The sequence below is a fragment of the Bidens hawaiensis genome, unplaced genomic scaffold (assembly GCF_021521415.1).
Source record: "Bidens hawaiensis isolate Kalapana, Puna unplaced genomic scaffold, B.hawaiensis_p1.1 tig00018840_1, whole genome shotgun sequence".
Taxonomy (NCBI): Eukaryota; Viridiplantae; Streptophyta; class Magnoliopsida; order Asterales; family Asteraceae; genus Bidens; species Bidens hawaiensis.
Genome location: NW_027492861.1, coordinates 208,476 through 280,564, shown reverse-complemented (window position 1 = coordinate 280,564; position 72,089 = coordinate 208,476). Strand labels below are relative to the sequence as shown.

At 36.3% G+C, this 72,089-nt stretch overlaps 2 protein-coding genes across 2 annotated transcripts; both read left to right on the top strand.

The window, feature by feature from the left end:
- The first annotated feature begins 243 nt into the window (after positions 1-243).
- On the top strand, positions 244-3,909 carry LOC143557147 (GEM-like protein 5). Its single transcript, XM_077046288.1, has 5 exons — positions 244-574; positions 1,384-1,661; positions 1,906-2,094; positions 2,193-2,246; positions 3,598-3,909. Exons 1-5 carry the CDS (start codon positions 277-279, stop codon positions 3,907-3,909), a joined length of 1,131 nt encoding a protein of 376 aa, XP_076902403.1. The 5' UTR covers positions 244-276.
- A 55,049-nt stretch (positions 3,910-58,958) lies between these two features.
- On the top strand, positions 58,959-60,398 carry LOC143557143 (GSH-induced LITAF domain protein-like). The gene is made up of 3 exons (XM_077046284.1): positions 58,959-59,180; positions 60,094-60,220; positions 60,315-60,398. Exons 1-3 carry the CDS (start codon positions 58,975-58,977, stop codon positions 60,396-60,398), a joined length of 417 nt encoding a protein of 138 aa, XP_076902399.1. The 5' UTR covers positions 58,959-58,974.
- Positions 60,399-72,089: the final 11,691 nt, after the last annotated feature.

The window sequence follows — 72,089 nt, the reverse complement described above, 5'->3', positions numbered from 1 at the left end:
TGTGGCATTGAAACTTGAAAAGTGTGTATATTTATAATATAATAATTCAACGCGGTCTAAAATTCAAGAATCAGAATAATAACTTTCATCCTTTGCCACCCTTGTACATTCTAGAAACACCCTGAACCTTAATTCAAAAGAAAACAACAGACGCGTTCTTTAACTAAACCGACAAAACTCAAAACATTTATTTATAACAAACACTTTAACACACATCATTTCATTTCAATCATCAAACACACACTCACAATTCACAACTAATCAAAACTCATAATCATGTCATCCACACCTCCAGAATCATCATCACCTTCAAAACCACCACCGGAGGTTACAGAGAAGTGGGGGACCCATCTCATGGGTCAGCCGGCGGTCCCCACCACACACCCCGACAATCAAAAGGCGGCCTTGTGGAAAGCCGCCGACCACCAGCAGTTTTACCACCAGCAATCGCCGTACTTGGTTTATTCTCCGGTTGATAAACCAACTACTACAAATCCACTGGAACCTGTCATCCACCTGTTTAATACATGGACCAACAAGGCGGATTCCATCGCTCGTAACATCTGGCACAACTGTAATAATTACTAATTACTTTTTATTATCATGATATATATAGTGGAAATTATCAAAACTACTCCTAACCCACATCGTCGTTTCACTTGGGTTATTGAATTTCACGAAACAGTATGGTTTCGGTTTTCGATTTAGTTTAATTCGGTTTTGGTTTAACCATATAAGCTTGAAAATTTTGTACCCAAAAACAAATTGGCCCAAATTATTTTGTTAATAAATAACTAGTTAGTCTGGAACTGTCCAGGTGTTAATTTTAATTAATTTTAAATTGTTTCTATACACTTCATTCATTCTAAAAAAAAATAAAAAAAATAACTAGTTGATTATTTTACTTGGGCTAAAATATTTGAATTCTATACTAAATTTTATAAATTACTTAAAATAAAAAATAAAAATTTATAAATTTGGTTCAGGTTTTTCGGTTTTTATTACATGCATAACAAAAATTTTGTTTTTAAAAAAATGTAAAAACAAAATCGTCATAAGCAAAACTTCGATTTTAATAAAAATAATATAAAAACAAAACCGTCGGTTTTTTTCAGTTCGTATTTTTTAGAGGGGTATGGATCGGTTTCTGGTTTATGCCACCCTATTCTTTCAAAAGCCCGTCCGGATATAAGTTGTTGACCGTTTTGACCAAAAACTTTAAAAGTTTGACCGTTTATGACCAGAAATGATTTTCAAATTAGACTTTTCTGGTCAAAACGGCAGAATATATATATATTTCATGAACGGCCATGATGGTCTGAAATCAAAACGGGTGGTGTAGCTATATATGACCTTTTGCTAATTATTGCAACTGGATTGTAGTGAAAACGGGACCATCAGTGACCGAAGCCGCATGGGGTAAAGTGAACTTAACGGCTAAGGCAATCACAGAAGGAGGATTCGAGTCTATGTTCAAACAGATTTTCCAGCCTTCCGATCCAAACGAGAAGCTGAAGAAGACATTCGCCTGCTATCTTTCCACCAGCACCGGCCCTGTCGCGGGTACCATCTATCTGTCGACAGCTCGTGTTGCTTTTTGCAGCGATCGGCCGTTGTGTTTCACCGCACCTTCTGGTCAAGAAACCTGGACCTACTATAAGGTAAGTCCATAATCTATATTATTTAACGGACTATAGAATATAAGAGTATGATCAACTGTATTTTTGTATTCGCAGCTCATAGTCTCGATACAATATATAATTTTGTAATCGCAGCTCATACAATATATATACTAGCCAATAGTAATAACAAGCTTCGACTAAGACGGACTAGGAAATACATATTCAAAATAATAGCGACGGGTGTATGATATACAATTCTTATTTTAATTTTGAAACGATACAGGTGGTGATACCATTGGAGAATATTGGGGCAGTGAATCCGGTGACGATGAGGGAGAATCCGTCTGAGAGGTATATTCAGATTGTTACCGTTGATGGTCATGATTTCTGGTTCATGGGATTTGTCAACTACGACAAAGCTTCGAGGCATCTTATCAACAGCTTGTCGGAGTTCAACGCAAAAGTAGCAGCAGCAAATACATTTTAATCAGCTCATAAACTCTCGCCGTTAAGTATGTGTCCTAGTGGTTTTTTTTTTTTTTTTTTTTTTTTTTATATCATATCTTGTAGTTGGAAAATCTGGGTGACTGGGTGTCACTTTCAGATTATTTGAATGTTGCATTTGTATCTTTTATGTGGTTTGTATATACTTTCAGCGATATATCATTGTGTATTTGATTTTTTTTTTAATTATTTTTACTACAGTTTTTTTCTTTTGGTTGAAGGTCATATATACACCTTTGCCATTTTTACTACTAGAACATGCCAGTGCTTGTAAGATTGAAGAAGTTGATCTATTTAATTTAGTATAACCTGAATATGGACAATATCTATATAACTAAGCAAAATATGGTAATAACTGAGGCACGACTTAAATCTTAATTGTTTTAATGTCAAATTAATGAAATTTTAATTTTTTGAGACACGACTTAAATCTTAATTGTTTTATGTTAAATTAACGAAATTTTAATTTTTGCGTCACATTCGCAGTACGCACTTGGAAATCGTAACCCTATGTTGTTGTGTACTAATTTTTTTTTTCATTTTTGTCTTCTAGAAATATGTTGGAAGAGAGTTGGGATAAAAATGTAAATTAAAAATTGGAAAGTAGTTGGATTTGGACCATTTGGTTCTCTTTACATCAACATATAATTCACCTAATCCACTATATTTGGGAAAGCTAGGAGGCTCTAATGCGGAGTGTAGTGGGCGAGAAAAGAGGACGATTTAAGGTGAGAAGAGGTTGAACACTGCCCACTCTGGCGATAAATATGACCGTTGATATTATTATTTTAATAATTTGACTAATACAACGGTCATAAATTAAAAAAAAAAAACAATATATATATACATATACCTTTTCTTCTTCAACTTAATCTCCACTTCATATAAAAATCCATTTTCTTTTCTTCAAAAAAACCTACAAAAAAGAATCCAAACCCCAAGTAGCCGAAACCCAAGTAGCACCTACCACGTCAAAAATACAAAGTCATACAAAAATCCTCAAGGTGAAATAACCAAAGCTAAAAGTGATCGAAGGAAGTGGGAAACAGAAGTGGAGGTTGTGTTGGCACATGCGTGGATTGACTCGTCCGAAGACTCGATCGAAGGTGATGGTAAACCTTTCCCTAAGTTTTGGGCGACTATTTGTGAAAAGTTATATGAAATAATGGGCCGAGGTAAATACCGCAACGGCGAAGCGGTCTACAGCTAATGGAACTCATTGAGAACAAAAGTAACCAACTTCGCTAACTTGTACAACAGATGTGAAACAAGCGGTAGAAGAAGCGGCATGAGCGATGCCAACATTATGGAGTTCGCCTTAAAACAATACCGATGCGAAAATAAAACCAATTTTAATATGTCGGAAGCTTGGAGGATATGCATAAGCTCCCCAAAGTGGGGGCCCGTCCTGCCACCCTTTTCGCGACCGTCTAAACGGTTAAAGACAACGTCTACTTCGGCCGATCAATAGTCGTCTCAAGCCACGTCGGATGCTCCTTGTCCATTTAACTTAAACGATGAAGATCCCGATTTTCTTTTTGATGAACCGTTTGAGTTAGAACGCCAGACCGGAAGAGATAAAGCCAAGGTGGCGGCGAGAGGTGGAGGGTCTTCGTCTAAAACGACTTCCTCGATGAGTTCCGAAGTGAGCTCGCGATTTGACAACTTGGAGCTTAAACTTTTCGAGATTGTCAGTGTTAAAAATGAAATAAAGGAGGAAGATAAAAGGATGCACGAAGAGAGGAAAAAAAATGCATTCGGAATATTAAACGATGCACGATGAGAGAAAAAATGTAATTGGAACGGGAACGAGAAAAGGATATGAAGTTCATCGCTAAGGATCTATCTCATCTACAACCTAATGTGCGGGCTTTTCTGGAGAAGAAAAAGGAAAGAATCCTAGCCAAATACACAAATGAAGAAGATGACGAGGACAAAGAGGAGGCCGAGGACAAAGAGGAGGATGAGGATGTGAACGACGACGAGTATTAGTTTTATTTTAGTTAGTTAAGCAGGTATTTTATGTTTTTAATTGAGTTGTATGTTTTTTATTTTTATTTTAGTTTAAGTATTGTTATTTTCATTTTAATTTTATTGTAAAAAAAGAAAGAGTTTAAAGTCCGTCGGGGCAACAAACCACACATAGGGGCAACATTGGGAAGGGCTTCGTTGCCCCCAGTACCCACGTGACAGTGACGTAACATCATACATGGGTAACGTTGCCCCATCCACATAGAATAGTCTTAAACACCCATATTACATAAGCAAAATATCTATAATATACTCCTCTAATGTAAAAAAGTGTAAAAAGCTTTGAACATCATATTAGACTTATATACTAAAAGTCTAACATGTGGTTATCAATCTGCTATTTTTTTATAAAATAAGAGCATTACATATATTGAGGAAGACTCATGTACAAAATAATTTTAACATGAGAACGTAGGAAACAACACCAATGCACCAAAAATGAGAACATAGAAAACATCACCAACTACAATACCAACCTATATAACCAATGTTTTACAAAAACAAAGAAAAAAACCTAATAATAACAAAAGAATCAAAATTAACAAAAAATACTTATTTCAAGTAACAACATAAGAAAGAAACCGAACAACAACAAAATGTAAATCAACAAATACTTATAACATCTCGTAATCGGAAATCAGCAAATACGAACAAAAAATAACAACAAACATTATATCCAACTTTTAACATTAATGGGGGTTCAAGATCAAATACAAATCATTCTTAACATGAAAACATTGAGAACGAATTTTCTGTTATTATTAGGTTTGTTTTTATAAGTGTTTGCTATTATCTATTATTCGTATTTGCTGATTTCTGATTATGTAACGTTATAAATATTTGTTGATATACATTTTGTTGTTATTATTAGGTTTTTTTCTTATGTTGTTATTATTAGGTTTTTTTCTTATGTTGTTATTAATATGTTGATAATTTTGATTCTTTTATTGTGTAACATCCTACTTTTGATAATACTAAATAAAAGAATTTCGTTTATTTAATGGTGTGTTAGTGTTTAGTTAAGTTATATAAAAATAATAGAGTGTGTGCTTGGAAAATAAAAGATGAAATAAGAGATGATGATGGGCCTTAGGTCCATGGGCTAAAGAGTATATAAACACCATTAAACCTCCAAAAACCCTCATTTCATTCACCCAACCTCCTCCACAGACTTAAATACAAACACAAACAATACCCTTCAGACCAAATCCAAAGTGAAGAAGGCGTAGATATTGGCGTGAATCGTTATCAAACAACTAGAGAAACACGTACAGATTCACGTGTTGGATCCGAGACAAAGCAAAACCGAACCAAAAGGTACGTTTTAGGTTAAAGGTAAAGTTTTTGAGGTCTGTTTTTCCTAGTATTTAATACTAAGGGAAATCAGGTCTTATTATGTAAGAAAAATGTAAAATTGAACATAAACAAGATGTTTAGAATTAAGCAGGACAAATAAGTGACGTTTGGACCGTGTTAGAGTGAGGAAATGAAGTTATTATAGCCTAGAACTTGTATTTTCAGTATAATGGGCATGACGGGATGTGAGGAAGTGATTAGAATGGAAATACACGAAGAACCATGTTTGAATCGAGTTCTGGACAAACTCGATTCATTTGGAAAATGAATCAAATTGGAAACGAATCGAATCGAATTGGTAGAACGGATTGAATCGAATTGGAAATGAATCGAATCAAATTGAAACTCAATTTGATGGGTTTGAAACACAATTTGATTGGGTTGAAATTCGATTTGATTGGTTTAGACTTCAGTTTTTTGATGAGGTTTTTAGTTAAGGCTTATCAATGAAAATATAAATTATACAGAGAAATCAATATCAGGTCTCGTGTTATTTGCGAGATACATCAATGCACCGATCTCACTTAAGTACGGTATTTCTGATCGAGTACTTCTTCACCCTCTTCTTCGGGGTGGTAAGGATCCTAGTATATTTCTAGCGATCAGACAACCATAGGTGTGCTGAACGAATGAGCTTTGTCCATATTAAAACCTAAACATCTTCTGGATGTAGTTTGACTGATGGACGAATGTACCGTTGATGTTCGAATTGCAGGCCGAGACATAATTCGTCGTGCCTAGATCTCTCATTTCAAATTCCTTATTTAACAGTTCAACAGTTTTCTCTATTTTATCAGGAGCTCCGATGATGTTTATATCATCAATATAAACTGCTACTATGGTAAATTTCAAAATTGATATTTTTATAAAGACACATGGGCTGATTTTATCAGACTTAAATCTCTTTTTTTTTGAGATATTCATTGATCCGGTTGTACCACACATGCCCAGATTGTTTGAGACCATATAAGGATCTCTTTAATTTTTAGAACACATATCTCGAGGTATTAGTTTTAGTGCTTCAGGAATCTTTAGTCCTTTATAAATTTTCATGTAGAAGTCATTTTTCAAGTGTCCCGTACAACTTGTACGTATGCGGTAACAACATCAAGTCTCATTTGAAGTCCTTCTGACAATGTGAGACTAATCAGAAATCTAAGGGTTATGGCATCCACTACAGGGGAATACGTTTCCTCATAATAAACCCCTGGAATTTGGGAAAACCCTTGTGCTACAAGTCGTGCTTTGTATCGTACAATATCATTCTTTTCATTTCTTTGTATTGAAAACATCCATTTATAATCAACTAGTTTGACGTTTATGGGTGTCCGGACACAGGTTTGATAACATGTCGTTTTTTCGAGCGAATTTAATTCGACCTTTATGGCTTCTTCCCATATTGGCTAATCATTTATGTGCATGCATTCTTCTAGTGTTTTAGGTATGTAATCATTTTCATTGATTGCATTTGTTGCTATAGCATATGCAAATATATCATAAACATGTATTTCATTTCAGTTCCATATTGTACTATCCTGTACATAATTGATAGAGATCTCATCCTCGTTTGGTATCGGTGTTTTTTCTGAAATTTCATTTTCCTCTGGAATCAAATTAGTCTCTCCTGGGATATTTACCTCTTCTAGAGTTTCATTTGTAGTCTTTTATGAGCTTTCACCAACTACATTAATTTTCTCTTTTCGTTTACGTGGCTTCTTATCTTTGGAACTGATTGGTCTCCCACGTTTTCTTTGTATAGTTTTTGCTTCGGTGATTACTTCAATTCGAGTAGTTGCATTTGATGCTGGGATTTGTGACTTTGTCACTTTGTTTGTGTTTGTGAACGCATCCGCTAATTCATTTCCTATTCTTTGCAAATGTATAATCTTTTGGACTTCATATTCACATTGACCACTTCGGGGGTCAAGATTTGATAATGATGATGCATTCCATGTTATATCTTGTGTTACAGTATTTATATATTCTTATCTCTCCCTAAGACTGGGAATACTGTTTCATTAAACTGACAGTAAACCAAGCATGCTGTAAACATGTCTCAAGTCAGTGGATCAAAATATTTAATAATAGATTCGGAGTTAAATCAAATATAAATACCCAGTATTCTTTGTGGTCCCATTTTGGTACGTAGTGGCGACGACATTGGTACATAAACAGCACAGCCAAATATATTTAGATGGGACAGGCTTGGTTCTCTTTCTGAGATCAGTTCTAACGGGGAGTATTCATGATCAGCAGTAGGTAGGGGTGTCCAAAATACCCGAACCCGATTAACCCGACCCGACCCGAACCCGAATAAGCTAATTAGGGTCTGCTTAAATAGGGTCAAAAAGTATTAATCGGGTTATTCTGGTGGACCCGAATAACCCGAATTGTTAATAGGGTCGCGTTTCAGGTTCATTTTTGAAAAAAAATCTGGGTTTCGGGTTAACCCGAATAACCCAGTTAGTGATGATACTTTTCTTCAAATATAATAATGAGTGAAATTAGCACTAAAAGTCAACACTGAAAGTTTTATAAGAAGTTAATTATTTTGCTTGTACATGAACCGTTAGACTGGAATTTTTTTTTAAAATTAATGCAAAAACATGAACAAATGTTTCTCTCGTTCATCTATGTTCGTGAACACTCGTTTATGATCGTTCATTTGAGTTTGTTTACGTTTTTCAATGTTCGTTTACATATTAATAAAAAATATTAAATATTATTTGCATTTAGAAATTATATCACCATAATATGTTTATATTTGTTCATTTATGTTCATTTAAATGCGTTCATTTGTGTTCTTTTATGTATATTTGTTTCGTTAACGTATGTACATGTTCAGTCATGTTCGTTTGTCTTTGTTTAATTGTGTTCATTTATGTTCGTGAACTGTTCGATTAGATTTTAAATGAAGGATCATAAAAAAACACGAACATGTTAGTTTTTAACTAACAAACAAGAACACAAATATTTGTTCGATTAAGTGTTCGTGATTGTATTCGTTTAAAGTTAAACGAACGAACACGAGCATGCCTTTGTGCATATCCGTCCGGTTCGTTTACAAGCCTATATGAAATTATTAGATAATTACATGTTAAAGAAATTGAAAATTGAGGTGAATAAGAAAATATGCAACCCACGAGTTACAAGCATAAAAATCAACTTAAAATTATAAAGTAACATGGTCAACCCGATTAACCCGAAACCTGAATAACCCAAACCTTCATAGAGTCGGATTTTGGGTTAGATATTTTTTTAAGAAAAACCCGACTAACCCGGCCCGATTAACCCGAAACCCGATCAGGTTGACCCGAATAAAACCCCTAGCAGTAGGTCTTAATGTAATTAGTGAAGCAACGTGTAAAATATATCATGCCCCCATGCAGAAGATGGCAATTTGCATCTCATCAGAAGAGGCTTAGCGATTAATTGTAATCGTTTAAATAATGATTCAGCTATACCATTTTGTGTGTGAACATGAGCTACCGGTTGTTCATCATTTATCCCAATACACATACAACATTCGTTAAAAGCTTGGGATGTGAACTCTCCTGAATTATCCACACGGATATTTTTTATTTGATATTCTGGGAAATTAGTTCTCAACTGTATGATTTGAGCTAATAATCGAGAAAATGTTACATTTCATGTAGAATATATCATGCCCCCCATGCAGAAGATGGCAATTTGCATCTCATCAGAAGAGGCTTAGCGATTAATTGTAATTGTTTAATTAATGATTCAGCTATACTAATTGTAATTGTTTAATTAATGATTCAGCTATACCATTTTGTGTGTGAACATGAGCTATCGTATGTTTAACATTTATCCCGATACATATACAATAGTCGTTAAAAGCTTGGGATGTGAACTCTCCTGAATTATCCATATGGATAATTTTTATTTGATATTCTGGGAAATTAGTTCTCAACTGTATGATTTGAACTAATAATCGGGAAAATGCTACATTTCATGTAGAGACTCACATGTGACCATTGCCAGGATGCATCAATTAAGACTAGAAATAACAAAATGGGCCACTCGAAGGGTGTATGGGTCCACAAATGTCCACTTGGATTCTTTCTAAAATGAAGGGTTTTCATGTATGAATTTCTTCTGAGAAGGGCGAGTAATGAGTTTATCCAAAGAGCATGCTTCATACAATAAATATTCTGGTAGCCAAACTTTTAAATTTTTAAGTGGGTGCCCATTTGTCCTTTTTATTATTCGTCTCATCATTATGCTACTATGGTGACCTAATCTGTCATGCCATATGGTGAATGTGTCTTTATCTAGTAACTTCTAGTTACTCGCCATATATGATTTGATAGGGTAAATGCTAGTACAATATAATTCAAATGATAAAGCTTTAAGTTTTTCTAGAATGATATCTTTGCCATTTTTATTTGAAGTAGTTTGCAAGTATTTGATATTATTTTTAGATGATGTTTTAAGATGGTAACCATTGCGTCAAATATCTTTGAAACTAAGTAAATTCCGTCTTGATTTGCTGGAGTATAATGCATCGTTGATAATTAGTTAGGTACCTGATGATAAATGATTCATGTTCTCCCGGAGCCTTTGATAAGGTTACAAACACCATAAATAGTACCAACAAGTGTCTATGCGGGAGACAACTCACAAAAAACTTTATTCTATTAAGAATAGTGTTGGTAGTACCACTGTCCACTAGGCATTTGTCACCCGTAATAGCTATGTTGGACCTTGAAAACATATTCCTTCAGGAAATAATAAGAAGAAGAAAAGGTTAACATAAAAAATTAATAATTTGAGTATGATAAGCGCAAATCAAACTTTAACAAGAATTTAAATGCAACCATAATATGAGTTTAAAAGGAAAACACTACAAGCAACCACAATCCAAACAAACAAAGGAAATAACAGTCTGAAAAAAAACATAACATAATAATAAAGCACGATATCTTGCTACTTCTCAACGAAAGCAGCCACATCAAGTTAAGTGCCTGCTACTCGTGCCGGAGATTACAAATTAGGTGCATTCTCAATTAGGTTTGTCTCAAAATTTCTCTCTTTTTCTTTCATCATTCATTGATAAGCTTTAACGAGATTCTTAGGGATGCGAGCATGACCAATGATTTGACATTCCATATTTATGACATACACTTCTTTGGCTTCCGCTAGATCCCCCTCCAAAGGATCTCCCCGAACTTTGTTAACTTGATTCACCATTTCTCGGTTTAGAATTATAAGATTCCTTTCTCCATATGCTATTTTGTACACGCCCACAACCTCTACTGGGGCCGCAGCTTCTCCCTCTCCTATGCCCGGTCTGATGATTTGCGGCATTCTCTTCAAGGAACGGGCTTGAACTGACGGGTCGCGCTCAATGATTTTGTAAAAGGAGCTTGTTGTTTTGCTCTGCGACCAAAAGAAGTGATATTAAATCTAAATACATTGTAAATTTACATTCCATTTACTGTTGTGACAAGAGCATGTTAGAAGCATGGAGGGTTGAAAAGGTTTTCTCGGGCATGTCTTTTTAGTGTTATTTTTTTCGCATAACTTAAGCTCATAGGTGATGCGGAAAAGTGCAAAATTATACTCACTAATAGTTTTGTAATATTTTAGCCTTAGATGAAGCCATTCATAACGAGCTTATGAGAGTATGACCAACTTCTGGTGGTCAAAACATTCTTGGATATTTTTCCATAACTCAAGAGGGTCATCAAAAGTTGAGAGAACATGATTTGATCAAATACAAACATGTATACGTTACGGCTCTAGTATTTGATATGATAATACAATTAGGTTACCTTTAACTTTTTGTAAGTGTGTGTGTTGAGAGAGAAATTCGGTAGAGTAATAGTATGAGATTGGGAATAAATGAGAATCGTTAGTTAGAATAATGTTACAGAACTGTATATAGACGATGAACTCAATCGTAAGGCATATCCTAACGAATGTGCCTCATTCGCTATCAATATTTTATTCCTATTTGCTACCATAATGAATAAGCACATGCGTTAGTCTCATTCGTTAATATTCCCTAACGAATGAGCACTAATAACACATGGACAAATTCATTATTATCTACTCTAACGAACATGCCTTATAAATAGAGATTGTGCTAATACAATTACCAAAATACCCTTATTACATTATTCTAATACCAAGATACATTACACAAAGACCAAGACACAAAACTGTGCACGAAAAAACTCCCCCTCGTCTCTAGCTCTTTGTCTTCTACCTCTTAAATCTGCTAGTTTTCCAATTCCCATATCTATGAATTCCAAAAGCATAACAAACACGAATAACACATTGTAATTGCATAGCTTGCTCGTTTTCTTTGACGTCCGCCCATCTAATCCAATTCTTGTAAAGAACTTCACTATCGGACTTAGACAAACTAACTATCCACATAATGTCAATCACCCTGAAAAAATTCAGTCTTCAGGCCTGATCCCAATACAACTACGACCTCACCGGGCTTGTTATCATAATACCACATGTTGAACTTCTTATAAAGACCTTGGGGGAAACATCTTTATATGAACCATCTTTAATGTACGAGGTGGCTTTACATTAAGGACCAACTTCCTCCAACTAGTGTATGGATGTATGTCATCCACATATTTACGTGTAGGCACCTGATGCTTGAAAAACTTGAGTCCATACTTTACCTTGTGAAGTAAATGCTTATAGAACCGATCAGCCATCTGATTGTCACCTTGTTGACGGGTGGACTGTAGGACAACCCTTAATTGTCATAGATATAATAATCGTCGTACGTTTAATGGTTTAATTCTATTGAATTGGATGACTATGGTGTATTTTATTCATGATAGGTGCAAGGAGCATAAAGGACGCTAGGAAGGAAGCATGGCTACAAAGTGGAACGAATCAAGTGGAAGAAAGGAGTAATGAATACAAGAAGCAAAAAAGGGAAAAAAACTGAAGCTACCTTAACTTACGGTAGCCACCGTAAGCTACGGTAGGTTGTATTCAAAATTCCTACTGTAGTATAGAAGAAAGCCACCATAGATTTTTCAAGTCTACCGTAAGCCACAGTAGCCACCATAGCTTACTGTAGCTTATAGTGGGCCTGCACGCTGACGTCATTTTTTTGCTTTATAATTGACTTTTGGAGTGACCTTTCATTATCTTTTGTCACAGTTGTTAGTGCACGGTTTTGCGTCTTGAGTCTCTGTATTTATCGTTAACGTTTTTGTTTATTATTTAATGTAATAATTAGTTTATTTAATAGCCAGTTCGCTAAGTTAAAGGCTAGTTCGCTAGGGGATGTTAGCGAACTAGCCAAGTAATATATTCCCTCCTGATTCGTTAGGGGATGTTAACGAATCAGGGGGTGTTTCGCTAAGCTTATGTATGTAACGAAGAGGAAGCTGGTTCGCTAAGAGATGTTAGCGAACCAGATCACCTTCTATATATAGTGAACCATGTTCACTGTTTTATAAGAAGTTTTGGGAAAATAGTTTTTGTGAGTTAATTAACGAATGGTTGTCCAAATTCTCTCTCATGCTTCACCTAATATTATACAGATAACAGTTTGATAATATACACATACATAACACTGAATCGATGTTAATTATGAGCTAGATCCTTAATCGTATTAATAGTATAGATACAGATCTGAGATCTGTTAGTTGTAATTGTTATTGATACGGGTTTCAACAAGTGGTATCAGAGCTGTTGGTGCTCATTACACTTGATTTGGTGTTGATATTGTTATCGTTTTTATTAGTTTTTCCTGTTTAAGTGTTTTTGAATCGATTTATGGTTAAATTGTTTGAATTATGAACAATTTGGATTGGATTTGGGTTGATTAAGGTATTGGTAAGGATTTGTGAGGTCGAATTGAGGTTTGAATTGGATCTGTGTGGATTGGTTTTGGATTCGGTTTAAGTCCGAAACAGGGGATAGTTTTTGGTGTAATTGAATTGGTTTAGGGTGTTAATCGGTTACGAGGTTTAGTGTACTTGATTCGGAATTGGTTTACAAGGATATTGGTAGGTTGATTGTACGATTTGGTTGAGTAACGAGGTTGTATTACAAATTTGTTATTGTTGGGTTTCTGGGTTGATGTTCATAAGTTTCTGGAAATTCACTTTGAATATTTGAAAATTTGAAGATGAACGTAATTCGCTATCATCTGTATGGTGATTCGCTATATGCTTATCTGTGATTCGTTATCAATTTTGTTACTTCGCTACCTTGTTCGTTAGCCAGTTCATGTGAGTTATTGGTTCGTGTTATCTAGTTCGTTAACTAGATTAACTGATTCGTGTGACACGCGTCCACGTTGGGATTTGTGATAACAACCTTTGCCACGTGAAGGTGTCAGAGTTTGTTACAAACGGTTGTAACAACCTGATTCGCTATAGTGTGATTCGCTAATCAACTGTAGCTGATTCGTTATCTTAATTCGCTAAGCATTCCTTAGTGATTCGTTACTGATTATCATCTGATTCGCTAAACTAATCCTATCTGATTCGCTAAGCTAATCCTTTCTGATTCGCTAAACTAATTCTTTGTGATTCGTTTGGTCAATTCGTTAAGTTGACTTGTGATTCGCTAAACCTTCATCTCATTCGTTATCTGTTTCGTCATTTGGTTGATTAACCTTATTTGTGATTCGTTAACTTTCAATCTTAACTTCGTTAAGACTTGATTCGCTACACTATTCACAGTTCGCTATAACTATTCACAGTTCGCTATAACTGTTCACAGTTCGCTATAACTGTTCACTGATTCGTTAATCTATTTCATTAGTTGATTCATTAAACACTGTTCATAGTTTGCTATAACTGTTCACAGATTGTTAAATTTTATTTGTTACACCCTTTAAATTTTTGAAACTTTTCAAAGATGGCCGGTATGTATGCATTAGCTTCTCAAAACATGTTGATGCAACAGATGTTGCAACTTGATACCGAGATAGGTTCGCATTCTAAATGTCCAAGATTGATGGAGTTCAGTGACTTTGCCAAGTGGGAACCTCGGTTTCGTGCACATTTGGGATCTGTTCATCCTGATTGTTCTTACTGTCTTGATGAATTTTATGTGGCACCAATGATTGGTGATGATACTATTGGGTATACTCCTAAAGCTGTTTCTCAATACTCACAAGAAGAGAAGAAAGCTTTAGAAATCAAGATAAAAGCCTATTATACTCTTACCATGGCTTTACCCAAGAATATCTTTCATCAAGTTGGTAGTATCAAGAGATGTGCGTCTTTATTTCAACATCTGCGTATGAGAAGCATGGGAAACACAGCTGAGAGTAAGAAAGTGATGCTCAAGTTTTAGTTTCGAAACTTTAATCTATTGAAGGGAGAAACAGTTGAAGAGATGACTACAAGATTTAGTCATTTAATTGCTGAAATGGACAAGATGAAAATGAAAATTTCTGAAAGGGATAAAATTGACACTATTAAAAGTGTGCTTCCAAGTTCTTACTCAACATTTCTAATGGTTTTGAAAGAGAATGACTATTTTGTGAATGAATATTTGACGGCACTTGAATATCTACAAAAGATCGAAGCTAGAGAATACGATCTTAAGTGTCAAAAATCCTCCAAAGAAAATCAAGATCCAGCTTTCTATGGTGGAAGTATGCCTCTTAGTTCAACGATCTCTCCAATCACTGCTTTTCTTACTCATGCTGCAAGTGAAAAAGAATCAACTATGTTTAATGATCCAAAAGTTTGTTTCTACTCTGCTGGTAATTCGGGTGGTTCTGGAAGTTCAACTAATACAAATCCATTTGCTACACCACCTAGTGTTAATATGAAGGAAGCTGAGCAAAACTTTGCTTTTCTGACGGCTTTTATGTCTTCATATGAAAACTTAGTGAGTAGTAAGATTGCCACAAGTGATTTAACAGATGAGGACTATGATCAGATAGATCCAGATGATCTAGAAATCATGGATTTAAAATGGAACATGGCTATGATCTTCCGTAAAGTTAAAAGATTCATGCAGAGAACTGGAAAAGATCTTCCAGCTTTAAACAAGAAGTTGGGGTTTGACAAATTAAAAGTAAAGTGTTATAATTGTCAAGAATTTGGGCATTTCGCAAAGGAATGTGACAAACCAAGGAAAGAATACACTGGTTCTCGTGATCAAAATCAAAATGCTTCTTCTTCACGAGGAAGTGATGCTGAAAAGAAACCATCTTCTTCTATAACACAAGCAATGTTAGCAGATGGAACTGATTGGTCACAACGGTTACTATGCAATGATGTTCAAGCAAATTTAGCTATGTTTGGGTTACATAAAGATTGTCAAGATGCAACTGGTAGTGAGATGTCTTCCGATAATGATTTTGGATCTGATTCTGACGACTCTTGCGACAAGCCTTCCGAATCAATGTTTGCTTGCATGGCCAAGATCAATGAGGTTAGTAACTCTATTTCTGTTACTTCATTTGTTAAAGCATCATGTGTTGACTGTGAATCTAACAAATCTAAGTTAGAAGCTTTGAAAAATCAAAATGATAGTCTTATACAAGAAATTGCTTCTCTGAAAGATACTTATCGACAATCTCTTGAATCTCAAATGAGATCTCGAGAAAAGATTGACGCATTGTCGACAAGTAACCACGATCTCAAGGCTGAGTTATCTGTGAAGATGACAATTAATGAACAAAAATTTCGAGAGATTTTGAAACATCGTTCAAAGATAACTGAGCTTGAGAATGAGGTTCTTGAGTTGAAGAACAAATTGGGGAAATTTTGAAATTCATCTTTTTTGTTGAATGAAATCATTGAGGTATCTGGAAAACAAAAGGATTCCAAGAAAGGTATTGGTTTTGTTGAAATTCCACCACCTTTTCATAATGATTATAAAATTAATCCTTTTGCAAGAAAAGAAGAGGATTTGATTCAAAAAGAATCTGTGATTTCTGAAAAACCTAAATTGGTTAAACCTGAAATTGTCAAACCCCAAGTTGCTCCTCAAAAACCTCATGTGGAAAGTAAAAAGGTCTTTGTTGAAAATGTTGACAAAGTGATTATTGAAGATGTGTTTGAACCTGAGATAATACACAAGAATAAGAACATTCCTAGTTCTAATCATATTCTTTGCGAACCTCAAGAGTTTGAGGAAGCTGTGTATGGTTCATTCAAGTCTCAAGTGAACAAGGAAGAAACTGTGAAAACCAAACCAGTGAGGGCAAAGAAGTCAGTTAAACCAAAGATTTCTGACAAGGACTTAATGCGTTTCATTAATCCTTCGAGTTCTAAGTCTTCATCGGCTAGAGTTTTTAAGTTAAAAGGAATGGACATGATGTTCACAGAAAAAGATATTCCAATAAGTATCATCAAACCTGAACTTATTGAGAGTGTTTTTGTCAATGAAACTTCAAAAATTCAAGAACTTGAACGTATGTATGCTCAAGAAAAAACATCAGTTCAATCTGACCCACTGACTAAGGCAAAACAACTTTTAAAACAAGCTAAGAAAATTAACTTTGTGAAGTCAAATGGGACAGATACACTAAAAAGTTTTTCGAACTGTTCCAATTTAGATTTTTACCTAAAGAAGAAATCTGAATTATCTGATGAGTTTGCAAAAAGTATGACCAAAAATGTGAGTCATCATCAACCATTTGCATCATTCATTCCAAATACCTCGCAACAACATCGTATAGACATGCGAAGTTGTTTCTTATGCGGTCAACAGGGTCATGTTGTGAGGAATTGTAGTAAGCAAAACTATCAGAATCTTTATCCTTTTATTTATCAAGGACCATTCCAAACCAATTCCATTGGTCAAGGAGATCCTGAAACGACCTGTGTCGTATGCTGATGATACTCATATTTTGTTCTCTAATGTGAATCCTCGGAAGGTTCTTCATGTCAATGAGACACATGGTCAAGTGAAACCAAAATTCGTTCCAACTGAACCCATATGTCAGAACAAGAATTCAAATATTGTTCAGGCAGCTTACTTTAGACGAAAGTCTAGGAAGCCGGTAACTTATTCACAAGTGGCTGAACAACAGTTAAAATCTGTTCAAGTTAATGATCAAAGAGAAAACCAAGAGGTGCCCAAGACCGAGGCCTGGGCTGCCTTTTTGAACTAATCACTTTTGTTTGTGTGTAGGGTTCATCCAAGACCATTTCTGGTGAAAACTGGATCATGGATAGCGGATGTTCTCGCCATATTACTGGAAATCTCAACCTCTTATCAAATGTAAGAAATATTCAAGGGGGTTATGTAGCGTTTGCTGGGAATTCTGGGGGCATGATCACACAAGAGGGTGAAGTTTCAAATGGTCATATTACGTTTGAGAAAGTGAATTATTGCGACAAAGTTGATCATAACTTATTGAGTGTATCACAGATTTGTGATAAAAAGTACACTACGATATTTACTGACAAAGAATGTCTTATCTTGAAACCGGGCTATGTTATTCCCGAGGACATGGTTGTCATGCGATCACCACGATCAAATGATATTTATGTCTTAAATATGAGTTCTAAGGTATCCACATCAATCGAAACATGTTTTGTCTCGAAAGCAACCGAGAAAGACTCGATTCTATGGCATCGTAGAATGGGTCACATACATGTCAGAAAGATGAATTATTTAATGGCAAATGACTTAGTTGAGGGTGTCTCGTTAAAGAATTTTAAGTTATCCAATCACTGCATTGCATGCAAAAAGGGCAAGCAGAAGAAGAAGACACATCCCTCTAAGTTATTGAATTCCATTGATACTCCGCTAGAACGACTTCATATGGATTTGTTTGGTCCAGTGAATCGTGTGAGTATTTATGGGGATTGGTATTTTCTTGTCGTGACTGATGATTATTCAAGATACTCATGGGTGTTATTTATGAGTTCGAAGGATCAAACACCGGTTTTGGTACAAAACCTTATTACTAAGATCGAATCACTGTATAAACAAAAGGTGAGGAGAATCCGAAGTGATAATGGTACTGAATTCAATAACACTATATTGGATTTCTTTTGTATTCAAAAGGGAATTCACCGAGAATATAGTGCACCTTATGTACCTCAACAAAACGGTGTTGCTGAACGGAAAAATAGAAAACTGATTGAAGCTGCACGCACAATGCTCGCTGATTCTAAGCTTCCTGTCCAATTCTGGAATGAGGCAGTGAATACAGCTTGTTATACGCTAAATCGAGTTCTAACTGTGAAACGACTCAAGATGACAAGCTACGAGCTCTTAAATAATATAAAACCTAATTTAAAGTACCTGGAACCATTTGGGTGTCCGTGTACAATGTTGAAGAAGGATTCGGGTAAATTTGAAGAAAAAGCTATCGAAGGGTATTTTTTGGGATATGCATCTCCAAAGAAAAGGGTTTTTAATTTCACATCTGGTTGTGTTGAAGAATGGTACCATGTGGACTGTCAAAAGTACACAACTCCTCCTCAAGGGAAAGGTCCAGACTGGATGTTTGACTACGATTGTTTATTTAATTCTTTTACTCCTTCGACTGAACACATTGACGAAGATCTGGTTCGAGCATACTTTGAAGATCATTTGACCATTCCAAGATTTTCAAGTTCTAATGATGTTGAAGCTCAACCAGATGCTCCAACTGAAGAACCTCAAGTTGTTTCTTCAGTTGCTATTGATAATGTTTCTACTTCTTCTGATGATGATCAAGCTGAAGATCAAGTTATTGATCTTGACAGTGACAATGTTTCATCTCCCGAGTTAGGTGAACATTACACTAACTTATTTGATAATGTTGTTGTTCCTGAGAATCCCAATCTTCGGATTCATGGATATCATCCACAGGAAAACATCATTGGAGAAATTGATGTGGGCGTTCGTACACGTCATCAAGTTGCTTCGTCAAGTGATAATAACATATTGTGTGCTTACACTAACTTACATTCTTCGAGAATTGTAAATCTTGCTAAATTCTCTTGCTTTCTATCTCAAGTTGAGCCAACGACAGCTCGTAAGGCACTTGAAGATCCTTCTTGGGTAGAAGCTATGCAAGAAGAATTACAGCAATTTGCACGTTTGGGTGTTTGGGATTTAATAGACAAACCTGCTAGAGTCAAGAAAGCCATTCCGACTAAGTGGGTATTTAAGTGTAAGAAGGATGATCGTGGGGTAATTATGAGAAACAAAGCACGTCTAGTGGTGCAAGGTTTTCATCAGCAAGAGGGTATTGATTACACAGAGGTATATGCTCCAGTTGCAAGATTAGAGTCGATTCGAATCTTCCTGGCATATGCAGCTTATAAGAATATCAAGGTCTATCAAATGGATGTTAAAAGTGCTTTTCTCAATGGTGAATTACACGAGGAAGTGTTTGTTTTACATCCTCATGGTTTTGAAGATCCTGATTATCAGGACCGTGTTTACCGATTAAACAAGGCCCTATATGGTCTACATCAAGCCCCGAGAGCTTGGTATGGCACGCTCGCCGACCATATGTCTGATAATGGCTTCAAGTGAGGGATTGTCGACTGCACTTTATTTCATAAAACTGTTGGTGACGATCTTCTCCTAGTCCAGATTTATGTCGACGATATTATTTTTGGGTCTACAAACAACACATTGTGTAAGGAGTTCGAGAAGTCCATGCAAACAAAGTTCGAGATGAGCTCCATGGGAGAGATGAATTTCTTTTTAGGGTTGCAGGTTCACCAGTCTGCTCACGGAATTTTTATTCACCAGACTAAGTATGTGAACGACGTCTTGAGCCGATTCAAGATTTATGCCGGAAAAATCTCTTCTACTCCTCTTCTAGTAGGGCACAATTTATCACCGGATGAATTGGAGGATACCGTTGATCCGACCCTCTTTCGTGCCATGATCGGTTCTTTAATGTATTTAACGGCTTCTTGCCCTGATATTATGTTTGCTGTTTGTCTTTGTGCTAGGTATCAAGCAAGTCCACGAGTGACTCACCTAGCTGCAGTCAAGAGAATTCTTCAGTATTTGAGGGGAAATCTAGACATCGGGTTGTGGTACCCCAAGGATGATACTTTCGATCTTACTGCCTACTCAGACTCAGATTATGGAGGATGCAAGATCAATTTCAAGTCTACTACAGCGGGATGTCAATTTTTAGGAAACCGGCTTATTTCCTGGCAGTGTAAGAAGCAGACAACGGTCTCCACTTCAACCGCCGAAGCTGAGTATATTGCAGCCTCGATTTGCTGTTCCCAGGTTTTGTGGATACAACAACATCTTTGCGACTACGGTTTGAAGTTTCTTACTACTCCTATTTTGATTGATAATTCTGCTGCAATTTCTATTACAAAGAATCCCGTACAACATTCGAAAACGAAACATATCGAAATTCGATATCACTTTATACGGGATTGCTTTGAGAAGAAGTTGATTGATCTTGAGAAAGTACATACTGATTTTCAGAAAGCCGATCTGTTTACTAAAGCTTTTGACAAAACGCGTTTTAAATTTTTGCTTGATTTAAACGGATTGAAGACCCTCACTGATATCCTTAAACAAGGATGACTATCTTTATTTTCTGTCATATTTTTCTTTTAAAATTTATTTTGGTTTTAGGGGGTGAAAATCTAGAAAATACAAAAAGAGTGTGTTTTTCGTTTGTATAGATAAAATCCAAATACATTAAAAAAATTTCAAAATTCAAAAATATTGTGATTTCTGTTCTTTAATGTTTTTCTTTTAAATATTTAGAAAAACCAAAAACATTTTAAAATTTTGAAAAACCAAAAAGAATGTGATTTATGTTTTGTACAGAAAAATCCGAAAATCCAAAAAGATTGTGAAGTTTATTTTGTTTATAAGAAAATTGAAAAAGACAAAAATATTGTGTTTTTTTAAGTTTGTATAGAGAAAAACCAAAAAGATTTTTGCAGGCGTTTTTAGATTATTTTCTCACTGAAAATTATGTCGGTTATTTAAGTTTGTGAAGCATGCTTGCATGTCTTGGTCCTATTATTCACTTGTGAATTGATGGTTAGCCATTTATTTATAAACTTAAGTTAACTGGGGTGATTAAATTTATTTTTCTTTATTTTATGCTCCTCAAAATTTTGAGTTTTTGAAGCAAAAAGAGAACATGATAGTACATTGATTATCTTGACCCCAAATCTAGCAAAAAGTAAGCTTAAAAGACTGTGTGCTTAATTGCATTGGTGCATTGGTAGGTCTTAAAACAACCCAGTAGAGTAAAGTATGTGATATAAACATAAAGAAACGCCAAATTGAAAGGGGTGTTAGTCTCTAGCAAAAGTCTCGGTGAGGATGGCAGAAATGTAATAACCAGTCATACTCAAGCCTTATATTTGTTGATCACCAAAAAATAAAATAAAGCAAATAATAAGCGTTAGGATTCTGGACACTGTGAGTCTTTATGCGGCTTAATCATCTGGGTATTCATAGGCATGAATATTTCACTCGCTTTCAAGAAGCAAACCCAAAGTCATTAAACTTGATCACCGCTGTACTTCGTACAATCTAAATTACTGACTTGATCAAAATCCGCTGTTAGTCATACAATTGTTCCTCCCTTGCGTGCGTCTTAATACCAATAAGAAACGGACCCCAGGGGATACAATGTATGTAAGCCGACAGATGGACTCGTGCATACTCACTCACAGTAAAGGAAACTTGATGCATTGCTCAAAATTTCAAAATTGGTATAAAAAATTTTGATCAACAATATAATGGTTTAAGTCAAGTTGGGGTGATTTGGCAAAAATCACCTTAAGCTTGAACTGAGATTAGAGGCTGATAGTTTCTAATATTCTGTGCTTTAATTGAACAAATTAATCATATCACAAAAATACTTGAATGTGTGTTATTAGATTTATGTGGATAACAATACCAATGACTGACTTATCGCTAGTCATAATATCGCAGAAATATAAAACTGTGATGGAAGGGCAATTTGGTCAATATGATTCTCTGCTCAAACTCGACAAAAATACAAAATATATGTACTGTTTTTGATAAATCATTGAAAACCACAAAAAGATTGTCTATTTTTAATTGTTCGGATATTCTTTTGTAAATACATTCTTTATTTTTTATAAAATACCAAAAATATTTTCGTTTTTCTTTGTACATATTATTTTAAGTTATGTTTCGGAAAATGAAACGTTTTTAAGGTATTTGGTTGTCGGGATAAAAAGATTCTCGATAACCTAATTTATTTATTTTATTTAATTATTTAATTCATTTAATTATTTAATTTATAATTAAATAAAAGATTTTTTAATTAGAATCTAATTCGTTATTTATGGATAACGAACTAGGTGATTCTTTAGCGAACTAACTTTTGGTTCGCTCACCTAATTCGCTTCCGCACTATGTAACGAATCATCCCTTCGTTATGCATATTTAACGAATCAAGCCACGAATCATTTTTTGATTCGCTAAATGTAACGAATCAGGAAGTGATTCGCTAACCTAAGGTAACGAATGAATTAGCGAATGGGCTAATTCGCTAACTTTATTCAAACGAAGTGCCTACTTCGTGCCAGCTGTACCTCGGGTTGTGTGCAAGGTTATATAAGACAAGAAAACGAACAGTTCTTCACTGTTCACCTTCTTCCTTCACCTTAAAGTAACCTTATTCAAAATTTTCTCTGAAATTTCAATCGTCACGTGTTGATATTTCTAAGATATCTTTGGATTTCTAAGGTATAGCCGATCATGGCGATCTAATTTTCGTCAAAAATGGCTAAGATTTGATAAGTAAATTTTGAACTGTTAAGGGTTTAAGGGTTTCCGAGTTTATAAACCCCATTTCGGTATAATTTGTGTTGACATACTTGTTAATTTAGATATCATTGTGATCGGATTGTGATTTCGATACCCTTGGTGGACTCTAATCAACATTTGATTACTGTTTGCTGGGTTAATTATGTGTTCATGGTCTCGGTGTTTATGTTTAGTTAGTTTCACGTAGGTATTTAGAGATGTTGAGCCTTAATCTCATCGATCTTAGCTTATGAGCGTGATTCCGAGTACAACGAGATCATTATCTCGATGGTTCAACGATAGTTATGGCCTAATTGAATCCGGGTTTATAATGTTGACGGTTGTTGTTCTTCCTGATTTTGACCTTGACTATGCGAGTCAAAGAGAAAGTCTTAATTTTTGACCATTCGTTAATCTTAGCGAATTGGGACTGTTTCGTGTCCAATTCGTAAGATCTTACACGAACTAGCTAAGCGAATAAGATGTTACACGAATCAGATATGGATTCGCTTAAAATATAACGAACTAGAGTTTAGTTCGTCAAAATTAAATAGTAATTCGCTATGTTCAGTTCGTTAAAGTATTTACTTGATAGCGAATCGCCTGATTCGTTATCTTATTGTAACGAATCAGTGTGATTCCCAACGAATGACATTTATTAATTAACTTAATTTCAATATTCATTTAATTTAATTAAAGGATTTAAATCGTCTAATACGCGTAAATAGATTAATTACACATATCTTTTAATTATATATATATACACCATCTATAGATATGTTGATATATTTTGATATCTCTTCTCATATTCGATTTTATTTATACAGTAAAACATGGCTGATCAAGAACAACAAAATCAACCAACACTAGAACAACCTCCACAAGATCAACAAGATCAACAAGCTGAAGTGATCTTATTGCCGTTTGATAAAAAGCACAACATTTGTGCTTATGTTGATCAAGATGTGACTGATTTGGAAACGTTTTGAGCTATGTTGACTTTCTTAAGACGTTCAAAGATACACTATGCAATCACTGCTAACTCTAAAGTGTATCTTAGTATAATCAGGCAATTTTGGAACACGGAGGAATATGTTGAGGCAGATAAATTGGTTCGAGCTACAATCAATCAGATTCCAATTACGATTGATGTTGAGGTTATTCGTCGGGTACTTCAATTTGACGATAATGATGATAACTAGAGTGAATTTGACAGGACATTGGTTAGAGGTTTATTCACACGCTTGAACTATGGTGGTGATATTCATAAATCTATGCTAAACAAGAACGGGTTGTGTCCACCATACAAGTATCTGTTGCATGTTCTACTTCATTGTATGAGTGGACGTCGTGGTGGGTTTGATGAGTGTCGCCTAAGTTTGCAGTCGGCGTTTGTTGCCCTAATCATGAACAAGCCCTTCAACTACTCAGAACTCGTCTTTGATCATCTGAAAGAACAGGTTTAGCAAACTCTACAGTCAAAGAAGTTCTTGATGTACCCTCGCTTTTTACAGCTAATTATTCAGGACTTGATTCCCAATTTGGATATCAATCATACAAGAGTGAATGATGTACTTCATCAAGAACACATGACTGCTGATACCGTTCATCGTATGTTAATTTATAGAAAGGAGAAACCACAGGATAAACGGATGATTAGTCATATAATCAATCCGAATTATGTATGTCCTCCTAATGAGCGCTGGATCCACGATGATTCGGATTCCGAGCGTGAAGGGGGAGAAGGTGGGAACGGTGATGGTGGAGATGACGACGGTGATAATGATGGGAATGTTAGTGCTGGTGGAGCTGGTGAAACAGCTCTTAAAGAACAACAGGATGCAGTTGATGCTGCTTTAGCTGCCACCATTAAAGCTCAACTAGAAAGAAAACGAAAAGGGAAAGCGGTGGCAACTGGTGAGCCATCGAAAAAGAGACGTGTTTCTGAAGGAGCTGGGGTGGTTATTGGAGTACCACCACCACGTCAATCAACTCCTCAAAGCTCAGCGGTGCCGCTAACTACTAGCACTCCGATGCTTACTTTGACGACGACGTTGGTGTACACGAGAGGCTCGGTCTTATTCCTCAAATGGCGTTAACCGAGATACCGAGACCTCCTGCTGCATTGTCTACAGTATCTCCTACTACATCAATGAGACCTCTTCCTCCGTCAACAACTACTCCTCCTCCACCTCCGCCTAGTGATTTCTCATTCATGAGAATCACTCGGCCTCAAGGACCTGTTCAACCTGTTCATCCGTCCGTATACAACTTGCCACCAGGTCGTCAAACTGAAATGCTGCTAAATTTTCTACATCTATATGAAAATCAAATGGCAGCTGACCGTCAAAATCAAGAATGACTCATGGAGAATCAACGACGAATGATGAGTTATATTTCTTTCTTTCAGAAGGAGATTAAGTCGTTGCGTACGATTGTTGAGTCTCAGGGGGTGAAATTAAAGGAATAGGAAGAGTTGATTTTACATTTAACTTGTAAAGAAGATGCCCTCAAGAAACTCAGGAATGACGACGATGATCCTGACGAATCTGGTGCAGAAGGTGAGCCTAAACAATCGCATGGTTCATCCTCTGGTGCTGATGTTAGTGGCGGTGATGATTCGAGCAAACAAATTATTATTTATCAAGATCCAACAGCTGCCAAGCCAATTGAAATGATTGCAGCTAACACAGTGATATTTGTTGATGGATCAGGGGTGGTTAAGAGTGTGGTGAATAGAGATGAGTTAGAGGTTGGGGAGTTTGTAAAAAGATCGTTGACACGGACGCAAATTTCGATTCTGCTTGGGCTGAATGACGATCAGTTGACTGCTTTAGAGACTGAGCCCGATGTCGAAGTGATAACTGAGGAGGATTTGGAAGTTGATCTGTTGTTTACGAATACGGATTTTGTTTATGAGGATGAGGAGATTGAGATGGAGGATGTGACTGCTGATGAGTACCTGGACTTGTATCAACACACGAACGTTGATCAAGGTGCTCCGGTATTTCAAGAAGAGGTGTTTAAAGAGACTGAGGATGAATTGGAAAAGGTTGTGCAGCGAACAGTACCCTCACTCAAAGAAGTGACTGATGAGGACGTAGAAAGATGGTTCAAACGTCATAAAGTGGGTAAAATTATCAGTGCTTATCGTTATGTAGATCATGAAAGAAAAGATACAGCTGCAGCTTGGGTTAAAGCAAATCAAGTAATCACCTTCAAGACCGTTTCTAAGGTACATGGTGATATTGTCTCCTGGCTCCATGATTCTGACATTAAAGTATGTATAGTCAAGTGGGAAAAGGGTGTCCAGTATTACGAGAAGATAATGGATGTTCTTACATTGCCGCGGTGGGATGTTCGTACCCTCGCGAGACGTCCGTTTATCAATCGTGGGGGATACCGAACAGCTGAGTGGTTTCACCAACACTTACTATTCGAGGTCAATCAAGGCTTCAAATTCTTCAAGCCCCAGGTCCCAAGACGTAAGTGCATTGACGAGATTGATCCAAGGACCGGCTGGAAGAAACTTGTCTTGAAAGTGAAGCCGCCAAAGACGATGAAAAAGGTTTCTGTGAAGACAATGCCTCAAGATCTTTATCTGTCTTTCAACCGTTAGTACTATGACAATCGTACTGGCGAGGCCGTTATTGTTCGTGGTCGAGGACTGCAGACCGAGCTCATCAAGATAATCGACCCGATGTGGTTGGTTAATTTATCAGAGACAGACAATGATGTGCTACACAGGAAGCAGATTTTGATCGAGCGCCAAGAAGATTACGACCTGGCTATACAATTCCAACGAGTCGTTCGTGTGTGTCATGAACATGGAATTCATAATTGCAGAGTCTGGCTGTCCAAGCGCTTCAAATAAGTTAAAGACAAAGAGCTCAAGACGAGGGGGTGTCTGTTAGTGCATGGTTTTGCGTCTTGAGTCTCTGTATTTATCGTTAACGTTTTTGTTTATTATTTAATGTAATAATTAGTTTATTTAATAGCCAGTTCGCTAAGTTAAAGGCTAGTTCGCTAGGGGATGTTAGCGAACTAGCCAAGTAATGTATTCCCTCCTGATTCGTTAGGGGATGTTAATGAATCAGGGGGTGTTTCGCTAAGCTTATGTATGTAACGAAGGGGAAGCTGGTTCGCTAGGGGATGTTAAAGAACCAGATCACCTTCTATATATAGTGAACCATGTTCACTGTTTTATAAGAAGTTTTGGGAAAATAGTTTTTGTGAGTTAATTAACGAATGGTTGTCCAAATTCTCTCTCATGCTTCACCTAATATTATACAGATAACATTTTGATAATATACACATACATAACACTGAATCGATGTTAATTATGAGCTAGATCCTTAATCGTATTAATAGTATAGATACAGATCTGAGATCTGTTAGTTGTAATTGTTATTGATACGGGTTCCAACAACAGTTCTGAACCAAAACTCCTTGGGAGGTGGGGGGGGGGGGGAGGGGGTTTAGGGTTAAGAACATTATATGTGGTGATTTCTAAGAGATGATTGAAGTTATTCCATCTATGGATTTCGGGTTTGATGTTGTGATGGTCACCCAAACAATGAGTGGCTAATTTTCTTTGGTTCTTCCCAGACGTAAGGTTTTATTGTGAAGGAATATGTTAATGTTCTTTAATTTCTGGAATAGTAATTTAATCATTCGTGCTTAGTATTATTATGATGTTTGTGTGATTTTTTTTAGTTTGCTAATATTGTTTGATTTTTATTCTTATCCATTTGTTTTTGGTGTTGTTGACAATCATAGTGGGAGGGATTAGGGTTGGATATGTTACTTGATCATCAGGTGACAACCTCGTGTTCTAGTAATCCGAGTACTTTGTCCTCTTTTATCACAAACAATTGCACATACATGAATCATGTCCTTGTGGTTCTATCCAGTTGAACATTAACCTTAGTTATTCATAAGAAACCTGAGTCCTAGGAGGAACACTCTTTCTCTTAATCGTTTACAAATTTTTTTAGTTATTTGCAATTTAATTTCAGTACTACAAATCAAACAAACAAAACTTTGAGATTACTTTTCTGTATATTTATTTTTAGTTTCAATAATTTACAAACTACTTTTTAGACGCATTTTCCATAAACTTCCTGTGTTCGATACCCATTTGTCACTAGCTATTTAGTGTAGTTGGGATATTTTTTTCGGGACTTCGACCTCACGTCATATTTTGGTGTCAACGTCTTTATAGGAACCTTATTCAATGTACAAGGCAACTTTACATTAAAAATCAACTTCCTCCAGCCATTGCGCGGATGTATTTCATCCACATACATGCGTGTAGGCACTTGATGCTTGAAAAACTTGAATCCATACTTTACCTTGTGATGTAAATGCCTATAGAACCAATCAACCATCTGATTGTCACCTATGTTCATGAAAGGTCTATTGGAAAGTGTACGAACGTCCCATCTCCACATCAAAAGCACGTCAGCAATACGACTGAAGTATTGAATTCCATGCTCCCATTTCACAATACATACCTTAAGCTTCGAGTCTCACGAGATAATGTTACCCTTTACCATCTTAGCAGAAACTTCTTCATTTGATATGATGATTCTCGAGCCTTCAACTGCTTGTATTCTTCGGGTTCTGCATATCTCAGAACCTCGATGATCTTGTTCTTTTTCAGCATGTTATGATTGAACATATCATCAGAAGTTGTTGTCTCGGTCTCGAATATTTATCCTTCCCCTTTTCTTAATGTTTATTCTTCTTCAAACATTCTTCTACTACTTTAAAGTGTTTAGTGGTAAAAAAACATAATCCCATCATCACCATTATTAGCTTGAATGTACATATCAGGGTATTCCTCAGCAGTCACATACTTCATCTCAACATAATCATCATCATCATAAGTTGTATTACCAGTTGGAACACTCTTATGAAATCGTACGTCCTCACTAGCTATCCTCGACCTCCACATCCTCCTGTCTTTCCAACTCATCAACTGCCTCTTCCTTTAATTAAGCAGGATAGCAATATGCTTTTTCGTCAACAAGTTATCAACAAACTCACCCTCTTCTATCTTATTAGCATCCAACATGGTCATCATAACTCCCCTATCATTCATAAATAATACCATGTTCACCTTAAGTGTATTCACGGGTTGCATATTAGGGGAATCATGATTAACCACTAACTGCTTCCCTGAATCACCCTCAGCTGGAGCACTACTGGATGCCGAAGTACCACCTGGTTGCTGATCAACACCACCACCAGCTCCCAGATCCTTATCTTGATCATCATTCTTCAACTTCTTAAGAATATCTTCTTTGCATGTAAGCTAATGTATCAACCCGTCATGCTTATTTAACCTCTCCTCCTGAGCAATAAATAGGGCTCTCAATTCTCGGTTCTTTCATTGGATATAATGTAAATGGCTCACCATTGTTCTCTGATCAGCTCGTATATGCTTTTGAAACAATTTGTCCACAGCCATTGGATTCTCTTGCAAATGAATCAGATTCAATAACTGCAACATTTTTTTGTTGAACTGGCAAATTAAAGAATGTAGCCAACTGCATTGAACCCCCGGGTTTGTTGAAAGACATAAAAGCATAATCAGGTCTCTGCATTGCTTGCGCTAATTTAAATATTCCCGTTATGTACCCTAACACTTGGCCCCATTACAACCCATGGTAAGTCCTCTTGATTTACACTAGTGTCTAAGCATTCATCAGGTTGAGGTTCAATAGTAACACAAGCTTATTATAGTGGATTTGCACAATTGCATCTGGGTGTACTGGCACATCATGCTAGCTTTGAAGAAGTTATTGAGTCGAGAGTTCATGAGGGGTGTGTTGCATGAAAGAAAAACAGGAAGCATGTTAGGTTTGGTTGAATTTCTATGTTAACTAAATATGAATGTGTTATTAGTGCAAATATGAAACACATGGGAATAGGGTATGATTTGGGACCCTAATCAAGATGGGCTTTGTTGGAATGAGTTAATGTTTTAAAAAAAGAGTGAATGAGTTGCTTGAGGGCAAGCAACGGGTAAGTGTGGGGATGTGACGGGTAGTTCGTTGAAAAACCCTTAAGTTCTAAAAGAACATTAATAATCATACACTTAATCAGTTTATTTTATGGAATTGGATGACTATGGTGAAATGTTATTTCAGGTACAAGATATGTAAAATAAGTGGAAGTAATGCATTGGAATGAAGCTAGACAAAAAGGTAAGGTCGGAAGACAGAAGTTGAAAGTTTACTAAGGATATTAGTGGCTAAAAAGATCTCCACCATAGATTACGGTAGCCATTGTAAGTGATGTGTGTGAATATATATATATATATAAATTTACGTAAAAGTTCCACACAAATCGGGTTTTAAAATAGGTTTTCACCTACAACTAAACCACACACAAAAGGCAAGTGTACCTATCGTTTATAATTAAGTGTCGGTAAGAACTGAGTATCGATCCATGGACACTGCAACTTTCTAGTACTAAATCTTTGTAAATGACCAACTGAACAAGTAGATCTTAAGTTGAATTTTAATTAACTAAACTAGCATACGATGAACACAAAGCAAGTAAATAAGCAAGAAATAAATCAATCCAACAAACTACCTAGACATGAATCCACTCTACTAACATGACAAAATGGCAATGATATTGCAAAACATCATGAATCTAAACATAAATACTAGATTTCAATAAAGCAAATAATACTAGCAAATAATCATCATGATGGGTTTACAATCAAGAGATAAATATAGACTAACTTGTTTGTCAAAAAAAAACAAAGTTTCATAATCAAAGGAAAGCTAGCATGAACAACATTCTAACCACCTAAGATTACACTAAAGTAGCCAAATTCATGAAATTAATATCAACTTATGAAACTTTAACTAGCAAGTCATCACCAAGTCAAGAATCATAACAACACTCATCAATTCTCCAATATTATCAATAATATTATAACCAAGTTAATTTTTACTAGTCACTCCTAACTTAAATGTAAAAAAAGAATATGAACATTCAAAGTTTACAAACAAACATTTAGAACATAGTCTTCCAGCATGAATGCCTAAACATTTGTAAAACTAACAAGATTATGTAACTATAACAAGCATGAAAACCATCAATATCAACTTATAAATTCAATCATATTCTTGAAAGAAAACCACTTTATCAAAATCATGCATAGATAATATATCACATTAATAAGAGTTTCAACATTGTCTAGATAGCATAACCATAAGGCTTAATACAACTACAATCAAACTAGAAATAAACTTACAAAACATGTTCAAGAACAAAGGAATGCAAACTAAGATCAAGCGAAGAATGGAATGATGGATCTCGAGGATGGTGGAAGCCTTCAAACTCTCAAGGAACACACAAAATAATTTTCAATAGTTGAGAGAGAATCACCAAGGCTCCGCATACCAAAATGAAGTGAAAATGAGTGTTTATAAGCTTCTGGAAAAAGTGCACGGTCATGCACAAAAAGTGCATGGTCGTGCACCGATTTGGTAACTCAAACTTTCACTTTCAGCTGCTCAGAGTTGCAGGTTCCAAAAAAGTGCAATGTAATGCACAAAAAGTGCACGGTGGTCAATGTCAAAGTTCACTACCATGCAAAAAATGTGCACGGTCGTGCATTGCCGGCACCAGCTAGTGCACTTTCAAAGTTGATCTGTCTTGTTCTCGGTATCGGATAGTGCACGGGCTCGTCTCCTCGGAAGTGCACAGTGGTGCACTAAAAGTGTATGATGGTGCAGTTTCACTTTTGGCACGGTATCAAATGTGCACGGGTTCCAATAAAGGTGTACCAGCATACCCATAAAGTGCATGATGGTGCAGTTTCACTTTTGACACGGTATCAGATGTGCACGAATTCCAATAAAGGTGCACCATCATACCCATAAAGTGCATAACGGTGCATTTTCTCAACATGTGCACGGGTTCCAATAAAGGTGCACCATCATACTCATAAAGTGCATGATGGTGCAGTTTCACTTTTGACATGGTATCATATGTGCACGGGTTCCAATAAAGGTGCACCATCATACCCATAAAGTGCATGACGGTGCATTTTCTTAACATGGTCATGCACTTTATTAGCATGGTCATGCACTTGCTCAGCATGGTCATGCACTTTCTTAGCATGGTCATACACCTTTGGCAGATTCTTGATTTTTTGTCCGAAAACCGACATCTTTTCGTCGTTTCTTTGTCGGGCGGGCGCCCGGACATGCAAATTCATAAATAACTCAAATAAGTACTAAATACAATGAATTTTCATGGAGTTTTACCAAAACAAGAGGATAACTTGATTCTAAAAGGTGTACACTTTGTGTTACATCAGTAAGCTACGATGACATCTGAAGAATAAACAACACGGTGGGGCAATTTTTGCTCACCGTAGGAAATTTAAAGGCCATCGTAGCTTACGGTGGGCCGGACGCAGGAATTGTAACCAAACTTATTAAGTCGTTTTTGGACAAATTTTATGTTATCTTTTTCATACTTTTCAATTGGAGACGACTGTAGGGCGATTTTGAGGTTCCAAAACAATATATCGGGTGTTGATTCATATGAACACTATAATCGAAGGGATGACAAACCAAATTATGCTTGGCTAAGTTTTCTTGTGTTTTCCCTCGGATTGTAAGGTTTCGTTTTGAATGTTTATGTTATTTCTGAGATAGTAGTGTAATCTTTATGATTTCATTGCGATGGTGTTTATGTATTGATTGATAAGTTGTTAGTTTTTTTTATTTCATTTTCTGAACCGTCATTTCTTGGTGCCATAGGCAATTAAGATTAATCAGGAGGGATTTCGCTTTTAGTTAATTGATCACCTTGCGTTTTGTAATCCAAGTACTTAGTCCCCATTTATCACAATCAATAGAATAATCACAAACTATGTTTTTATAGTTCATCTCCGATTAAACCTTTATATTAACATTCATAGAAACCTGAAACCAAGGGAGAGTATATCCTTTCGTCTTTGATTTAATATCTTGTTAAACGCTTTTAGTTCTTTTTAGTTAATCAAACCAAACAATCAAATCATTGAATTTATTTTCTTCATTTAGTTTTAATTTAGTTACTTTACAAAGCTACTTGGTAACACATTTTTCACAAACTCCCTGTGTTCGATACCCACTTATTGCTATCTATTTAGTGTAATTGGTTTATATTTAAGTGAGTTGCGACTGAACCATTACTTTAACGAATGAGATTTTTACCATTCAAAATCCATTAAATTAACCATCAAAACAAACATTTTGATGTATTTCACCTTACATTTCTATAACTTTTACCTTAAAAGGTCATAAATTAACCTCTTTAACTTAAAATCGTGGGTAAATCTTTCCTTTTTCAAACTTTAATTCACATAGCTTGGTAATATAAAATATATCGCAGAATTTAAAATCTTTTTGGCTTTTCAAAAGTTTAAATCAAAACACACCAAAAGTATTTTTGATATTTTTTACATATTCAAAACCAAAATTAAATGGAAACTAAAATTTAAACTACAAAAGAAGTACATATTTTTATGAGTTTGACCAAGAAATCATATTGACCAAGAATTCTGTCCATCACAGTTTTATATTTTGGCTTTATTATGACTTGTGTTAAGTCAGTCATTGGTATTATTGTCCACCTAAGCCTTATAACAAATTTTTTAGAAATTTATGTGATATGCTTTTAATGTTCAATTAGGGCACTGGATATCAGAAACTATCAGCCTCTAATATCGCTTCAGGCTTATTTTTATTTTTACAATGTCACCCGAACTTGACTCAAACCTTAAAATCAGTAGATTAAAATAGTTTTCAGTTTTTACAATAGCACTCTTGCAAATAATCCCTACTACAATATATACCCCAGTTATCAAGCAATACCTCGAGTTCCTTTCCCGTGGATGAGTATGCATGATTTCGTCTATATGGCTTACATACATTGTGTCCCTTGTGGTCCGTTTCTTAATGGTAATAAGACGCGTGAAAGGGGACAACGTATGACTCACATCATGGTTTGATCAAGTCAGTAGTAAATTTGTACAAAGTATAGTAGTGATCAAGTTTAACGACTTATAATGGCAGATAAACTGCGGGTTCGCCTTTTGAGCATAATAATATTCACCGAAATGAATACCCATATGAGAAACCACATGAAGATCCAATGGAGTCCAGAAATTTCGAAACATCCCATCAATATAGGATTTAAGGCCATAAGACCATACATCATTGAAGTTTTAACCATTAACTAGAAGCCTTAATCAATTTAGTTTGTAACGATTTGGTAATAAAAATGATTTAAGGCTTGAGTATGACAGGCTATTACATTTCTGCATTCATTAGCAAGACTTTGCAAGAGACTAACACCTCTTTCAATTTGGCAATTTTTATGTTTATATCACATACTCTTACTTACTTGTTTGTGTAATACCTTCCGATGCACTAATATAATTAATCAAAAAGTCTTTTTCGCCTATTTCTTATTGGATTTAGGATATAAATGATCAATGTACTATTATATTTCCTTTTTGCTACAAAAACTCATTTTTGAGGAGCATTTTTCAATGTTTTTGACTTTTAAAATATTTGAATGTTTATGGATTTTATTTATTCAAATAGAAAACACAAAATATTTGTATTATCCCATTTTCTTCCCCTTAAAAACCAAAATATTAAAGAAAGAAAATAACCAACAACAAAACTTTACAAAAACCAAATAAAATGATTAACCGAGCTTTTGAATTTCAGCAAGAGATTTTAAACCATTTAAACCAAGCAAAAAGTTATATATTATTTTATCGAACATTTTGATAAAAATGAGTAGTGAGCGGGGTTCTTCGTTATACATATAGCAACATAGTTATCAATAAAAATTGGAGTAGTAAGAAACTTCAAATCGTAATCCTGTAAAATATTTGAATGTTTATGGATATAGGATATGTAAAATATGTAAAATATGGATATAGAAACTTCAATGAGTTTGTTTAAGACCTACCGATGCACTAATATAGTTAATCACAAAGTCTTTTTCACCTATTTCTTATTGGATATAGGATATAAATGATCGATGTACTATTATATTCCCTTTTTGCTACAAAAACTCATTTTTGAGGAGCATTTTTCAATGTTTTTGACTTTTAAAATATTTGAATGTTTATATATTTTATTTATTCAAATAGAAAACACAAAATATTTGTATTTTACCATTTTCTTCCCCTTAAAAACCAAAATATTAAAGAAAGAAAATAACCAACGACAAAACTTTACAAAAACCAAATAAAATGATTAACCGAGCTTTTGAATTTCAGCAAGAGATTTTAAACCATTTATACCAAGCAAAAAGTTATATATTGTTTTATCGACACTTTGGTAAAAATGAGTAGTGAGCGGGGTTCTTCGTTATACATATAGCAGCATAGTTATCAATAAAAATTGGAGTAGTTAGAAACTTCAAATCGTAATCATGTAAGTGTTCTAGGATCCACAAAACCTAAGAACAACAAATCGAGGCTTCCATGTATTCGGATTCGGTGGTTGAAGTGGGGACTGTTGTCTGCTTCTTATACTGCCAGGAAACAAGACGGTTTCCTAAGAATTAGCATCTCGCTATAGTAGACTTGAAGTTGATCTTACATCCTCCATAGTTGAAATTTGATAAAGCGGTAAGATCAAAACTATCATCCTTACCCGATGTCAGGATTACCAATCAATTAGTGGAAAATACGCTTTACAGCCGCTAGATGTGTCACTCGGGGACTCGATTAATACCTGGAACACAAGCAAACAACAAACAATAGATCATGCAGTTAAATACATTAATGAACCAATCATAGCTCGATAAAGAGTTGGATTAACAGTATCTTCCAATTCGTCCGGTGACAAATTGTGACCCATAGGAAAAGTAGAAGGGACTTTTCCGGCAGTTATCTTGAATCGGCTCAAGACAAAGTTCACATATTTGGCCTAATGAATAAATCTTTTGGCTTTAGACTGGTAAACCTGCAACCCTAAGAAGAAACTCATCTCTCCCATCGAACTTATCTCAAACTTTGTTTGCATCGTCTTCTCGAAGTCCTTGCATAACTTATCGCTTGTTGAGCCAAAAATAATATCATCCACATATATCTGGACTAGAAGGAGATCATCTTCCATAGTCTTATAAAAGAAAGTACAATCCACAGTCCCTCGTTTGAAGTCACTATCAATTAAATGGTCAGCAAGTGTGCTGTACCAAGCTCTCGGGGCTTGGTGAAGACCATATAGAGCCTTGGTCAATCAGTGAACATGCTCTGGATAATCTAAATCTTCAAAACCAGGACGATGCTTCACATACACCTACTCATGAATTTCCCCGTTATTAAACGAACTCTTAACGTCCATCTGGTATACTTTGAAATTCTTGAAGGAAACATAGGCTAAGAAAGTGCGTATAGCCTCCAATCTTGTAACCACATCATATACTTCAGTGTAGTCCATGCCTTCTTGCTGATTAAACCCTTGTTCAACCAACCTTGCCTTATTTCGCACAATGACCCCACGATCATCTTTCTTACATTTAAATATCTATTTAGTCGGGATAGCATTTTTCACCCGATCCGGTTTATCAATAAGATCCCAAACACCCAATCTTATGAACTGCTGCACCTATCTTACATTGCTTCTATCCAAGACAGATCTTGAAGTGCCATAAGAACACTTGTTGGTTCTATTTGTGATAAGAAACAGGTGTATCTGGTTATATTCATGATACCCGATGCATGCATGTCCGCATATGCACACAATACATTGTCATCGCATACATTAGTAACTTGCCATCGCATACGAACTCCTTCATTCACATCACTGATGATATTTTCCTGAGAATTATAAGAATGAATCTGAAGTGTCAAATTCTCAGGAACTTCAATATTGTCTTGAAGATTGGTGACATTTTTGTTAGCCGCTTGATCATTCAAATATTGGGAAGAGTCTTCAACTTGCATCTCAGGAGTATCCTGCGTTTCAACAAATGGGGCGGAGGAAGAATCTTCAAAGTCGCCATCATCAGAAGAAATAGATACATCATCTGATGCGTCTGGTTGATCTTTTACTCGATAATTAGAAGATCTTGCTATGGAAAACAACTGTTCTTCCAAATAATAATGAACCAAGTCTTTGTTTTGTAGATCAACCTAAGGAGTGAATGAATTAAATAAACCACCATACTCGAACATCCAATCAGGTCCCTTGCCGGTAGGTGGTGTAGTTTATCTCTGGCAATCAACGTGATACCATTCCTCTACACACCCATGAGAGAAGTTAAATACACGTTTCTTAGGTGACACATACCCTAGAAAGTAAACCCTTAATCGTATTCTCTTCAAATTTACCCGCATCTCTTTTTAACATCGTGCAAGGACACTCAAATGGTTCGAGAAATTGAAGATTTGGCTTATGGTTATTAAGAAACTCATAGCTCATCTTTTTGAGATTTTTAACCGTCAGTTTAGGATTCAGCGTATAACATGTGGTATTCACAACGCCGTTCCAAAATTGATCGGGAAGCTTAGAATCCACCAACATTGTTCTATCCGCTTCGATTAATGTCCTATTCTTTCACTTAGCTACACCATTATGTTGTGGCACATATGGAGCACTGTATTCACGATGAATTCCCTTTTGAATATAGAAAAAGTCAAACATACTATTCTTGAACTCCGTGCCATTATCACTTCGAATGCTTCTCACATTATGTTTATAAAGTAATTCGATATTAGTGATAAAAGTTTGCACAAGAACTGGTGTATGATACTTCGTGCTTATAAATAACACCCACGAGAATCTTGAATAGTCGTCGGTGACAACCAAACATTAAAGATCTCCAGCAATACTCAGACAGTTTACTAGACCAACAAATCCATATGAAGTCGTTCCAAATTAGTATCAATAGAGTTGATATGCCTCAACATGTGTGATTTCTTCTTTAGTTTTCTCTTTTTGCACGCAACACAGTGATCGGTTAACTTGAAATTCTTTAATGCTACACCATCACCAAATCATTTGCTATAAAATGATTCATTTTGCAAATGTTGATGTGACCCATCCGTCTGTGCCATAGGATCGTGTCCTTCTCAGTTGCTTTAGAGATGAAACACATTGTTGTTGAATACTTTAAACGCCATATCAAGCACATAGATTTCATTTATTTGAGGTGATCGCATGATAACCATGTCCTCGGGAATAACAAATCCCGATTTGAGAATAACGTATTCTTTATCAGTGAATAAAGTTTCATACTTTTTATCACAAATATGTGAAACACTCAAAAGATTATGATCCCTTTTGTCACAATAATTTACTTTCGCGAATGTAATACGACCATTTGATACTTCTCCATCCTTGGTAATCAATCCACCTTGATTCCCGTAAACGCAACATAACTCCCTTGTATATCTTTAACATTTGTAAGAAAATTAAGATTGCTGGTAATGTGTCAAGAGCATCCACTATCCGTAATCCATTTGTCTCTTGAAATAGTGTTGGATGAACTCTGCGTAATAAGTAGACGATTATATCAAAAAGGCAGCACAGACCTCAGTCTTGGGCTCTACTGTGATGTTTCCTTTCAGCATACATTAAGCTTGGGTTTCCTTGTTGGAAGAACATCAGGAACCATACTCTCACTTGATTCCTCTTTTATGTTATTCTGGTGTGATGGATGAAATTGAAAATAAGACAAAGGTTTCTTTGACTTTCATTTAAGATACTCATAACGAATCGCACTTGAATCTACATTTTTACAAATCGGTTTTACATTAGGATCGTAAGAATTAAACCTAACCACTTTTCTAGGGTTAAAATCATGTAACATGATATGTGAATCATTAACCTTGACTTGTGAAGGTTATCTTTTCAAGATACTTTTAACCAAAGGAACTTGTTTTCTAATTAAAGGTTTTTCATTTGATCTTACCTTAGATTCACACTGTTTTGCAACATGCCCGCGTTTACCGCATGAGAAGTGTAACACCCCCGGCTTTAAGCGGAATACGCCCGGGTGTAACGTATAGATCACTCATAGCTCGTACACTATTAAAGCGACAATAATAATATTTATTTTATTTCGTAACATAACAAGTACACAATTATTCATAAATAAAAATAACATGAAAACACATCATCAAAACTATAAATAAGTTCTTTATTCAAATAACCTAAGGTATACTAATGATCTTCATCCTTAGCACGCCATCGATTCAACATGTAGCACATTGAAAATAATAGATTTGTCAACAATTATGTTGGTGAGTATTCATAAGTTTTTCATATACATATACATATATATATATATATATATATATATATATATATATATATATATATATATAATGCGCTATTCAACTTTCGTAATGCAATAAATATTTAAGAGTAAAGTAAATGAAATCAATAAATGTCGTCCTCCCATTCCTTTAGCCGAGGTTGTAGTAATAAGGGAAATGAGAACCACCTTACGAACAACCGAAGTCATAACGTTAGACGGCACATGTTTGTCCCGTCGGACCCTCCCACTATGTGTATGCGTTTGCGTAACTTCCACCATAAGAATAGTAAACACGTTGCAAGCAAGTTCACGTTTAATCATAAACAATATGCAAGAATAATATTCACATGTACGCTAATTGTGAATCGGTTTATAAATAAGCACATAACTAACAAGATAAAACTTGTGACATGCTACACCCCAAAATATTAAAAGCGTTAAAATGGGGTTATGAATAACTCACTTGGAATACGGTAACGAAGAGATGGTGACGATTAAAGCAACTAGATGGTTTCGCGAGAAGTCCCGATAATTTGTCCTAGTTATAAGGTATAAACAACATAAATATCTAAAGTGAAAAGAACGAACTAAACATGAATATAAAACAAAAATAGGTTCATTATATATTTGGGGATATGTGAATTATTAACCTTGACTTGTGAAGGTTATATTTTCAAGATACTTTTAACCAAAGGAACTTGCTTTCTGATTAAAGGTTTTTCATTTGATCTTACCTTAGATTCACACTTTTTTGCAACATGCCCGCGTTTACCACATGAGAAGCATATTCTCATATTAACGAATACTTGTGGTGACAAAATAGGTTTGTATAAAATATCAGGTTGAAAAGATACAACCTTTACATTAGAACTTGAACAAGCCATGTTATTTGCCTTTTTATTTTTATAAAGATCTAGATTGGTGCAATTTGTAACACTTAGAAGTGTATCCAACCCATATGATTTCACAAATTATATAGGTTTTATCAAGTTTGGTTTCTGTTTCACTTGTGATTTGTTAACCATTTTTTTACTTTTCAAAGGCTCTTTCCAGTTCTGTCAAACTTGATGTTTCATCTTGAAACACACTTTCTATTAGCTCAGGTTTCACTAAACTGAAAGAGATATCTTTTTCATTGAATACTTTATTCACCCCTTTTAGTTTATAATATAGACCTCTTGATACATTAGCATTCTTAACAGGATTAATGAATTTCATCAAATCCTGATCAGAAATCACGGGTTTTCCTGATGATTTTTCTTTCTCATTCAAAAATTTTGAACTATAAACAACTTCTTATAACTTATGTGGTTCACATAGAATATGATTTTCACGAGAAATATTCTTATCTTTATTAATCATATGTGGTTCATCGACTTCTTCAACTAAACCGTCACAATCATTTTCGGTGAAAACGATATTACTTTGAACATGAGATATTGGAATTGAATTTTCATTAACAATTTTAAACCATTTTCTGGTTAAGATTTCTTCTCATTGATTACATTATTCACAATCACAGGAGGATCAACAATCAATGGACTATGACTATCATTTTTATTAAGATCTCATGTGTTTGGAATACTTGTATAATCATTATGGAAAGGATGGAGGAGGAATTTCCATAAATCCTAAACCTGTTTTACCATTCTTTTGTTGAATGTTGTTTACTTCAATGATTTCATTTAATAGAAAAGAATAATTTCTGAATTTACCAAGTTTATTTTTCAAATCCATTATCTCATTTCCAAGCTTAGTGACGTGGGTTCTCAGTTTTAGAATTTCTTGAAACAGATTATTTATCATGATTAACTTTACAAACATCTCTGCTTTCAAGTCATGATTACTAACCGACAAAGCATTAATCTTTTTTTTTAGATTTTTCTTCTATCTCAACTACTTGTCGGTAGTTATCATGAATAATCGTAAATCATAAACAGGTTAATCATTGTGGTGACGTAATTAATCAAGTTTAGACTTAAATTCACCACAATGAACACACTTTTGTTCATTAACAACGAATGAACTTACATTAACAGAATCACCCGGCACAAAGTTTAAAGACTTAGAACTATCCGAGTCAGTCTCTGATTATGATACATCACTTTCATCAGTAAGCTGATCACTTCAAATTTCTCAGTTGGCTCAAATAATGCCAAATTTGCTTGATAACTCCCAGCATTTCCCAATAACCTTTGAGACCAGTCAATTCCTTCTTGAGCAACCAAAGCTTGTGCCACACTTGGTAGCAGATTCAGCTCCTTGTGACTTCTCCTTGGACTCAAAGTTGTGCTTCTTGTTTGAACTTCTTTCTTTAGTCCGGGGTACAAAATATTCTATATTCGGTTTGTCACATTTCTTGCCGAAATGAACGAACTCTTGGCAATTGTAGCATTTGACTTTTAACTTATCTAAGCCAATCATTTTGTTCATTGTAGGCAAGTCTTTTCCCGTACTTTGAGTTCACGTTTTAACCTTCCTCACGATCATTGCCATACTCCACTTTATATCTATCAACTCAAGATCATCTGGATCAATCTGATCATAATCTTCATGTTTTAAATCACTTGTAGCAATCTTGCTACCCACCAACTACTCATATGATGTCATGAAAGCACATGATGTGCATAAAATGGTATATAAAAATTTAGTAAATAATGACCAAGCACAACGAGTAATAAAAACCTAGAATACCCTAAACCAAACCACTAGCAACAGGCAAGTGAACCTATCGGGTGTAGAATAGCTATGGGAAGACCGAGAATATCGAACCCTGGAGATACTTATTAAATTAACGAGACTAGTTCTAAAAGCTAATTTAAGTAATAATTAAGAAAATATATATTTTTGGATTTTTATTTATTTTATTTAAAAAATAATAACTAATTAAACTAATTACTTAATTAAATTAAAGTGAACTAGAAAATTAAATTACCGAATAAGACTTTAGCAAATTCAAATGAGAGCAAGAGTTACCTAGGAAAGGAATCCGAATTGTGACGACTCGGGCTTTTTTCGGTTACGGGAAAATGCTATGGGAACCGGGAATGTGAAGGTATGAAGCTCTAGGAAACTTAATGGATCCTTGATCATTCTTAAGATGTCACCTAAAAAGAAATCATAGAGATCATGTAAAAACACCGGCTTATTAGTTCACCTGTCAGTTCACCAACTATGATTAATTACCCTAGAAAACAGCTAACCCGTCGGTTTCACTATCTCAATGCACCTAAGTACACGGGGTGGTCTATGAACAGTCTAAAGGACACAGGTAAACCATAAACAAGTTGCAAACACACAGTAAACAACCCTAACATGCAACCTATAATCAAAAGACATTTAATCAAGTAACATGTGAAACATTCAATCAAGCACAAGTTAAAAGTTAATACGAATGAGACACATCCAATAACTATATTCAAGACTTTTAATTAATCAAATCCCATAAACAAAACAAAAAAAAACCGACAAGTCCAAAACATCATCACAAGCCAAGATAACTAAAAGAGTTTAGCCAATAACCATGTTCAAGAACGACACTAAAATAAATATAAAAGAGTTCATCGAAAAAAAGATATAAATAGGTTCAGCTACTAGCCTGGTAGCTTAAATTATTTGACTTGTATGTCTAGTAGCTTAGATTAATAGAGGAGCTTATGTGCTTGCTTAAATCTTTAATTCTCGTGACTTTTAGAGCAACCTGTATGGTAGCTTCTTTAATTCAGTATATCCGAAGACTTTTTAGACCAACTTGCTTGCTTCCAATTATTTTTTTCCTTCTCTTTGAACGAATTCTTACTTTGACTTGCGGTCACCTCCAAAAGGAATAATAAATAATACTCCCTTCTTCCATCAAACTCCCAAATAAATATATCTGCTCAATACTCCAACCTAAACATCTTTGTGGGGCCTAACTTGCTTTACAAGTGATAATTGTCGACATCTCTTTGGGCCGATCCTAATTAATTATTTGAGCCAACGTGATTAGCATATTGTATGCTTCTTCAAGTTAAATCTAAGCACATCACACCATTTATCTTTCCCTTCGTTTAGTTCACTGTGAAAACAAGCATGTATTTAATAATTAGTAATATCATACATGAACTAAAGACCAGACAATTTTTTTTTCTCGACATTCACATCTTTCATTCATCGGTTTTAAGTTTAGCAATAGTATTCAGTTTTAGCTCGTTGTTTCATGAAGACTTAAAAAGGAGTAATACTCTATAAAACAACCTTGAAGTTATTCAAAAGTGTAGGAAAAATTTATTATATTTATATGTAATTTAGATCACATCATATATCCCCACACTTAAACCCTTTTTCGTCCTCGAAATTTATATAATGCAATGGAATCATAATTCAAGATCGATCTTTAAAACATATAGGTTATCTTTTAAGCATAGATAAATGCAAAAACCGCGATTGCCGATATTTTTGTCCACCAAAACCCAGCCACCAGCCTATCAAGCCCCCAATTGCATTAAGCGTTTTAAAGTTCAAAAGATACGGCTACACCTACCCCATCTCAGACAAAGAGAACTAGAAGAAATAGAGTCGAAGCAGACTGGTTCGACAAATCACCATAAGCCAACGATTTGTTGATGGTACTAAGTAGATGCACTCGGTGGAATTTGATGGATGAATGGTCATGTGAAGGCCTTACGAGCAATTCCTAAATATTATTGGACTTTGTCCTATAAATCCCTAATTTGATACTTATTGACTAAGAACCTCGAGCCCCAATAGTGTATCCTCAAAGTTACTATCCCTTGGTAAAACGTAAAATCTCAGCCCCGTCTAGTATGTGCATCTTTGGCCTCTTTTACTAACTTTAGAGAATGATTCTTTGACACTTTACAATACATAACTTTTCACACTCAATTGCTTTTTGGAACAACTTTTCGGAGTACACTTTCAACACATACTTTTTTTTTTCTTTTTCTTCGTTTTTTTATATCGCCCTAAATATATTACTATTTTCTATGCTCGTAAAAAGATGGACATGTGGTGGTGTGATGGTTTGAGTGCATCTAAATCTTACCATCTGAAAGTTTTTAGATTATGGTAATCCTCCCTAAGCATCGAAATTCGGTTTCACCGTTTTTCAAATTATTAGATATATAAAATCTGCTAATGAGGGCTATCAAAACTAGTTGGGCCTAACGACACATCCCAAATTAATCTCATATATAATAGTAGTTTTAAAAGATCAACCTTAAACAATAATATCATTTTCCATTATTCGCAAAAGAATTTTTGGGACATTTTTTTTAAAGTTTTTCAAAAAAAAATTTTCGTTTTTTTATTATAATAATAATAATAATAATTTTTTTTTGAATTTTTTTTTTTCAAAACTAAAAACGTCAATTTCCCATCCCCACACTTAAATTTCGCATTGTCCTCAATGGAAGATAGGAAAAAGACAACAATAAAGCATAAAGAAAATAAAATAAAATAAAATAAAATAAAACAAAGTATAAAGAAAATGGAACAGACTCCCCTGGTAATATGGCAGTGATCTTCGTATGTCATGTTCCGATAAAGCGAACGTATAGCATTTCATTCGCGGCCACAACTTTTGGGTACCCTCTACAATTAAATAAGCTAGAACGCCCCCGTCCGAATGGAGATTGAGTACGAACGAAAGTATCCAAACCTGCAAAACAAATCTCAAAGCACCTAAAGCAGACATCAAACAGACTCTAAAAATTAAAACCGACTCAAAATACAAAAATAAAGGAAAAAAAATAAAAAGTATACAAACTCTACACTCGGGTATTTCCCGAGGCCCATCCCTCTCAAGCAATCAAAGTAGGGATATTGAGGAGAAATACATCTTCCTCGACCGAATCAACTGACCCACCAATATAATGTTTTAACCTATGGCCGTTCACTTTCCACGCTTTTCTCTCATGATCAACTAACTCAACTGCACCGTGCGGGAATGCCGCTTTCACCGTATACGGACCAACCCATCTCGATCTAAGCTTACCGGGAAATAACTTCAGATGGGAATTATAAACCAACACCCGATCCCCACACTTGAACTCTTTCACCTTCTTCAGCTTCCGATCGTGCAACGCCTTTGTACGCTCCTTATAACTTCATGATCTAGCGTACGCCTCATCTCTCAACTCCTCTACCTCATGAATTTGGAAATACCAGTTTTTCGCAGCTTGGGTAAGGTCAAGATTAACAGATTTCAACGCCCAATATGCTCTATGCTCTAACTCAACTGGTAGATGACACGCTATCCCGTAAACCATCCTAAAGGGCGTGGTCCCAATAGGCGTTTTAAATGCTGTACGGAAAGCCCAAAGTGCATCATCTAACTTGTCGGACCAGTCCTCTCGGTTCTTGCTGACAGTTTTCTCCAAAATACGTTTCACTCCTCGGTTTGCGTTCTCCACTTGCCCGCTCGTCTGTGGATGATAGGCGGTGGACAACCTATGGGTGACTCCATACCGTGCAAACGCCTTCTTCATCTGGGCATTACAGAAATGTGTGCCCCTATCACTGATCAAGGCCTTGGGAGTACCAAACCGACTGAACAACCTCTTCAAGAATCCCACTACAACTCGGGCGTCGTTAGTGAGCAAGGCTTGAGCCTCAACCCACTTGGAAATGTAGTCGATAGCCATGAGAATGTATCAGTTCCCTCTAGAAGAAGGGAACGGACCCATGAAATTAATGCCCCAAACGTCGAAAATCTCACAAACCTGAATAGGGTTTTGGGGCATCCCATTACGGGATGAGATGTTACCATTGCGCTGACATGCGTCACACTGTCTGAAAAACTCGTGCGAGTCTTTGAAAATCGATGGCCAATAATAGCCAGAATCTAGAACTTTCCTAGCGGTGGAAGACGAACCATGGTGGCCTCCAGTTAAACCCTCATGACAATGCCTAGGAATCTCATGGCCCTCTTCCCTACTCACACACCTCCTCAACACTCGATCGGCGCCTACACAAAACAAATACGGTGCATCCTATATGTAGTGGCTGGCGTCTGCGAGAAACTTCCTCCTCTTCTGATAACTCATGCCTTTGACCACTACTCCTTCGGCCAGATAATTCGCAATGTCGGAGAACTATGGCAGACCCTCCTCTTCAAAACTTACGTACAACACTGGCTCTCTCTCTCTCAAATCTCACCCACACCATCATCAACGAATCATGAGGAAACTTATCCCCGATGGCATCCTCTCTAATCTCCTCTCTCTTCGTATCCTCCAGACGTGATACGTGATCCGCAGCTACATTCTTCGCTCCCTTTTTATCTCTAATCTCAACGTCAAACTCGGAAAGCAGGAGAATCCATCGTATCAGGCGAGGCTTGGCATCTTTCTTGGCGAACAGGTATCGCTACGCCGCATGATCAATATAAATGATGGTTTTTGACAGCACGAGCTAAGAACGAAATTTGTCGAACGCGAAGACTACTGCTAGAAGCTCCTTCTCAGTAGTCGTGTAATTCTCCTGAGCATCATTGAGGGTCTTACTTGCGTAATATATAGGATGGAAGTGCTTGTCCTTCCGCTGTCCAAAAACAGGCTCGACTGCAAAATCACTAGGGTCGCACATGAGCTCAAAGGGTAAGCTCCAGTCGGGTGCTACTAAGATATAGGCGTTAACCAACTGCCCCCTTGAGAAACTCAAACGCCTTCAGACAATCAGCATCGAAGTCGAATGTGACGTCCTTCTCTAGAAGGCGAGTCATGGGCCGGGTGATCTTAGAAAAATCTCTAATGAACCTACGATAGAAACCCGCATGCCCGAGAAAACTACGAACAGATTTCACACTAGTCGGTGGAGGAAGTCTACTGATGGTGTAGATTTTAGCTCTGTCCACCTCAATACCGTCTCGCGAAATCTTGTGGCTGAGAAAAATGCCTTCGGTCACCATGAAGTGGCACTTCTCTCGGTTCAACATCATCTTCGTCTCTATGCACCGCTTCATCATCCTCTCAAGATTAGAAAGACATTGATCGAATGAGTCCCCATATACTGAAAAATAATCCATGAAAACCTTCATGGAGCTCTCGATCATGTCCTGGAATATCGCTACCATGAAACGCTGGAAAGTAGCCGGAGTATTACATAACCCGAAAGGCATACGTTTGTACGCGAAGGTACCGTATGGGCATGTAAATGTGGTCTTTTCCTGATACTCATGTGCGACCGGGATCTGGAAATAACTTGAAAATTCATCAAGAACAGTAAAATTGTCGTCCCGAAAGACGCTCCAACATCTGACCAATAAACGAAAAAGGAAAATGGTCTTTCCTAGTAGCGTCATTAAGCCTCCTATAGTCTATGCACACCCGCCAACCTGTGACTGTCCTAGTCGAAATAAGCTCGTTACGTTCGTTAGTGACAACTGTCATCCTCCCTTTTTTGGGACGACCTGAACGGGACTCACCCATGAAGAATTGGAGATGGGATATATCAGGCTTGCGTCGAGGAGTTTGATAACCTCCTTTTTGACCACGTCCAACATGTTAGGGTTGAGCCTCCTCTGAGGTTGGATTACATGCTTGTACTCATCCTCATTGAGTATCCTGTGCGTGCAAAAGTTCGGGCTGATGCCCTGAATGTCCATGAGTTTCCACGCAATAGCCTGTTTGTGTGCCTTAAGCACATCAAGCAACCTTGACTTCTCATCATCCATCAACTGAAAAGAAATGATGATGCGTAAATCAGCATCATCGTCCAAGAAAGCATACTCCAAATGAGGATGTAGCTCTTTAAGCTCGAGGGACGGTGGTGCCTCAATTGATGGTCTCTCCTTCGGTCCCTCGGTTCTATCGGCAACCGTGAACACCTCGGAGTATTCAGGAGGTGAGCTAACAAGAATGCTTAGGTTGTGCTCCGGGGGAACATCAACCTCGTCCTCCTGATTAAGCAAATCTGCTCCAGATATGTAGTCAAGACATCGCTCGAACTGAGATATGAACGTGTCAAGAAAGTAAACGGAATCGTCCTGACTACTAGAGTTTCTCATCGATTTGACGACATCGAAGGTGACATTCTCCTCCCCTACACGAAGTGTAATTTTTCCGTCGAAAACGTCAATAAGCACTTTAGCAGTATGCAGGAAGGGTCGTCCCAAATTGAGGAGGACCTGATCGTTAGCCTCCATGTTGAGAATAACAAAATCCACGGGGAAAACGTATTTATCGACTTTAACGAGTACGTTTTCCATGATTCCCCGCGGATATTTGACCGAACGGTCGGCCAAGGATAAACTCATGGGCGTCGGGACCGGCTCACCAAGATCTAGCTTTTGATAGAGAGAATATGGCATCAGATTTATGCTAGCACCTAAATCGGCCAACGCGTAGCTCTCAGTCGAGCTGCCAAACAAACACGGAATCGTGAATTGTCCCAGGTCTACTAATTTCTCCGACAACTTGTTCTGGACTACCGCAGAGAATTCTTTATTTAGACATACTATCGAAAGTCCCTCCAGCTTCTTTTTATTCGAAAGAAGATCTTTTAAGAATTTGGTATATTTTAGGCATATGCTGGAGTGCGTCGACAAACGAAAGATTGAATTTTAGCTATTTAAACATGTCCAAGAAATGTCCATATTCCTGCGCATACTTCTGCGGCAGAAGGCGAGCAGGATACAAAACTTGAGTAAGATCGACTTCGGGACTCTTCTTATCTTCAATCTTCTTCTCAACAACTTTCTCTGCAGGAGACTCACCGTTTGACACGGTACTTGTTGGGACTCGCCTCTCGTGCGGCCTCACGGGAGTCTCCATCTCTATCTCCTCATCCACCGGCTCCTTATCATCAGCCGACGACTGCTCTCGATCACCTCCTCTGCCACTGCGGGTGGTCAGCGCCTTCAACTGTGCCTTCGGGTTAAGCTCTGTGCTGCCCTGAAACGCTTTGACATGTTTATTAGGTAGCATTTGCTTCATCATCTCTTCCACCTTTCGAGACATCTCCAAAAATGACGACTGTTAGTTCTTCAATAGGGTGTCGTGCTCAGCCAGTCTCTGTTGTGTGTTATTATCTCTGTCAATACGGTGAGAAAGCATAATGGATTGCTTAGTTAGAAGCTCCTTAAGATCCGGATTCACACCACTACCCTTTCCCGCACTCGAACTCCCTGCTGCCTCTGGGCCACTAACCTGAACCTGCTCCTGCCAAAAACCCAGAGCATTACCTCCCGACCTCCAACCATAGTTGGAGTTATTTCTCCAAACCAAGTTACCGTAGGCATTCGCTTCTCGATTCTGATTTCCCAAGTAGTCTACCTTCTCCTGTTAATCGACCGGACAATCAACTGTATCGTGCCCTCCGCGACATATTTCGCATTTCTGAGCGATCTTCTACAATTCTCGGATATCCTTCTTTATTTCCTCTAAGGCAGCCACGATGCTAGTATCATTCGAGACTTGATAAATGCCTCGAGCGGAAGAGGTGGTGGTTTTAGAAGTACCTTAGGTGGACGACTCCTGCTATTCGGCTAGGGCGAAACTCTCAAAAACAATGACTCACACTCATCTATGTCCAACTTCTCTAACATGTTTCCTCCTACTGACGCATTGAATCTCTTCTGCATCTCAAAGTTCAGCATGTTATAGAATTTCTCGACTACGGCCCATTCGAGCAGACCATGCTGGGGGCATCTACTAAGCAGATTATGGAACCTTTCCCAAGCCAAAGAGTATGGCTCGTCAAGGTCCATGCAGAAGGAACATATCTGATTACGAAGTAGCGAGGCTTTAGATGGCGGAAAATACTTCTTAAGGAATTCATTTTGAAGATTATCCCAGGTAGTGATGGACCCAGGGGGAAGGTTTTCCAACCATGATGAAGCACGACCCTCTAGAGAAAATGGAAAAAGATGAAGGTAGATAGAAGCACGAGTGACGTTGGCAATATTAAAAGTGTCGCAAATACGAGTGAATTTGTACAAATGGCCAAGCGCGTCCTCGTCTTCAAGTCCGCGAAATGGGGAAGAATTAGTGATGGAATTCATGACGTTGGTCGGAATCTGCTAGTTATTAGCATCGGGCATCGCTGGACGTGTGATAGCAGATCGTCTCCCCATAACTCCCTCATTCGCTCTCGAGTGAACCGTACGCCTAGGGGGGTTAGAGTCACCCATATCTAATTTAGAATCAGAAACGTGTACCTTTGTGTAGAGCACGTGCAATCTCTCAAAACTCCCTATGGCGCTCATGAAAATCTCTCTCGGGTTTGTCAGAAGCAGTGAACATTGGTGGTCCAAGTGAACGTGTACGTCGCATACGCTGAAAAACAAGTAAAATAATGAGGATCCAAGCATATCCCTAAAGCACACACGTTACAATCGAGGCACAGATAGCAATCAAGAGCAAATAAAAAACAGAACTAGTTAATTAACTTATAACGAAAACTAAAAACAAATAAAAAGCAAATAGAAACTAGTTCGCTATTACCAAGTGTCCCCGGCAACGGCGCCAAAATTAAAGTGAACTAGAAAATTAAATTACCGAACCAAACCACTTGCAACAAGCAAGTGAACCTATCGGGTGTAGAATAGCTATGGGAAGACCGGGAATATCGAACCCTAGAGACAATTATTAAATTAACGAGACTAGTTCTAAAAGCTAATTTAAAGTAATAATTAAGAAAATATATATTTTTGGATCTTTATTTATTTTATGTAAAAAATAATAATTAATTAAATTAATTACTTAATTAAATTAAAGTGAACTAGAAAATTAAATTACCGAATCAGACTTTAGCAAATTCAAATGAGAGCAAGAGTTACCTAGGAAAGGAATCCGAATTGTGACGACTCGGGCTTTTCGGTTACGGGAAAATGCTATGGGAACCGGGAATGTGAAGGTATGAAGCTCTAGGAAACTTAATGGATCCTTAATCACTCTTAAGATGTCACCTAAAAAGAAATCATAGAGATCATGTAAAAACACCGGCTTATTAGTTCACCTGTCAGTTCACCAACTATGATTAATTACCCTAGAAAACAGCTAACCAGTCGATTTCACTATCTCAATGCACCTAAGTACACGGAGTGGTCTATGAACAGTCTAAAGGACACGGGTAAACAGTGAAATTAAGGCAAAAATAGGCAAACCTCCTATCAGATAATTTAACCTAAAACCCTAACAACGCAGACAAACCCGACAACTTATCACCCATCGGATATTTAAGTAGGTAAGAATATAAACTTCTAATGAGATGCCAAAAATCAGTTTCTATGGTAAATGAGCTCAATAAACCATAAAAAAGTTGCAAACACACAGTAAACAACCACAACATGAAACCTATAATTTAAAGACATTCAATCAAGTAACATGTGAAACATTCATTCAAGCACAAGTTAAAAGTAAATACGCATGAGACACATCCACTAAATATATTCAAGACATTTAATTAATCAAAATCCTATAAACAAAACCCAAAAACCGACAACTCCAAAACAGTCAACAAAACATCATCACAAGCCTAGATAACTAAAAGAGTTTAGCCAATAACCATGTTCAAGAACGACACTAAAATAAATATAAAAGAGTTCATCGAAAAAGAGATATAAATAGGTTCAGCTACTAGCCTGATAGCTCAAATTATTTGACCTGTATGTCTAGTAGCTTAGATTAATAGAGGAGCTTGTGTGCCTGCTTAAATCTTTAATTCTCGTGACTTTTAGAGCTACCTGTATGGTAGCTTCTTTAGTTCAGTATATCCGAAGACTTTTTAGACCAACTTGTTTGCTTCCAATTAATTGTTTCATTCTCTTTGGACGAATTCTTACTTTGACTTGCGGCCACCTCCAAAAGGAATTATAAATAATCCTCCATTTTGCAGTCAAACTCCTAAATAAATATATCTGTTCAGTACTCCAACCTAAACATCTTTGTGGGCCCTAAATTGCTTTACAAGTGATAATTATCGACATCTCTTTGGGTCGATCCTAATTAATTATTTTGAGCCAACGTGATTAGCATATTGTATGCTTCTTCAATTTAAATATAAGCCCATCACACCATTTATCTTTCCCTTCGTTTAGTTCACTGTGAAGACAAGCATATATCTAATAATCAGTAATAGCACACATGAACTAAAGACCAGACGAATTTTTTTTCTCGACATTCACAATTTTCATTCATCGGTTTCAAGTTTAGTAATAGTATTCAATTTTAGCTCGTTGTCTCATGAAGACTTAAAAAAGAGTAATACTTAATAAAAAAACCTTGAAGTTATTCAAAAGTATAGGAAATATTTATTATATTTATATGTAATTTAGATCACATAAGCACACATGAGGCAAATTGATGTTCAGCCTCTTTCATGTTCACATTCGGTGGTTGTGAAGTTTGAGGAACCGCACCAGAAGAAATGCCATATCCCGATCCATGAAACATACATTTGTATTAGATTCACTACCTTGTGGAATCTCTTGATTAGCGTGTGAGTAAAAATCAGTGATTGGAACAGAAGTGTTGTTCAAAGGAAGTGATCCTCCATACGGAGTTGTATCTTGATTGTCTTTTGAATTCTGAAATTTTAAATCATACTCCATTTCTTCCAGTTTCTGCACAAACTCCATTGTAGTAAGATCTTCATTCATGAAGAAACCATTTCCTTTAAAAACTAGCAAATAAGTGGAATATGAAGAAGGTAGTGCATTCTTCAAAATGTCAATCTTATCACTCTCATTAGGAGGCATTGAGAAAGTGCTTATTTCAGCAATTAAATGACAAAATCTAGTCAGCATTTCAGTCACCGCCTCCCCCTTCAAGAGATAAAAGTTTCTAAACTGAAATTTCAGCATAGATATTTTGATGTCCTTGGTATTTCCCATACTTCTCATTCTCAGATGTTGAAACAAAGAAGCACACACTTTAATACTCCTGACTTGATGAAAAATATTTTCCGATAATGCCATTGTCAACGTAGAATAAGCCCTAGTTTCAATCTCGTAGGTTCCTTTTCTTTCTCAGTGTATCCAGTAAAATCATTACCAACTAGCAATGGTTTATAGACAATGTCCAAACTTTGCATCCAGTATGGATGGATAGATCTAAAATGAGCTCTAAACCCCAGTTCCCATTTAAAAAATAACATAATTTCATGAGCCTCAGAAATTTAGTGTGAGACCCGATCTCTGAATCCAAGTTCAACATTTGCTGCATGAGAGCATTCTGGGAAGCAAGAGCATAAAAGTTGCCATTTTGAAATTGTAAGGGTGAAAACTGTCAAATTTAAAAGATTAAGGTATAAACTGACAATCTGAGAAATTTGAAGGTGACAAATGGGTGAATACTTTAGTAAAGAATGTGGTGTGTTTGTGTAACGAATGAACAATCACGGATGTGACTATTCAAACGAATGAAAACGTATACGAATGAGTTTAATAGGTAACGAAGGTGATTGAAATGGTACTGTTCACACGAATGAGACACAACGAGTGACTTATACGAATGATACTGTTTAAACGGGTGAACAATAACGGATGAGTGTGTAATGAATAAGACATTGTGTAACGAATGGGTTGTTAGGTTGTTAGACAGCTGACAGAAACAGTTACAACTGTCTAACGCATGAGATCAAGAAAGTAACAAATGTGCACTCATATCTTCAAACTTTTCCAGATTCAAACTACCCATCCAACCACTCAATCAACTCGTATCACAATTCCGAACCACCACAGACCAATCCAAACACCAAAAACAAACCAATTTCAGTCCATTTTGACCAAAATCTCAGTCAAACTCAAACTCGTTCCCGTGTAAACTGAATTCACCAATTCACAACGAATTAATACAATTAACTGATGTCAATTGTTCAATTGAACATCTCAAAAAATCCTTCCGTCCAATTAACATCTATTATCATGATTTCAACACCAAATTTACTAATTATATACTATTAACATCCCAAAAATCAGTTTTAATACATTTAGTTACGGTTAACAATAAATTGAAGAATCAATTGAGTCTTATATGTATCCTAATTGTAGTTGAATCAGACAATGGCTTTGATACCACTTCAGAGAACATGATCTGATCAAATACGAACATGTATACGTTACAATTTTTTTTAAAAAACACTTAAACCACCACTTATTGTAATTACTTATTTTTCTTTCTTATAAATAAGTAATTGCAATAAAATCTCAAAGAGGCAGTTTCATAAACACAATACCCACTTATTGTAATTACTTATTTTTCTTTCTTAAAAAAATTAGGAATTTAACTTATTAATATAAAATGGTTAAGTTAGGGAGATAAAACTTGGGCTCATTTAAACAAGCTGGAGTCATATTGGTGAGGTAAAAAATGAATTAAACCCATGAGTTGGGTCAGAAAAGCTGAAGAGATGTAAAAAAGAGAAGATTAGGGTTTTATGGATATCTTCAAAAACCAGTCGCTATATGCTCACACTGCTAACTGTATATTTGCTAAGCGTACACCGGAAAATCCGTCTTTTTTCAAAAACACTTAAACCACCGCAGAACTAGAAAAGCGCTATCTCCGGTGAATGATATTCAACTATCCACTCGATTTCATTCTTGGTTCTGTCGGTTTACTGCTACTCCACTCATTGGATCTAGTCCATCGGTGTTTGTGTGTTCGCCGTCATGACTTCGCTGTGACGTTGACGATTTGTAGGTGCAGATCGGACGACAGAGTTCGATAAAAGATTTGGTTATATTTGATCGGATTTTAGTGTAAAAGCGCCAGGGATCGTGAAAAAGAAATGATATTGATTTTGGATCGTCAGGTAACCGCGAGTGACCGATTGTTTTGTTGAAAAATGATGTTTTTATTCATCAGTTTCTGAATTATTTTTTCTTTTAGACTTGAAATTCCTAATTTGGCTATTCTAAAAAAATTAAACACACAACAAATATCCTATTTCATGTGTTGAAACCAATAAAGGAAATCTATATATTTATATATTCAATCTATATTGTTATTTTGCACCACTGATTGAGCCCAATATTGGAAAAAAAAACACTTTTTTATGTATTTTGAAGATTGGAGTGTATAAATGGTGTAGAAGAGCATACTTTATCAGAAAACATCGAAGCTTTTAGAATGAAAAGCTGATAAGGTTTTTGATAGAGACTGGAATCTTTAGTATGCTTTGGCCAAAATAATTTTGTTGCCCTCTCATTCATTAATCCGTAAGCTATATACAACAAAGTCAAACTACAATTTAGGCAATGATTTTGGAGATAATCATGTCAGTATACAATATATATTATTAATACAAAATATATTCTCTAATATACCCCCCCGAAGTCTAAGCGGGAGGATCATGAATTCTTAGACTGGCTCTAAAGTCTTCAAATAAAGCGCGCGGTAACCCTTTGGTGAAGATGTCAACAAACTGGTAATGCGAAGGCACGTGTAAAACCCGAATCTGTCCTCGTTGAACCTTTTCTCGAATGAAATGAATGTCAATTTCAATATGCTTGGCACGTTGGTGCTGAACCGGATTGCCCGAAAGGTAAATGGCACTAACATTGTCACAATATACCAATGACGCCCGAGAAGGAGGGCGTCCTAATTCAAGAAGTAGGTTTCGAATCCAACATATTTCCGCCACAACATTTGTAACCCCACGATATTCAGCTTCTGCACTTGACCGAGAAATTATGGATTGTCTTTTCGAGGACCGGGAGATTAAGTTGTCACCAAAATAAACAAAATAGCCCGAAGTGGATCTGCGGGTGTCCGGACACCCAGCCCAATCAGCATCGGTGTATGACACCAAAGTTGAGATATGACTGCGATGCATGTAGAGACCCTTAGAGATTGCACCTTTAACATAACGTAGAATCCTAAGAAGTGCATGCAGATGACTAGTACGAGGTGAATGCATGTGCATGCAAATTTGTTGCACAACATAAGAGATATCCGGTCTCGTGAAAGTTAAATATTGGAGAGCACCAGCAAGTCGACTATACATGGTCGGATCAGTCAGGGGATGCCAGCGTCGGCACTATGTTTTCCCGTAGTATCGACTGGTGTGTGTGCCGGGTTACATTGTGCCATGTTGGCCCGTTGGAGAATATACATCGCGTAGGTGGACTGGGAAAGGAACATACCATTTGGGTCCCGAGAGACGGAGAGACCCAAGAAATAACTCAATTGTCCAAGGTCCTTAATTGAGAACTCACCTGAAAGGCGTGATAAAATACTGTCTTTTAGAGAAGCCGAGGAGGTTGTGAGAATAATCCCGTCCATATATAGTAGTAAATAAGCAGTGTCACGACCATGAGTGTAGATAAGTAACGAATGATCACACGAAAACTGTGACGAAAACCCAAAGTTGTCACATAATCTGTAAACCGTTGATACCACGCCTGGGTTCATGTTTCAAACCATATAAAGATTTCTTTAGGCGACAGACATGATGGGGCAAGTGAGGGTTACGGAACCCCATAGGTTGATGCATAAAGACTGTTTCAGAAAGATTTCCATGTAGAAATGCATTTTTAACGTCCAACTGGCTAATGTCCCACCCATAAGAAAGTGCGATGGATAAAACCAAACACATAGTTGCCAGCTTAACAACCGGACTAAAAGTCTCATCGCAATCAACTCCGACCTGTTGAGACCTGCCATCACACACATGACGAGCCTTATACCGTTCAAGTGTGCCATCTGATTTAGTCTTATGTTTAAATATCCACATGTACCGAATAACATTCATGTTTGGTTTACGCGGTACTAATTCCCACGTCTCATTTTCACTAAGAGCATCGAATTCATATGTCATGGCACGGTACCAAGTAGGGCTGGTTAAGGCATCAGTTGGGTTTCATGGTAGGGGTGCAAGGTTGGTATGGGTGTTAAGGTTGAAAATACACTTGGGTTTTGTGATACCGGTCGTGCTATGGGTGGTCATGGTCCGGTTCGGGAGAGGTGATGGGGAGTCGGTATGTGAAGTGGTGGTGGGTGAAGAGTATGTGGTGGTAGCAGAATGTGATGTGGTGTGTGGGGAGGCCGTGGGGGTGGTATTATGGGTTGGTGTAGGGGGTGGTGATGTGGGGGAGTTTGGAGACAGGTGGGTAGAAGGTGTAGTGGAGGGAGATGTAGATGTGGGCTGGGTTGGAGGTGGAGTTTGGGCCGAGCAAGAAGGGGACTGTGCCGAGGAAGATGGGGATGTATTAGGAGGAGGATGTGGAGAAGTACATGACATCGGGGATGTGTCGGATGCGAGGTTTGAGTGGAGAAAATCATAATGAGGAGGGGAAGATAGTGTAGTAGCGAATGGAAATGTAGTTTCGTCAAAAACCACATGTCGAGATAAGATAATTTTACGGGTGGATAGGTCGTAGCATTTGTATCCTCTGTGGTTAGAAGAATAACCTAGAAAGACACAAGGGGATGAGCGATTTTGAAGCTTATTAATGTAAGTGGATGGTAGAAGTGGGTAGCAAAGACACCCAAAGGTGCGAAGATGGGAATAAAGAGGGTGTTTTCGGTAAAGAAGTGAGATGGGGGTATGGTTTTGTTTAGTTTTGCTCTGATACCATGATAGATATTGGAATCTTTGGTATGTTTTGGCCAAAATAATTTTGTTGCCCTCTCATACATTCATCCGTAAGCTATATACAACAAAATCAAACTACAATTTAGGCAATGATTTTGGAGATAATCATGTCAATATACAATATATATTATTAATACAAAATATATTCTCTAATAGTTTTATATCACTTACCTATATTATTCTAGAGAATGTAAAGCCTCTAATGTTGTTAGATCTAAAGTATATCGAATACCATAGTTTTGGGTGTTGCTCAATTTTGAGTTACTCTTTTGAATAAAAGATTCAACCCATAAAAGTAAAAAATTTATGCTTGTGAGAGAGTATAGCGCACCCAAAGTAAAAAAAGAAAAAATAGATTGAAAGAATAGGAACGTAAAGATAATGATAATGAAAAGCCTTTAAAGTAAATCAACTGAAAGCCTTCGATAAGTGGAAAAGTAATCGATATTGAAGTGAAATTGGAACTTAGTAAAATTGTAATTTTCATTCATTTATTCATTGACATCATTATATACACACAAAAGATATAACAGAATGTAAAGAAATACAGGAAATACAGGAGACAAAATAGGAATGAATATAAACTTGTATTTTATAATATAATCTTATTTTTTTAATATATTTATTTTTACCAGATCCGTTTTTCCCCAACAAAAATTACACGTTTCCTGACTACCCTGAAAGTCTATCAGACATGTTTAAGCAACATCATTCTTGGAACATGAACCAGAAGACAGACTTGTAAAAAACATCTTCCATGACCATATCTTCTATGCTGACACAATTTCATCTACAATAGTAATAATAATAATAATAATAACCTCTACACAATTTCCATTATTTGATTTCCATACACACGTACTCCCAAAAACTCAACACTTCGACCGGTGTAATTGTTGTTTCAACGATGGATAAGAAGAATGATAAACCGGTAATGGGGATCCCTTACGATCCCAACAACAATAATAATAATCCTTATAAATCCGGCAAGGTCCCTCCAAACGCCATTGTTGGTGATCCCAAAGGTGTCCCTATTAAGCAGACGATTTACAGAGATACTCCTGCTCCCATTAACTGCCCCTTATGTGGCAGCTCCGGTGTCACAAAAGTCAGGTATTTATCGATCGATCTAGAACAAATCCTAGAGCTTATATTTCTTGCACCATGCATGCATAGATAAAATCATTCGGTTATTAATTTTGTGAAAAGTTGATGTTACTTATTGCGTTATTGTCGGATCAATGTAATCGAATCCTTGAAGGATAAACAAATTAGCTACAAGAAATTATATAATCTGTGTAAAAAAAATTAGTGAAACTTGTTAATATTTATATATGAGTTACGTAAATAGTTATTTATGGGTTCGCGTTCTTCTTAATGATCATTCTAAAATAAGCTATGACGTGTCCCTTTGGGGACATCCGATAAAATTTATTTATATATCAAGGCTCAATATAGAGACGAGTACACTCTAATTAATCATTCCATACCGCAACTTTTTCCACGGATAACAAAACACCAAAAAACCGACTAGTATGCTCATCTCCAATAGTGACTATGGAACCCGTGTTGAACACGAATCTCAGCCAATGTTCACGCGTTAGTTTGCTCACTTTCATAGTCAAAAATACTGTTAAAGATCTTGTTGGAGACACTTGGTTTGAATCACTTTTACGTTTATGTAACATTAATTTTAATTTCATGTTATTCTTTTTGTAAGCAGTTTGTACTACATTATTTTCCACAAATAAATAGAGGATCTATATTTCACTTTAACGGCCCCAACAATTCATATGATTAATGGTCATCACCAGTGTTCAAAAACCAGATTGGCTATCAAATCAGTTGCACACTTATTCACTTATTGAACTAGTTGAACGCGCGTTCTTGCATTATAATCATCATTAAATGATAAAATGATTTCTTGTATTGTCGTTCAATGAGTTGTAATTATGTAAATGTGAAGAACTATATATTATAGCCCAACTAATCAATTTTGATGCTTGTTTTTTTACATGGGTAATAGATCAAAAATAAGTCTGGCTGCAGTTGTTGGTTGCATGATGCCATTCATGCTTGGAGTATGCTTTCTTTGTCCTACAATGGATTGCCTTTGGCACAAGTATCACTTTTGCCCTCACTGTAGTGAGAAGGTATACACCTTTTCCTTTCTTTTTAACTTCATTTTTACTAGAAATTGTGGATTTTAGTGTGAAGAACAAACTCTAATCGATGTTGTCGATGCAGCTTGCTGAATTTGAGAAGAATGATGCGTGTGCGGTTGTGGATCCTCCGAATTGGTTTCAAAAGAGTTTTGCTTTGCCTGCATAATCATGAAATATAAGCGTGCGGTAACTCGTTATGTTATGTTTGGATGAGCACTTTGATGTTGAATATCATATTGTGTTGCAAGTTGAGTGGAGGTCAAGTATGATATTGATTAATGTGGTGGTGTTATTTGAACTTGCATATTGTATAGCTTCCTTGTGCTTATATAAGGCAATAAGTCAAAACGGTATTCTTTGATCTTTGAAGTAACTTGAACTTTCAACCAAATTGTAGGTTTGGCTGGTGTTCATTTCACAATACATTGGAAACTGCTTTAATTTTTATATTACCTATGGTATAAATTTATAGAATAAGTTTATCATGTAAGTTAACTAGAATAATGTAAACTTCAATATATATATTTTGTAAAAATAGCTATTTTCTCTAGATGTATATACACATTGACAAAGTGGTATGGTGGTTGCTTGCTAAAATAGTGATGATGATTATGGCCACATAGTTAATAACAGCAATATTGAGGTGAATGAAGTAGATGTTGACATGATAGGGATATCAAGAAGCAAAAGGTTAATGAAATTGAAGGAAAAAGGGAACAAAATGTTGGTGGGTTTCCCCAATTCCATACATAACAATATGTATCACAAACCAAGAGCAGAAAACCACATCACAAACCAAGAGCAGAAAACCACATCACAACCCAAGAGCAGAAAACCACATCACAAACCAAGAGCAGAAAACCACATCACAACCCAAGCCAGGAACAAATGGCGATACATAGGAGCAACCATTGTTACACTTCTTTTTCTAAATATATTAGAATCTAGTAAAACAATACAAAAAAGAAACAATTATCAAACATATGAACTCTAATGCTACAATAAGAACAAGATCATTGGGTTCTTTCTATGAATTTCAGCTCTCAAACAACTAACATTGCTTTTAAGGTTTTTTTTTTTAATTCATTTCAAAATAAATATAATTGTATGAAAAAATTACATTAAAGAGGCAAGTAAGTAGACAACAAGTTGCATCGTAACCCTATTTTGAATAGCAAATCTATGTCAACTAAAACGAAGCTTTCGGTTTTAGGGACCGAAAAATTACTGTTCACGACCAGCTGAACCCTAGTCAAAAAGGCCAAAGCCTCTGAGGTTAGTAAACCGAATGTATCAAAAGAAAATGGGATAAACACATATTGATTCTCTAAACAAGTTCTCTCGTGTTTAGCAACTTTGCCTAATTCCGCCTTCAACGCAGCCTGACCCACAACAAACCAATTCTCATAGTCCAACCAGAGGGGACTCTCTAGTAAGGTCTACACAATCGTGTTTCCCCATTCCCACCCAAACACAAGAATATCAGCTAGCCATAAAGTTGACATTCCTTCACGTGGATATGTAAGAAAGTTCATGGGTCCTCCTTTTTAGCAGAAATTCATGCTCGTTTAAGGACATCACACAGGACATCCCTAACTAAATCATGTTTGCATTTAAATCGGGGTTACTCCTTGCAATGGAGCACATGCTCGCCAAAAAAAATCCAAAAAAATCTTACGGAAAACTGGGCAAGACTCATGTACCGAAAACATAGGGATGATCATCAGTTCGATGAATCAACATCTTTTACTTTTGTAAAAGAACACCATATCTTTCCACGATGTCTAAAACCACAAATCTCTCATAGAAGCATATGACCACGGCTCGGGTCGAAGGAGAAAGGAAGAAAAAGGAAAGAGAAAGTTATTATAATAGAGCATGCAAATGACAAATATGCTCTCACATGGTCCAGGGATGGCAACGAAACCCGAACTCGATAGGAAAATCCGAAACCCGACATAAATAGGACGGGTAATACACGACCCATTAGAGTTTGGTACAGGTTTGTGATTAGTTTTAAAATTTTTCGCGAGTTTGGGACGGGTTTGAGATTTCTAATATACCCGATTACCCGATAACATAAACCCATTTACCCAATTATATACCCGATGTACCCGATATAGCTTATTATATTATATATCTACATATTCTAATAAAGTAAAATAATTGTGACATGTGTCAGTTTATGGTTAAACCTCACAACTTTTTCCCTCCAAAAATCTTAATTGACTCTAATACATGTCCATATTCACTTTCCTTTTACATTTTATTTATATTATATTTACATATTTTTATAATTTTATAAAAATAAATATTAACATATTACTTTACTTTATATTCTAAAATACTATGTGAAATCCAAAAATTAACTACAAACCATGTTTTTTAAATATTGAAAAGAATATATAATTTTAAATGTTATCATTAACATATTTTACTATGTATATTGTTGAAGATTATAAAAAAAAATCGAACACGCTTTTATTTACGAAGTAAATTTTTAAATTATTAAATCATAAATCTATGCTTAAAAGTTGAGCCATTTTTAAAGATCAATCCATTTATCTATTATTATTATTGTAAATTATCATATGAATTTATAAATTATATATATGAGCTTTAAATCTATCAATTTATTTTTTTGATTAATATAGTATATATATACCCATCACTTTTATATATAACAAAGTGTATCGTATTTAATTTCTTGTTTTTTTATTAATGATTGTTACGGGTTTTGTGAAACTTATATTTGGTTTTACAGTAAAAAATTGTTAAATAGATTGTTTGGTAAAAGTTAACTACATTGGGGTCACAATTTGTTATGGGTCAAAAATATATCTAAGTTTTTTAAAAGTTTGAGAATACAAATAGATTTATAGTCAAATTTGTTACGGCTTCAAAGTGTTGACTTGAAATGTCAAACAGATGAATGTTAGAATTTTAAACATGATTTGGGTTTCAAATTTATTTTCAATGACATTTTTGGAAAAAAATCAAAAGGTTTGGGATTTGGTAAATCGGCTATTTTTCTCTCGACTATTAAAACTTAAGAATAGTTAGTGAACACTTACGACATGCCACCCCCGGCCTATCAATGCTTCTAACTTGTATCAAATTTAAAACATTTGTGTCAACATTAACTTTTTTTCAATGGTGATCAGAACGTTGTATGGGAAGCATGCCATGCAAAACTATGCTCAAATAAAGCAAAATATTCACAAAACTTAATGGGTTAACATGTTATTTTTTATGTTGTCAAACTTCTCAAAATATTTTTCATGGTTTAGCTCAGAAAAACATAGTTTTTTGAAGAACATCCGTCGTTATATTTTAATGTTCTTCTTTCCTTCTATGGGTTGTAAATTGATAAATACATTAATAAATATCACACTCCTTCAATATTTAGGCTGAGTGGTCGGAACTACTATTATATGACTATTGTATGATAAGTCTTCTTCCTGAATTCTTTCAAGTATACATATATGATACTGACAATGAAAGTTTCATTAAAAGGAGCGTTCTCGGGTACGTTTTTGCACATGCATTTTTTATTAAATTTATTTAAAAAAAATCATTTTGTGATATAAATAAAATCAATTTATATACACATAGTATAGATATAAGCATAAATGTAATACATCTTTTCATATGCGTTATGTAATTATTTTCTTCATTTGTAATTTTAAAATTTAGATAATCCTGTGTGTTACACGGGCTCTAAAACTAGTATACTATATTCCAAATATATTATATGTCGAAACTTGTTTATGTTAATTAGTTGAGATATTTTATCTTTACGGTTACCATCTTTGTAATCGATTAGTTATATTTGTCAAAATCCGGCGGGTTTTGAGCCGGGTATGCCAACAGGTATTTTATCAAAACCCGATAGAAAACCCAAAACCCGACGGGTAATTACCCAATTAAAACCCGACGGGTTTGGAATGGACTTTAATAACTGGGTATGGGTTTGAGAATACCTAAACCCGACTCATTGTCATCCCTACACATGAAAGCACTTGGGGTGCCTTAACGAGAAAACTAGATGACCATCTGATTTATGGACCATCAATGTTAATTGTTTGCAAATTATTGGTTTAAATGTGTAATTTATGAAAGTTAGGGAGTAAAAAAACAATGTTGCCAAACCACATGCATGCATGCACACATACATGTTTATTTTTGTTATTTAAAAAATATACTTTTTACACATCTAAACTAGCTTATACTTAAAAACTAATAATGTATCACCAAATATATTTTTTATTAAATATGATAACTGTCGGAAGACAAACTATAGTCTTAACGATTATATATATAACCCTTTGCAAATTGAGAACTTTGAGAACCATTTTGGACAACTAAAAACACTTTTTAAAAAAATATTTAAAAAAATCATAAAACAAAAAATAACAAAACTTTTAAAAAAGTAAAAAAACCAAAATTCTTATATTTCATTCCGGTTTCATTAAAAAAACGTTGTGTTATACACATATGTATAATTTTATTTAATCTTTAGTTACGTAATATACACAGATGTACAGTATCATTTATCTTATATTATACATATGTGTATAAAAAACATGTAAATGTACATATAGGGTGGGGTTAAAATAAGAAGTGAAGTGTGTCTAAAAAGTGTAAGAAGTAATCTAGTGCGTTAGATATGTTGATCTGATGGTGGATATGGAAAGTATGTTTATTGTGCGGTGTGTTTTATTTTAGTCGCGGTGTGTTTATTGTGCGGTGTGTTTTATTATATCTAATGGTGAAAATACACTTTCTATTATTCTTAGAAAAAATATACTTTTTATTATAAACGGTATTTCTGATGTTGTGACTGGTACGTTCTTAGTAAACGGTATTTCTGCTTCAGTATTATTTGATTCGGGTGCGAATAGAAGTTTTGTAGCCATGACATTTAGTAAACTAGCTAAAATGAAATGTTGCGGAGTGTCTGAAACCTTCATAGTAGAAACCGCTAGCGACACTTCGGTGAAAATAATGAAAATGATTAAGAATTGTAAGATAGAACTAGAGGGACACGAGTTCCCTGTTACTTTGTACGTTATGACCTTAGGGGGGTTTGATGTAGTTTTGGGAATGGATTGGTTGTCAGAATACGAAGCTCAGATAGTATGTAAGAGTAGGATAATAAAGCTAAAGTCCTTGGATGGTAGTGCCGTGACGGTTTATGGTGATAAGGAAAGTTCAGGGCTTAACGTCATTTCGATGATAAAGGCCGAAGGGTTATTAAGACGAGGGTGCGGTGCCTACCTGGCGTATATTGTCAACGCTACGGCTGAGATGAAAGAAATGAAGGATGTTCCTATCGTGTGCGACTACCCAGAAGTATTCCCAAAGGATCTTCCGGGGTTGCCACCGGAGCGAGAGATAGAATTTCAGATAGATTTAATGCCAGGAGCCCATCCTGTCGCGAAAGCGCCTTACCGTCTAGCGCCGTCCGAGATGAAAGAATTGATGTCCCAACTGCAAGAACTCCTCGACAAAGGTTTCATTAGACCAAGTGTTTCCCCGTGGGGCGTGCCAGTGTTATTCGTAAAGAAAAAGGATGGGAGTATGAGAATGTGCATAGACTATCGCGAGCTGAATAAGCTTACGGTAAAGAATAGATATCCTTTGCCAAGGATCGATGATCTGTTTGACCAACTGCAAGGTTCAAGTTGGTTCTCACAGATAGATATCAGATCAGCCTATCACCAGTTGAAAGTGAAAGATGCAGACATCCCTAAAACAACGTTTCGGACGCGGTATGGACACTACGAGTTTCTCGTGATGTCATTCGGTCTAACGAATGCTCCTGCGGCATTTATGGACATGATGAACCGGGTGTGTCGACCGATGTTGGATAAGTCAGTTATCGTCTTCACCGATGATATATTGATTTATTCTAAGAGCGAGCCTGATCATGCTGAGCATCTGAAAGAGGTATTGGAGACTTTGAAGAAAGAGAAGTTTTACGCTAAATTTTCGAAGTGCGCGTTCTGGTTGCGAGAAGTGCAATTCCTAGGACATGTGATTAATCCGAAAGGGATTATGGTGGACCCAGCTAAGATTGAAGCGATAACGAATTGGAAGACTCCGCAGAATCCGACTGATATACGAAGCTTCCTAGGGTTAGCTGGCTGCTACAGGAGATTCATCGAAGGTTTCTCCAAGATAGCCGCACCGTTGACCGGTATGACCCGAAAGTCGGTAGTATTCATTTGGGGAAAGTTCCAAGAAGAAGCATTTGAAGAGTTAAAGAAAAGGCTCACACAAGCACCAATCCTTGCTCTGCCCGATGGCGACGAGGATTTAGTTTTTTGTGCTGATGCCTCGCATCAAGGATTAGGTTACGTGTTGATGCAACGAGGAAAAGTGATAGCCTATGCATCTAGACAGTTGAAAGTCCATGAGGGTACTTATCCGACGGATGATTTGGAATTAGCGGCAGTTGTACATGCTCTCAAGATTTGGAGACACTACTTATATGGTACTAAGTGTACTATCTACACCGACCATAAGAGCTTGAAGTACTTCTTTGAGCAGAAGGAACTGAATATGAGGCAGAGAAGGTGGTTAGAGCTGATAAAAGATTACGATTGTGACATTAAGTATTACCCCGGTAAAGCTAATGTGGTCGCTGATGCGCTAAGTCGCAAGAATGAAGAAGTCATTGCAACAGTGAAGTCCTACCAGCTGATTATGAACTCAAGCCTTTTTGTAGAAATCATCAAAGTGCAGACAGAAGTACTAGCTGAGGAAGGATTAGTGAAAAAGGAAAGAATTTATGGCCAGCAAGGTGAGTTGATGGAAAACACTCATGGCGTTAAGACTAGATTTGACCGCATGTGGATCCCACACCATGGGGATCTCAGAGGTTGAATCTTAGATGAAGCTCATAAGTCAAGATACTCGATTCATCCAGGATCCAACAAAATGTACCAAGATCTGAAAAGAGACTACTGGTGGCCAGGAATGAAGAACGATGTGGTGGATTATGTTAGTAAGTGCTTAACTTGTTTACAAGTCAAGGCCGAACATCAAAAGCCTTAATGGAAGATGCAACCGCTAAAGATACCTGAATGGAAGTGGGAACACATCACCATGGATTTCATAACTAACCTACCCCGTACAGCTAAGCATCATGATATCATCTGGGTGATTGTGGACCGTTTGACCAAGAGTGATCACTTTCTGCCTATACGAGAGGCCATCTCATCAGAAACGTTAGCAATTTTGTTCATAAAAGAGGTAGTATCTAAGCATGGAGTACCATTATCGATCGTGTCTGATAGAGATACTCGGTTTACTTCAAGGTTTTGGAAGAAATTCCATGAAGCTATGGGAACAAGATGGAACATCAGTATGGCGTATCATCCTCAAACCGATGGGCAGTATGAAAGGACGATCCAAACCCTTGAGGATATGCTACGTGCTTGCGTTTTATACTTTGGAGGAAGTTGGGATGATCATCTGCACCTAGCATAATTCTCCTACAACAACAGCTACCATTCAAGTATTGGTATGCCACCGTTTGAGATGCTTTACGGGAGACGATGTAGAACCCCAGTGTGTTGGGGATAAATTGGTCAGAAGGAAATGGGAAGCCTAGAGGTTGTGCAAGAAACATCATCAAAGTTTGATCATATCAAAGCAAGAATGAAAGCCGCTTAAGACAGACAGAAGTCGTATGCTGATAAGCGCGACGACCGATTGAGTTTAACATGGGTGACAATGTGATGCTCAAGGTCTCGCCTTGGAAGGGAATTATTCGTTTTAGAAAGAGAGGGAAGTTGAGTCCAAGGTACATTGGACCATTCAAGATTTTAGATCGTGTGGGTGAAGTAGCTTATAAGCTGGATTTACCTGATGAGTTAGAGGGAATTCATTCAACCTTCCATGTTTTTCATCTGAGGAAGTGTCTAGCTGATGACACGTCTCACGTTTCATTAATGGACATCGAGGTTGATGAACAACTGAACTACATCGAGCAACCGATAGAGATTTTTGATCGCAAGGAGAAACAGCTTCGTCACAAGGTTATACCTTTGGTGAAAGTGATATGAAAACATCGCAAGGGATCGGATGCTACTTGGGAAGCTGAGGATGAGATGCGCAAGTTTTACCCCAATCTGTTTATGTAATAGTTAGGTTTCAGGGACGAAACCTCTTTATGGAGGGAAGACTTGTAACATCCTTAATATTCTAATAATAAATAGAGAATGTTGAGTTAAATTGTCGTGCGTTTAATATTACTAATTAACGTCTAATGAGGAAAAGATCATGGACTTTGACTAATTAAGATGAATTAAAGGGAATGGGCCTTAGGTCCATGGGCTTTAAGGGATATAAATATCCCCTTAAACCATCCTAAAACCCTAACTATCATTTCCATCTTTTATAAATCTCTACACTCAAAACACACACATCCTACACCACCTCTTATACGGCCGAGAGAGAGAGACGTCCGAGGCCAAAATCAAGCCAACCATTATTAGACCTTCAATACACGAGCTAGTTACGAGATAACCGAGCAAACCGAACACATAAAGGTATGATTTCGATCTTAAAGTTCACGTCTTTATAAACGATTAGTCACGAAACTTGAACCTAGAGTAGATCGGGTATAAACGATTATTAAAGTTGTAAACTTGATGCTAAAACGAAGCTAATAGAACCATAAACCTGTGAGGCTCGATTAAATGAACCCTTAAACATAGTATCGAACGATTTTATGCTTAAAGGTCCAAGCTTTATAGTATGTACGGGTTATATATGAACGAAAATGGTTAGGAAACATTATTGGGCGATGTCGAGCCATAACAAGGGTATTAATAATCGAAAGATGCTTGTTGAGGGTGATGAAAATCATCCCGTCGCTGGATAACTTCGCTGTAAGCAAGTTCGCAGTAGGTAACTTCGCTGTAAACAAGTTCGCCAGTAGGCTACTTCGCTGTGAGCAAGTTCGCTAGAAGGAAACTTCGCCTAAAGCCAAGTTCGCTAAACACGTAACTTCGTCGCAGCTATGTTCGCTGAACAAGTTCGCCACTTTAAGTTCGTTGTGGTTCAAGTTCGACTGCTACCAAGTTCGCATACTGTTAACTTCGCTGATGATAAGTTAGCCAAGTTAACTCGCTGAACGTTAAATTAGCTTAAAATGCTAAGTAAAAGTAATCCTGTAATAGACCAAGAATGAGTAGGTGAAGAAGATAATAACTTAAAATCCTAAAGGAAAATGCGTTAAGACAGTTATTGAAAATAAATTTTTTTCAAGCTGACCTGGCAGCTTAACCCCAGCCAGGGGCTCTGCCCCTTGGACCCCGCTAGGGGCTGCCGCCCCTAGAACCCCACTGCCAGGGGCGCTGCCCCCGGACCCCCGTTCGTTGCGGGTTATATAAAGATAGAAATACAATATACGAGTAGTAATAGTTAATTGATACGTGTAATTGTTATACAGTTAGTCGTGCACAGCTTAAGAAAGAGATTACCATAAACGGTGAACGTAATCGCATTCAGGTGAATTTCTAGCCCCATTTCCTTGTTATGTTTTCAGAGCTGTGTGCATACTCGATGTGATAGTTGATACGCTTACCTCAAATGGTAAGTGTATTCCATGTATGATTTATGTGATAGATATTATGTTATGATTGTAAATGAAAGCTTGTCAATACGTGAACGATCTTCGGATATTGCACGTGTTGACAAGGGAGGTATGTATATGAAAGATGAATGTGTATGATATAAATATATGAACGATATATGAGTATGTAATAATGATTAAAGAAAGTATATGTATGAGTATGTAAAGATGGTATGAACGAAGAAGAAGAAAGAGGGATCAGACCCTAATAATATTTGAGATAGAAAAGTAAAAAGAGATCAGACCCTAATAATATCTGAGATAGATAAGAAAGGGATCAGACCCTAATAATATCTGAGATAGACAAAGGAAAGAGGGATCAGACCCTAATAATATCTGAGATAGAAAAGGAAAGGATCAGACCCTAATAATATCTGAGATAGAATGGACAGTAATATAAAGTATGAATGAAATAAAGTATGTACGTGTATGAAAGTATAAAATAAAGTAAATTAGTAAAGTAATTATTATGTATATTCAGATGCATGATTGAAGGTAAGTGAATGTATTGTATGATATATGATTAATTAGAACTCACTCAGCGTAGCTGACTTTTAGTATGCATGCAGGTGAGTAGGATGCGACAGCTGGCGTGAGCGGGACACCTGGCAGAAGAATAAAAGCCTGGCATCTGAAGATCTGCTATGTTTTATAAGTTATGTTTTGATTTGAAAAGACAAGAAGAATGGTTTTAAGATCTGTTTATGATTTAATATGTAACGTTTATGAAAGTTTTATGTTCCGCGTAAGTTTTTAATTAACTCTGATTTTAGAACTGCGTTTATGAGTAAATCCAACGTCCAAATGTAGGGTACCGGTAACGGGGCCTTACACTTTGCAAAGCTGAGTATCGATTCTGTGAACACTATCAAAATGACATTTATCAAATATTTTTGAATTATATTGAATCAAACTTCTATTAAACGTTCATTGTATTTGTTTTTTTATTTATAAATCTGTATTTAAATTTTGTTTTTTTTTTATCATTCAAACAAATCAAATGAAGTTTATAAATGCATAACTATTGTTTGTCCTCCGCCATAAACATAACATCCTACATTACAAATAAGTTTCTTACATAATTTTATAGTTACTATCTACACAACCAATAATAATTCTTACACAACAACATAGTTACTACCTTATACAACAAATAATAATCTTAAACAATACTAAAAAAGTAATATATGTACTCCATAATAATCTTGACATCCTACATAGCAATAAGTTTCATACATAAGTGTACTTACGTAGGTTTACATATTAAAATATCTTGAATTCCAACAAGGTGTTGTAGAAGATACCCCTACACAGTTAGTATATACGTCCCTACACATTTAGTATATACGTACCTACACGTGTGTACTTATATAGGCTTACATACAAGAATATATTGAATTCCTACACCGTATTGTAGAAGATACCCCTACACATTTAGTATATATGTCCCTACACATTTAGGGGGGGAGGGGTGGTGGATGTGGTGTGATCACTCATCACACACCCTACCAATCAAATGGTGTCACATCACTAACCCCAAATCCATCACATGTGATGGTTTTTTACTAGGGGTGGTGGTGTGGTGTGATGGTGTGTGATGGTTTTTTTTAATAAATACTAAATTAAATAAAAAGAAAACAATATTTTACATTAACTAAAAAATAAAACAAGATTACATTAAACAAAGACAACTAAATTAAAAAAACTGACAAAAAAACCTACGGCCCTTCCCAACCCCACTTGTCGCATATCTCGCGTTTTCGTTGAAGTAGGAGCGATTTAAAGGGTTCATCAAGATGGTCGTGCGTTTGTAGGAGGAAAGTTAGATCGGCGTTTTTTTTTTCATTCAAATGGTTGATATAAGTCTCCTCACGTTTCGTTTTTAACATATGAGCCTCTTTCCTAAACTCCTTCTTCTCGGCTATTTCTCCCATCCTAGCCGACTTGTATTTGGCGAAGTTTTCGGCCACTGCTTCCTTTCCAAGTCTTGACGGTTCCCCACTTTTCTTCCGATTCGGCCGTGTGGGTGTGGGTATGTCTTCATCGGGATTGTCTTCGGGTTCTTCGTTCAAGTTCATGTTCGGCATGTTGCACGACAAGCCGCCGGTAGACGTCGTGTAGTCCCCGGACTCGGAAGTTTTTGATCTTTTTGAACAAGATCCTTTCTTCTTTGGAGCCGTTGGTCTGTTCAAATCGACCAACGGAATC

Bases quoted from the DNA above. Each gene is read 5' to 3' on its own strand.
- LOC143557147 (XM_077046288.1), top strand. From the start codon at position 277: ATGTCATCCACACCTCCAGAATCATCATCACCTTCAAAACCACCACCG. The intron at 1,662-1,905 runs GTAAGTCCATAA...GAAACGATACAG, and splicing joins AAACCTGGACCTACTATAAG to GTGGTGATACCATTGGAGAA. The intron at 2,247-3,597 runs GTATCTTTTATG...GCCGATCAATAG, and splicing joins ATTATTTGAATGTTGCATTT to TCGTCTCAAGCCACGTCGGA.
- LOC143557143 (XM_077046284.1), top strand. From the start codon at position 58,975: ATGGATAAGAAGAATGATAAACCGGTAATGGGGATCCCTTACGATCCC. The intron at 59,181-60,093 runs GTATTTATCGAT...CATGGGTAATAG, and splicing joins TCCGGTGTCACAAAAGTCAG to ATCAAAAATAAGTCTGGCTG. The intron at 60,221-60,314 runs GTATACACCTTT...TTGTCGATGCAG, and splicing joins GCCCTCACTGTAGTGAGAAG to CTTGCTGAATTTGAGAAGAA.